This window comes from Salvelinus sp. IW2-2015, linkage group LG28 (assembly GCF_002910315.2).
Source record: "Salvelinus sp. IW2-2015 linkage group LG28, ASM291031v2, whole genome shotgun sequence".
In the NCBI taxonomy this organism is placed as follows: Eukaryota; Metazoa; Chordata; class Actinopteri; order Salmoniformes; family Salmonidae; genus Salvelinus; species Salvelinus sp. IW2-2015.
In genome coordinates this window covers 13,960,272-14,032,360 of record NC_036868.1, presented here as the reverse complement: position 1 = coordinate 14,032,360, position 72,089 = coordinate 13,960,272, and the positions used below count along the sequence as shown (strand labels likewise).

At 43.3% G+C, this 72,089-nt stretch overlaps 2 protein-coding genes across 6 annotated transcripts; both read left to right on the top strand.

Moving 5' to 3' along the window:
• Positions 1–18,085: 18,085 nt before the first annotated feature.
• Positions 18,086–20,490, top strand: LOC111954442 (cbp/p300-interacting transactivator 2). Of its 2 annotated transcripts, none has more exons than XM_023974193.2 (2): positions 18,086–18,349; positions 18,620–20,490. In XM_023974193.2, the coding sequence occupies exon 2, from the start codon at positions 18,628–18,630 to the stop codon at positions 19,351–19,353; it is 726 nt and encodes a 241-aa protein (XP_023829961.1). In that variant the 5' UTR covers positions 18,086–18,349; positions 18,620–18,627; the 3' UTR covers positions 19,354–20,490. The 2 variants fall into 2 exon arrangements, with proteins under 2 accessions (XP_023829961.1, XP_023829960.1); XM_023974192.2 differs by having other exon boundaries at positions 18,087–18,277.
• Positions 20,491–42,634: 22,144 nt separating this feature from the next.
• On the top strand, positions 42,635–71,804 carry LOC111954446 (beta-taxilin-like). 4 transcript variants are annotated; one of them, XM_070435869.1, is made up of 11 exons: positions 42,635–42,719; positions 48,101–48,436; positions 50,223–50,314; positions 50,923–51,093; positions 56,609–56,803; positions 67,334–67,453; positions 67,892–67,966; positions 69,907–69,999; positions 70,210–70,305; positions 70,388–71,047; positions 71,161–71,804. In XM_070435869.1, exons 2-11 carry the CDS (start codon positions 48,115–48,117, stop codon positions 71,458–71,460), a joined length of 2,124 nt encoding a protein of 707 aa, XP_070291970.1. In that variant the 5' UTR covers positions 42,635–42,719; positions 48,101–48,114; the 3' UTR covers positions 71,461–71,804. The 4 variants fall into 4 exon arrangements, with proteins under 4 accessions (XP_070291970.1, XP_070291968.1, XP_070291969.1 ...); XM_070435867.1 differs by having other exon boundaries at positions 70,388–71,065; positions 71,149–71,804; XM_070435868.1 differs by lacking the exon at positions 67,892–67,966 and adding an exon at positions 67,779–67,853 and having other exon boundaries at positions 70,388–71,065; positions 71,149–71,804.
• Positions 71,805–72,089: the final 285 nt, after the last annotated feature.

The window sequence follows — 72,089 nt, the reverse complement described above, 5'->3', positions numbered from 1 at the left end:
ACACACATTAAACCCAACCAAATCAATGATTAGGTCTACTCTTGATTGCGCTCAGACTGATCCAGTGCCTCGGAGGGCAGTATCCTCCTCAGGCAGGTTTAATATAACTGGATATGGGCAGTCAGAACAGACCACAACAGTAGAACCTAATTCCTCTAAGATTGAGGTTAAACACCTGGACCTGCAGGCCTAGCTATAACCACACAGTGCTTGGCTGTATGGAGGTCTCAGCTGGATGCTTTACTGTGCGTAATGGTGGGATTGTGCTATTGGAGACTAAAAGGAGGTCTATTGCAACCGTTTTTCTCTGATTTATTAAGAGGCATAAAGCAGTACTTTCTGATTCAATTAAATCGTATTGGCCCCACTGAGTTTACTGCATGGTTGGTTGCACTGCACAGCAGTAAATAAAAATGCAGACGCTTCTATTAATATAATTTCACACCACAGTGGATTTTGAGGGGATGTTGTTTTGGGGGGCGTCTTATATTTTAGAAGCGGAAGAACAGTAGGAKAAATAAAATATGACCAATGAATTAAACAGTGAACAGCACATGAAAACATGAATAAAGCACGTTGCATTTCCTTTAAAACAAAGAGATCCAGCCAGAGCACCCGGGTGATTTCTTGTGGCACAAATGTGCAATAGGTTTCCATTATGGCTTAGTGGCTGTCAGCTCATTAGTTCTATTCCCCACTGGGGTTGAGTGAGGCGTGACGTTTGGATTAAACCACTGAGGAATGCTATTGTCCCTCCACATTCAACAGCTGGAAAGGGGAAGAAAACTGTACATTTGAAAAGGACAGACCAATTAGTAAAAGGATAGAAGCGTGGTTATACGAGACGCTGGCTGGCTGGGGGAAAGCCAGGCATTAAGAGTCTCTTTTATCATTATGTACAGTAAGCCTTGAACTACAGGCATTCTGCAAAGTCTACTGTGGTGACTTGGAAGCAATGGCTCAAGATTGTTTGTTCTGCTTCATAATGATAATAACCAATATCAACTAAGGAGGGAAATTGCGTATGGTTTGCCAAACAGAATGTGCAATATCCCTAGGAGGAAAGTGTGGAGAGACTGGAAACATAACAAATGTCTTTATGTTGTAGCCTACAGATGAGAAACAGCATCATAACTATTAGGGCTCAATTCTAAAAGAAAAAGAGGCATTGGAGACCCCAGAGTGCTTCTATAGAGGATCAACATTGATTCAACCCTAAACGTGTAAACAACTTTCTATTTCCTTGCAATGGCTCCCCTTCCTTCTACTTCCCTCAACCACTTTCCAGATCTGTGACTCAAAGGGCATTTTTACAAAGAGGTTGTCTGCCGAGGTCCCAGAATCTTACGGCTTAAGCGTTTCCCTCCAGCTAGGAGCAGTGCTTTCTAACCAAGCATGGCTAACTTAAACAGAATCCACACATTCCACACTGTGTGTTCCACTCACTAGTCCCTTTCATTTTTATATAGTCAGCTGAGTGCACTCACATAGTCTACCTCCTCTTCCTTCACTGTCAGTTCCTTCACTGTCAGTCAACACAAATTATCAAATCAAATTTTATTAGTCACATGTTTCAAAAAATACGGATAAGAATAAGAGATAAAAGTAACAAGTAATTAAAGAGCAGCAGTCAAAAATAACAATATATACAGGGGGGTGCCGGTACAGAGTCAATGTGCGGAGGCATCGGTTAGTTGAGGTAGTATGTACATGTAGGTAGAGTTAATTAAAGTGACTATGCATAGATGACAACAGTGAGTGGCAGTAGTGTGGGGGGGGGGGGGGGTGTAACTAGATGTTCAGGAGTCTTATGGCTTGGGGGTAGAAGCTGTTTAGCAGCCTCTTGGACCTAGACTTGGCACTCCGATACCGCTTGCCGTGGGGTAGCAGAGAGAACAGTCTATGACTAGGGTGGCTGGCTGGAGTCTTTGACAATTTTTAGGTCCTTCCTCTGACACCGCCTGGTATAGAGGTCCTGGCTGGCAGGAAGCTTGGCCCCACAAATGTACTGGGCCGTTCGCACTACCCTCTGTAGTGCCCTGCGGGTGGAGGCCGAGCAGTTGCCATACCAGGCAGTGATGCAACCAGTCAGGATGCTTTCGATGATGCAGCTGCAGAACCTTTTGAGGATCTGAGGACCCATGCCAAATATTTTCAGTCTCCTGAGGGGGAATAGGTTTTGTCGTGCCCGCTTCACGACTGTCATGGTGTGCTTGGACCATGTTAGTTTGTTGGTGATGTGGACACCAAGGAACTTGAAGCTCTCAACCTGCTCCACTGCAGCCTCCGTCGATGAGAATGGGGGCGTGCTTGGTCCTCTTTTTCCTGTAGTCCACAATCATCTCCTTTGTCTTGATCACGTTGAGAGAGAGGTTGTTGTCCTGGCACCACACGGCCAGGTCTCTGACCTCCTCCCAATAGGCTGTCTCGTTGTTGTCGGTGATCAGGCCTACCACTGCTGTGCCATCGGCAAATTTAATGATGGTGTTGGAGTCGTGCCTGGCTGTGCAGTCATGAGTGAACAGGGAGAACAGAAGGGGGCTGAGCATGCACCCCTGAGGGGCCCCTGTGTTGAGGATCAGCATATACAAGCTGGATTTCTGATGCTATGTATTGGCCAATGAGAGGCTTTGAAGCCACCGGTCGGCCATATTGGCACTCCCCAGAAGGAGAAGGGTGTAGCTGCACCCCAATATGGCGACCAGAGTATCAGGGAGTGGGTGTGTGGAAAGGATAGTAGTGGGTGTGTGGAAAGGAGTGGGTGTGTCGAAAGAGCTCTGCTATAGGTTAGATGGTTTTGATTGAGCTGGTTTTTTCCCATACATTTCTTAACTTGCAACTACCTTATATTGAGCTACCGTACTGCGAGAGTTTGGACTTCTGTTTTTAAGACAGAGGATGAGTCTGAGTTGTATTTCACTGTTAGTTTTACACAAATAATTTTAAATGTTCAGTTGTAAAACTGAACATTGTTAATTTTTTTGTAAAAGTACTGATGATGGGTGTTCTGTTGCTTCATGCGTTGTATGTGTGTGCTTACTGCGACTGTCACCCTTATATTGGCTACTAGGTAGCTACTTCCCACGCTGTTGCGAGACAGTAGTGCTTATCAAGCAGGAGCGAAAGGCACTGTGTCCCGGTGTTGTTGCTGTACATGCCCTCCCCATTGAGTAGTAGATAGTATGTACAGTGCATTCGGAAAGTATTCAGACACCTTGAATCTTTCAATTTTTTTACGTTACAGACTTATTCTAAAATTGATTAAATAATAACAAATTCTCATCAATCTACACACAATATACAAATGATATACGATCATGACCATCCTACTAACAGGACATTAATATCTTATGTTTCACCGAGTCGTGGCTGAATGACAACACAGATAATATGTCTATTTGTCAATAACAGCTGGTGCCTAATGTCTAATATTAAAGAAGTCTCAAGGTATTGCTCGCTTGAGGTAGAGTACCTTATGATAAGTTGTAGACCACACTATCTTCCAAGAGAGTTCTCATCTATATTATCCGTAGCCGTCTATTTACCACCACAAACCGATGCTGGCACTAAGACCGCACTCAACCAGCTGTATAAGGTCATAAGCAAACAAGAAAATGCTCATCCAGAAGCGGCGCTCCTGGTGGCTGGGGACTTTAATGCAGGCAAACTTAAATCCATTTGACCTCATTTCTACCAGCATGTCACATGTGCAACCAGAGGGGGGAAAAAAACTCTAGACCACCTTTACTCCACACACAGAGATGCACACAAAGCTCTCCCTAGCCATCCATTTGGCAAATCTGACCATAATTGTATCGTCCTGATTTCTGCTTACAAACAAAAAACTAAAGCAGGAAGTACCAGTGACTGTTTTGCTAGCACAGACTGGATATGTTCCGGGATTCATCCAATGGCATTGAGTATACCACCTCAGTRATCGGCTTCATCAATAAGTGCATCGACTACGTTGTCCCCACAGTGACCATACGTACATATCCCAAACAGAAGCCATGGATTACAGGCAACATCCGTATCGAGTTAAAGGCTAGAGCTGCTGCTTTCAAGGAGTGGGACACTAATCCAGACGTTTATAAGAAATCCCGCTACGCCCTCAGATGAACCATCAAACAGGTAAAGAGTTAATACAGGATTAAGACTGAATCATACTACACCAGCTCTGACACTCGTCGGATGTGGCAGGGCTTGAAAACTATTATGGACTACAAAGGGACAGCCAGAAACTCGCATCGAGGCAAGCTACACTGAAGCATGCATGAAAGCACCAGCTATTCCAGATGACTGTGTGATAACGCTCTCAGTAGTAAGACCTTTTAAACAGGTCAACATTCATAAAGCCGCAGGGCCAAACGGTTTACCAGGACGTTTACTCAAAGCATGCACGAACCACCTGGTAAGTATCTTCACTGACATTTTCAACCACTCCCTGAACGAGTCTGTAATACCTACATGTTTCAAGCAGACCACCATAGTCCCTGTGCCCAAGGAAATTAAGGTAACCTGCCTAAATGATTACCGCCTCATAGCACTCACGTCGGTAGCCATGAAGTGCTTTAAAAGGCTGGTCATGGCTCACGTCAATAGCATCCTCCCGGATACCCTAGACCAGGGCTGCCCAACCCTCTTCCTGGAGATCTACTGTCCTGTAGGTTTTCAGTCCAACCCTAATTTAGCATATCTGATTCAGCTAGTTAAGGTCTTGATGAGCAGCTAATTAGTAGAATCAGGTGTGTTAAATTAGGGTTGGACTGAAAACGCACAGGACGGTAGATCTTCAGGAAGAGGGTTGGGCAGTCCTACCCTATACCCACTCCAATTCACATACCGCCCCAACAGATCCACAGATGACGCAATCTCATTCGCACTCCACACTGCCCTTTCCCACCTGGACAAAAGGAACACCTATGTGAGCACCTCCCTCTGCAACTGGATCCTGGACTTCCTGACAGGCCGCCCCCCAGGTGGTAAGGGTAGGCAACAACACTTCTGCCACGCTGATACTCAACACTGGGGCCCCTCAGGGGCGCATGCTTAGTCCCCTCCTGTACTCCCTGTTCACCCACGACTGCGTTTCCAAACATGACTCCAACGCCATCATCAAGTTTTCTGACGACACAACAGTGGTAAGCCTGATTACTGACAATGATGAGACAGCCTATAGCGAGGAGGTCAGAGACCTGGCAGTGTGGTGCCAGGACAAAAAACTCTCCCTCAATGTGAGCAAGACAAAGGAGCTGATCGTGGACTGTAGGAAAATGCGGGCCGAACAGGCACCCATTGACATCAACAGGGCTGTAGTGGAGCAGGTCGAGAGTTTCAAGTGTCCACACCACCAACCAACTATCATGGTCCAAACACAACAAGAGGGCACGACAACACCTTTTCCCTGTCAGGAGAATAAAAAGATTTGGCATGGGTCCCCAAATCCTCAAAAAGTTATACAGCTACACCATCGAGAGCATCCTACAGAGGGTAGTGCGTAAAGCTCAGTACATCACTGGGGCCAAGCTTCCTGCCATCCAGGACCTACCTATAGGCGGTGTCAAAATTGTCAAAGACTCCATTCACCCAAGTCATAGACTGTTCTCTCTGCTACCGCACGGCAAGCTGTACCAAGTCAACAGCTTCTACCCCCAAGCCATAAGACTGCCGAACAATTAATCAAATGGCCACACACAGACTATTTACCCCCCCCCCCCCATTTGTTTTTACATTGCTGCTACTCACAGTTTATTATCTATGCATAGTTACTTTACCCCTACCTACATGTACAAATTACCTCAACTAACCTGTACCCCCACACATTGACTCGGTACCGGTACCCCCTGTATTTAGACTCGTTATTGTTATTTTATWGTGTTACTTTTTACAATTTTTTACTTACTGAAATTGAGCTCAAGGGCATCCTGTTTCCATTGATCATCCTTGAGATGTTTCTACAACTTGATTGGAGTCCACCTGTGGTAAATTCAATTGATTGGACATGATTTGGAAAGGCACACACCTGTCTATATAAGGTCTCACAGAGCAAAAACCAAGCCATGAGGTCGAAGGAATTGTCCATAGAGCTCAGAGACAGGATTGTGTCGAGGCACAGACCTGCGGAAGGATACCAAAAAATGTCGGCAGAATTGAAGGTCCCCAAGAACACAGTGGCCTCCATCATTCTAAAATGGAAGAAGTTTGGAACCACCAAGACTCCTCCTAGAGCTGGCCGCCCGGCCAAACTGAGCACTCTGACAGAGCTCCAGAGTTCCTCTGTCGAGATCGGAGAACCTTCGGCTGCAGCACTCCTCCAATCAGGCTTTTATGGTAGAGTGGGCAGACGAAAGCCACTCCTCAGTAAAAGGCACATGACAGTCCGCTTGGAGTTTGCCAAAATGCCCCTAAAGGACTCTCAGACCATGAGAAACAAGATTCTCTGGTCTGATGAAACCAAGATTGAACTCTTTGGACTGAATACCAAGCGTCACATCCGGAGGAAACCTGGCACCATCCCAGTGGCGACCCGTCACGTGTATAGTTAAAAAATATACATATACATGTTTTTTTTTGTTGCCTGTTTTGCATGTTATTTTAGTATTAATACATGTCACATGTTAGTTTTCAAGCAATGTAAAATAAAAATGTTGTTAATAAAGCAGCATACAAACATGGTCTCTTTTTTGCTTTCTTGGGTAAGGCAGCTCCAAAATGCAGGTGTTTCAGCATAGCTCAGTGCTTTCTGTGGTGGTGGGGCATCCAGCTAAAAATACAAAGCGTAGGGGTTGGTAATGTTCTCTAGTTGCGCTGTGATTGTCTCAGTGTTCTGTCACTCATGGGGACACTACGTCACCACAAAATCTAAGGGGAGAGCTCAAAAATGCAAGCCCCTTGGGTGCTGCCATAGAGCTTTAGAAGTGCCAATCCAAGAAGGCTTAAGGTCATTGGCCACAGATAAAATGACATCACATCCCATTATATCTACCATAGCTTTGATTGTACTGATCATGTCAACATCATACTTTCAAAATCTTAGCTAGCAAGCTAGACAAGCAGTCATCGTCATGAATCGGCCATTGGAAACAAACATCACACAACAAGTTGGAAATGGCAAATTCAATCAATGAGTGATTTGGAAGGAATCAATTGTGAAGGATGGTTTTGTTCTCTTTTTAAACAAAAATATATGCCTTATGGAAATAGGACAAGTTAATCACAAAACATAGCGTGACTGCAGAAAAGCTGTTGCTAATCTAGGGTGTCGACTGTGCTAACAACAAGGTTGAGACAAGATGGAAAATTACTGAATAACAAGAAAACAGGAACTGAGCAATGTAACAACCGACAACTCAGCTCAATCTTCACAACAAACACTTCCGGATATCTGGGTCCTGTGTGCTGTGAGGCTGGGACCAGCCTGGGCACCACCGATAGGCTAGCAAGTTTAAACCACGCTCAGCCTCTACTGTGACAGGCCAGCTCAGAAGCGGGAACTAACTCTGTCTTAGTATAAAAGAAGATGTCTGTACTATTTCAGTCAGTTCTCTGCTTTACCCTGCGTGGTGATACAGTGAACCCGTATATACGAAAATTGCATTTAATACTAAGTGTATGCTGTGTATTAAGCTGTTAGAAGCCCATGTTCTGAATTTTGTCGCTGTACATTTCAAAAGACCTGAACAAATAGTTATATTGACTATGTCCTTCCTAGCTCGCTCATGAATGTCTTCATCGAAATTACGGATTGCGTCTTATCCACTCGTCGTCCCCTTATGCCATAGTTTGTACATCTAAATTGTCAGTAGAAACCACATTTGTTTAAGCAAGTCAGCCATATCAGCTATGTTTTTTTATAAAGGCAGTAAATGAGGCTGAATGAACTGTTTCGCTGCCAAACGAGGCACAGCTGATAGACAGATGTAGCGGCGGTAAAGACTCCATGGTGCTGAAAGGAAAGTGCTGCTGTTGGGACAACTTTATGTAGGCCTTAACAGTTCGTGGGCACCGTTTGTCACCGTTATAGTGCAATTAATGTATTGTTTAGTGTTGTGTTGTGTTGTGTAGTGGCTTTGAGGGCATGCATCTAAAAAAATGTGGAAGAGTTTGCCCCCCCAAGATTTACATGCTAAAATTGCCACTGTACCATCCCTACGGTGAAGCATGGTGGTGGCAGCATCATGCTATGCTGTGGGGATGTTTTGTGAGGCAGGGACAGGGACAGGGAGAGTAGTCAGGATCGAGGGAAAGATTAACGGAGCAAAGTACAGAGAGATCCTTGATGAAAACCTGCTACAGAGCACTTAGGACCTCAGACTGGGGTGGAGGTTCACCTTCCAAAACGACAACGACCCTAAGCACACAGCCAAGATAACACAGGAGTGGCTTCAGGACAAGTATTTGAATGACCTTGAGTGGCCCAGCCAAAGCCCAGACTTGAACCTGATCAAACATCTCTGGAGAGACCTGAAAAAAGCTGTGCAGAAACTCTCCCCATCCAACCTGACAGAGCTTGAGAGGATCTGCAGAGAAGAATGGGAGACTCTCCCCAAATACAGGTGTGCCAATTTTCTAGCTTCATACCCAACAAGACTTGAGTCAGTTTCACCATAGCGCTTGATAGTTTTTAGGACTGCACTTAAATAAACTTTCAAAGTTCTTGAAATTTTCCAGATTGACTGACCTTCATGTCTTAAAAAATGATGGATTGTCGTTTCTCTTTGCTTATTTGAGCTGTTCTTGCCATAATATGGACTCTGCYGTTTACCAAATAGGGCTATCTTGTGTATACCACCCTTATCTTGTCACAACACAACTGATTGGCTCAAACACATTAAGGAAAGAAATTCCACAAATTAACTTTTAACAAGGCACACCTTGTTGGGCTCCCGAGTGGTGCAGCGATCTAAGGCACTGCATCTCAGTGCAAAAGGTCCCTGGTGCAAGAAGTCTGCATCACATCCAGCTGTGATTGGGAGTCCCATAGGGCAGTGCACAATTGGCCCAGTGTTGTCTGGGTTTGGCTGGGGTAGGCTGTCATTGTAAATAAGAATTTGTTCTTAACGGACTTGCCTAGTAAAAAAAAATATCTGTTAATTGAAATGCATTCCAGGTGACTACCTCATGAAGCTGGTTGAGAGAATGCCAAGAGTGTGCAAAGCTGTCATCAAGGCAAAGGGTGGTGACTTTGAAGTGTAACACTTTTTTTGGTTACTACATGATTCCAAATGTGTTATTTCACAGTTTTGCATAGTTTCACTATTATTCTACAATGTAAAAAATTAAGTAAAAAATTAAGAAAAACCTTGGAATGAGTCGGTATGTCCAAACTTTTGATTAGTACTGTATGTGATATTTCAATTTTTAGTTTTTGTTTGTTTTTTGCAACAACAAAAAAACAGATAACATACTTTTGCTTTGTCAATATGGGGTATTATGTGTAGATTGATGGGAGGGGGGAATAAGCAGTAACGTAACAAAATGTGCAAAAAGTCAAGCGTCTATGGTTTCAATATTAGGTATTTATTGTGCAGGCTGCTATCCTACTTGAAAGAAAATAATGTGAGAAAGAAAAAAATGGCCACGTATCTCCTTACTATCCACTTGTAGTGCAGCCCAATCAGCTATGCAAAACGGTCTTGAGAAGCAACAAATCTGCCCAATTAGCTGATTCGCTTTTCATACACCCACTCCTTTTGACACACCCAATCGCTTATACTCCGGTCGCCATATTGGGCTGCAGCTACTTGAAAAGAAGCAGTCCTCCATAGGAATGAATGGAATTCTACAGTATTTTAATTAAATTAGAGCATATAGGACTGCTTTTTTCCTACCACATCACCGGATTCCTGACGCAAGCTCTGGACAATTACACCGTATCATCACAGCTAGCTAGCTGCAACCGAGTGGCTACTACTGGCTAACACCTCTGTCCCGAAGCAAGCACCAGTTAGCCTTGAGCTAGCCTCGAGCTAGGCCCATCTGCCGGCTAGCTGAAGAGCTAGTGCCACTGCCACGAAGCTAGCACCAGTTAGCAAACACTTATCTACAATTCACAACCTCTCTTTCGCCATCGCCATCTGGCTTGGATTCTCTGTCGACACAACCACGTCTGAGCAGACCCCCTCCGTCTGAGCAGACCACCCCCGGGCTACTAACTTTACACCGCGCGTGCTACGCTAGTGGAGGGCTCCTCTGCTCCATCTACGGCTGCCCCTGGACACTATGATCACGTGGCTACATAGCTGATGCATGCTTGACTGTCCATTAATTCACGGTACTCCATTCTGTTTATTTGTGTCTTATCTGTCGGCTCTTGTGCTTTAACTCAGGATCTGTGTGTAGTTAATCCGACCCTCTCTGCCTAGTCATCGCCATTTTTTACCGTTGTTGCTGTGTCAGACTAGCACCCTGTTATTGCTGCTGTTATCTACCTTTGTTTTAGCTAGCTCTCCAATCAAGACCTGCAATCACTTTATGCCTTATTGTATGTCCTCTCAAATATCAATATGCCTTGCATACTGTTGTTCAGCTAGTTTTCATTGTCATTGTTTTGGTTTGCAATGGACCCTGTAGTTCCACTCTCCGTACCTCTGATACCCCCTTTGTCCACCCCCCACACATGCGGTGACCTCACCCATTGAGACCAGCATGTCCAGAGATACAACCTCTCTTTACATCACCCAGTGCCTGGGCTTGCCTCCGCTGTACCCGCGCCCTCCATACCCCTGTCTGCACATTATGCCCAGAATCATTTCTACCACGCCCATAAATCTGCTCCTTTTATTCTTTGTCCCCAACGCTCTAGGCGACCAGTTTTTGATAGCCTTTAGCCGCACCCTCATCCTACTACTCCTCTGTTCCTCGGGTGGATGTGGAGGTAAACCCAGGCCCTGCATGTCCCCAGTCACCCTCATTTGTTGACTTCTGCGATCGAAAAAGCCTTGGCTCATGCATGTCAACATCAGAAGCCTCCTCCCTAAGTTTGCCTTACTCACCGCTTTAGCACACTCTGCCAATCCTGATGTCCTTGCCGTGTCCGAATCCTGGCTTAGAGAAGGCCACCAAAAATTCTGAGATCCATACCCAACTATAACACTTCCGTCAAGATAGAACTGCCAAAGGGGGAGGAGTTGCAATCTACTGCAGAGATAGCCTGCAAAGTTCTGTCATACTTTCCAGGTCTATGCCCAAACAGTTCGAACTTCTAATTAAAAAAATAATCTCTCCAGAAATAAGTCTCTCACTGTTGCCGCCTGCTACCGCCCCCCCCTCAGCTCCAGCTGTGCCCTGGACACCATCTGTGAATTGATCGCTCCCCATCTAGCTTCAGAGTTTGTTCTGTTAGGTGACCTAAACTGGGATATGCTTAACACCCCGGCAGTCCTACAATCAAGCTTGATGCCCTCAATCTCACACAAATCATCAAGGAACCCACCAAGTACAAACCCTAAATCCGTAAACATGGGCACCCTAATAGACATTATCCTGACCAACCTGCCCTCCAAATACACCTCTGCTGTCTTCAATCAAGATCTCAGCGATCACTGCCTCATTGCCTGTATCCGCCACGGGTCTGCGTCAAACGACACCCCTCATCACTGTCAAACGCTCCCTAAAACACTTCTGCGAGCAGGCCTTTCTAATCGACCTGGCCCGGTACCCTGGAAGGATATTGACCTCATCCCGTCAGTTGAGGATGCCTGGTCATTCTTTTAAATGTTACTTCCTCACCATATTAGACAAGCATGCTCCGTTCAAAAAATGCAGAACCAAGAACAGATATAGCCCTTGGTTCACTCAGACCTGACTGCCCTCGACCAGCCACAAAAACATCCTGTGGCGAACTGCAATAGCATCGAAGAGCCCCGCGATATGCAACTGTTCAGGGAAGTCAGGAACCAATACACGCAGTCAGTCAGGAAAGCAAAGGCCAGCTTTTTCAAGCAGAAATTCGCATCCTGTAGCTCTAACTCCAAAAAGTTCTGGGATACTGTAAAGTCCATGGAGAACAAGAGCACCTCCTCCCAGCTGCCCACTGCACTGAGGCTAGGTAACACGGTCACCACCGATAAATCCGTGATAATCGAAGACTTCAACAAGCATTTCTCAATGGCTGCCATGCCTTCTTCCTGGCGACTCAACCTTGGCCAACAGCCCCGCCCCCCCGCTGCTACTCGCCCAAGCCTCCCCAGCTCTCCTTTACCCAAATCCCTTCTCCTTTACCTGGACCCATACAAATCAGCTGGGCTTGACAATCTGGACCCCCTATTTCTGAAACTGTCCGCCACCATTGTCGCACCCCCTATTACCAGCCTGTTCAACCTCTCCTTCGTATCATCTGAGATCCCCAAGGATTGGAAAGCTGCCGCGGTCATCCCCCTCTTCAAAGGGGGAGACACCCTGGACCCAAACTGTTACAGACCTTAATCCATCCTGCCCTGCCTATCTAAGGTCTTCGAAAGCCAAGTCAACAAACAGATCACTGACCATCTCGAATCCCACCGTACCTTCTCTGCTGTGCAATCCGGTTTCCGAGCCGGTCACGGATGCACCTCAGCCACGCTCAAGGTACTAAACGACATCATAACCGCCATCGATAAAAGACATTACTGTGCAGCCGTCTCATCGACCTGGCCAAGCTTTCGACTCTGTCAATCACCATATTCTTATCGGCAGACTCAGTAGCCTCGGTTTTTCTAATGACTGCCTTGCCTGGTTCACCAACTACTTTGCAGACAGAGTTCAGTGTGTCAAATCGGAGGGCATGTTGTCCGGTACCACAGGGTCAATTCTCGGGCCGACTCTTTTCTCTGTATACATCAATGATGTTGCTCTTGCTGCGGGCGATTCCCTGATCCACCTCTACGCAGACGACACCATTCATATACTTCCGGCCCTTCCTTGGACACTGTGCTATCTAACCTCCAAACGAGCTTCAATGCCATACAAACACTCCTTCGTGGCCTCCAACTGCTCTTAAACGCTAGTAAAACCAAATGCATGCTTTTCAACCGTTCGCTGCCTGCACCCGCACGCCCGACTAGCATCACCACCCTGGACGGTCCGACCTAGAATATGTGGACATCTATAAGTACCTAGGTGTCTGGCTAGACTGCAAACTCTCCTTCCAGACTCATATCAAACATCTCCAATCCAAAATCAAATCAAGAATCGGCTTTCTATTCCGCAACAAAGCCTCCTTCACTCACGCCGCCAAACTTACCCTAGTAAAACTGACTATCCTGCCGATCCTCGACTTCGGCGATGTCATCTACAAAATAGCTTCCAACACTCTACTCAGCAAACTGGATGCAGTTTATCACAGTGCCATTCGTTTTGTACTAAAGCACCTTATACGACCCACCACTGCGACCTGTATGCCCTAGTCGGCTGGCCCTCGCTACATGTTCGTCGTCAGACCCACTGGCTCCAGGTCATCTACAAGGCTATGCTAGGTAAAGTGCCGCCTTATCTCAGTTCACTGGTCACGATGGCTACACCCACCGCCAGCACGCGCTCCAGCAGGTGTATCTCACTGATCATCCCTAAAGCTAAAACCTCATTTGGACGCCTTTCCTTCCAGTTCTCTGCTGCCTGCGACTGGAACGAATTGCAAAAATCTCTGAAGTTGGAGACTTTTATCTCCCTCAACAACTTTAAAAATCTGCTATCCGAGCAGCTAACCGATCGCTGCAGCTGTACATAGTCCATCTGTAAACTACCCACCCAATTTACCTACCTCACCCCCCATACTGCTTTTATTTATTTACTTTTCTGCTCTTTTGCACACCAGTACCAATATCTCTTCTTGCACATGATCATCTGATGATTTATCACTCCAGTGTTAATCTGCTAAATTGTAATTATTCGAATTTATGCCTACCTCATGCCTTTTGCACACATTGTATATAGATTCTCTTTTTTTCTACCATGTTATTGACTTGTTTATTGTTTACTCCATGTGTAACTCTGTGTTGTCTGTTCACACTGCTATGCTTTATCTTGGCCAGGTCGCAGTTGCAAATGAGAACTTGTTCTCAACTAGCCTACCTGGTTAAATAAAGGTGAAATAAAAAATAATAAATAAAAAAAATGTTCCAAGGACAAAATTACATGTATTTAATTTTTAAAAATTGTAGTTGGGAGAGTAACTTTCGAACTTTAAAAAAATTATACTTTAAGGAAAATGTTATTCTATATTTTGTCATTTATTTTTATGTTTAGCTCACATAATATAATTTAAGCATACATTAAGGTGTCTGTAATAGAATAAACATGGGAAAATATGCATTTCTATAGCTTCCCAAAAATGTTTTAAAACTGGTAGGGAGAGTGCCAAGATGGAGGCGTGGTGGCTTCAAAATTAGGGGGATTGTATTGTAAGGGGATTTGCATACACCAGTATCATTGCCTTTTCATATGCATGAGCCACCTTCACTTATTAAGTACTGACATAGGCCTGATCTGCAAATAATAGATGTTTACAATCATGCATTGCTAATTTGCCTCCAGTGTGGCACTGATAATCGGCCTGTGCAGTCAGTCACTTTAAAGCGGCAATCAGCAATTGAAACAATAACAAAGCGTCTTCCCCACCACTATTTGCGGCAGGTAGCCTAGTGGTTAAGAGTGTTGGGCCAGTAACAGAAAGGTCACTGGGACGGACCAAAGTTATACTGTTACACTGGCAAGGTTATGCCCTTGAGAAAGGCAGTTAACCCCCAACAACAACTACACCCTAGGACCTAGGTGCTGAGGATGTCGATTAAGGCAACCCCCTCACCTCTCTGATTCAAAGGGGTTGGGTTAAATGCAGAAGACATTATTCGGTTGAATGCTTTCACTTGTGCAGCTGACTAGGTATCCTCTTTCCCTGGTTCTGTAAAAAGTGGCATGTTGGGGCTGGAGAAATTGAACCACTCTCAAATTCAAAGACAGAGCTATGGATGCAAGGACTGGCCATCAATGATATCAACATGATAATTGTAATATTTTTTTAAAGATATACATTGTTTGTTTACATTTGCTTTGTTTACAAACATTGGAGTAAAAAAGCTTATAGTTTGGCTTCTGATAGAGTATGTCAGTTCAACTAAGCTCATGAGGCATTTATAAGCTAGGCTATATTCTTCAAGAATCAATGTACATATCATTAAGTACAAAAATGGATGTAGCAACTGCTGATTGCTCCTTTAAGAGCCAAGCATAATACGCAGCTGGCTTTGTAGCACTTGTGTGGGCAATAAACTGGTTCACTTCTACTCCAACTTCCGCGATGTATACAAGGCCCTCCCCTGCCCTCCCTTTGGCAAATCCGACCACGACTCTATTTTGCTCCTACCGTCCTATAGGCAGAAACTCAAACAGGATGTACCTGTGGCAAGAAGCATTCAATGCTGGTCTGACCAATCGGAATCCACGCTTCATGATAGTTTTGATCACACGGACTGGGAAATGTTTCAGGCAGCCTCAGAGAATAACATTCATTTATATGCTGATTCAGTGAGTGAGTTTATAAGGAAGTGCATTGGAGATGTTGTACACAATGTGACTATTAAAACATACCCTAACCAGAAACCGTGGATAGATGGCGGCATTCGCGCAGAACTGAAAGTGCCCCAAGAAGGCATAGATAACTGAACTAAATTACTATCGCCCCGTAGCACTCACTTCTGTCATCATGAAGTGCTTTTAGACACTAGTCAAGGATCATATCACCTCCACCTTACCTGCCACCCTAGACCCACTTCAGTTTGCATACCGCCCCAACAGGTCCACATCACACTGCACACTGCCCTATCCGCCATCTGGACAAGAGGAATATCTATGTAAGAATGTTGTTCATTGACATTAAGCTTGAGGCCCTGGGTCTCAACCCCGCTCTGTGCAATTGGGTCCAAGCCTCCAACTCAATCATCAAGTTTGCAGACGACACAACAGTAGTGGGCTTGATTACCAACAACAACAAGACAGCCTACAGTTAGGAGGTGAGGGCACTCAGAGTGTGGGGTCAGGAAATCAACCTCTCACTCAACGTCAATAAAACAAAGGAGATGCTTGTGGACTTCAGGAAACAGCAGAGGGAGCACCCCCCTATCCACATCGACGGGACAGCATTGGAGAAGATGGAAAGTTCCTTGGCGTACACATCACGGACAAAGTGAAATGGTCCACCCACACAGACAGTGTGGTGAAGAAGGCACAACAGTGCCTCTTCAACCTCAAAGGCTRAAGAAATTTGGCTTGTCACCTAAAACCCTCACAAACTTTTACAGGTGTACAATTGAGAGCACCCAGTCGGGCTGTATCACCGCCTGGTACGGCAGCTGCACCGCCCTCAACCGCAAGGCTCTCCAGAGGGTGGTGCAGTCTGTACAACACATCACCGGGGGCAAACTACTTGCCCTCCAGGACACCTACAGCACCCAATGTCACAGGAAGGCCAAAAAGATCATCAAGGACATCAACCACCCGAGCCACTGCCTGTTCACCCTGCTACCATCCAGAAGGAAAGGTCAGCACAGGTACATCAAAGCTGGGACCGAGAGACTGAACAACAGCTTCGATCTCAAGGCCATCAGACTGTTAAACAGCCATTACTAACACAGAGAGGCTGCTGCCTACACATAGACCCGAATTCACTGGCCACTTTAATAAATGGATCACTAGTCACTTTAAATAATGCCACTTTAATAATGTTTACATGTCTTACATTACTCATCTCATATGTACAGTATATACTGTATTGTATACCATCTATTGCATCTTGTCTATGCCACTCAGTCATCGCTCATCCATATATTTATATGTACATATTCTTATTCCATCCCTTTAGATTTGAGTGTATTAGGTAGTTGTTGTGGAATTGTTAGATTACATTTACATTACATTTAAGTCATTTAGCAGACACTCTTATCCAGAGCGACTTGTTAGATATTACTGCACTGTCGGAACTAGAAGCACAAGCATTTCGCTACAGTCGCACTAACATCTGCTAACCATGTGTACGTACGTGACCAATAAAATTTGATTTGATTTGTACCACAGGAGGTTGGTGGCACCTTAATTGGGGAGGACGGGCTCGTGGTAATGACTGGAGCCGAATCAAGGGAATGGTATCAAATATATCAAACACATGGTTTATATGTGTTTGATGCCATTCCATTTGCTCCATTCCAGCCATTATTATGAGCTGTCCTCCACACAGCAGCCGCATATGCTTTGTACCCTCAGGAGAAGCAACAGGATATGTTTTTGTGTACAGCAGTGGGCATAGTCAGGTTTGAGGCAAAAACAGTACATTGGTTGAGGTGATCAGGTTTGTTTACAGAGCACTGAGCAGGAGTGTGGCTGATCAAAACATCAGTGACAACCGCTAGGAGCAGGGCGCACGTACCGCACGCCTGCAGACGCGTTTGGATATTCATAAAACATGGAACCAGAAAAGGCTGCAGAAGCATTGGATTGTTTCCACTGTTCCAACTGTATTCATGTGTCTCTCAACATGTCAGAAATGTTAAATACTGATATAAAAACGCTTATTAATACAAATTAAATCTACACTATTAAAGTGTTGTATTCTGTATACTTATAGCCTACCTAAACAGAGCATCTCATTGTCATTCTTAACATTAGGATTCAGGAAAGTTGATTCTGTAATTGTAATTATGAAGGTTGATAAACTCGTGGATAACACATCCACGCGTATCCTAATGATATTGTTTTATGAATTGGTACATGTATAGATCCTGACCAGTTTTAGGAGTCAATAGATAGCCTAATAATCTGGCCATTTGGTCATTTTCTCACCTCTTTGCGCAAAATTGGGGAACAGCTTCTATGCATGTTGAACTTTCCAAAGGTGTGAAAAGTGAGTTAATGTTTTCCCACTCTTGACTTAAACAGAAATAGCTGCAATGAGGTAATGTGCCTCGATGTTTCTGCTGTGAAACTGCTGCTGCTGGGAGGCGATTGGTGCGGGAGGGTGGCGAAGGCTCTGCTCCACATTTTTTGCGATCCTGAATCCAGACTTTCGTCTCGTCAGATTCAAGATTTGGCTCGCTCCGCCCATGACTGGTTGTATAGTATATCAGCACTGGGCGAGGGCGCTTGAAACAGTTTTTTATTTTTTCTGAGTTTAGGTTGAAAGTACGCTATCTTGGTTTTCAGAATGCACAGTGTTCACTGAGTTGGGACTACATATCGCATAAACTGGACTGATATAGTTACTCGTGTTGTGCTGACAGCGGAACCACATCCAAGGGATCCAGTCAAGGAGGTAAAGAGCAAGTTTTGTGTATGGACAACAGCCTAGGAGTGACCTGCGGGAAATTTATACACTGAAAAAAAAGTAATTACAATATCACGGAGACATTTGATACAACCTTGCAGCTCTGTTATTGTGAACCAGTCTGCAGTTACATTGTATACATAGTGTCTAATATTAATGTTTTGCATGGGAAGTATGCTTCTAAATACTTTTTTGAAGGCTTTAACAGCAAAACTATTTACTGGGTGATAATCCTTTCCACTGTCATTGTGCGTCATTTATTGGATAAGCTAATGGTGTTTGTCTTATCCTGTCGATGCAAATGTAATTTTGTTTTTTAATTTGTGACAGCTTGGGGAATGGTAGACCGCATGATGGCAATGAACCATGGACGATTCCCTGAAGCTATTAATGGTCTCCACCATCACCACCCAGCACGCAGAATGGGCATGGGGCAGTTCTCGAACCCACTACACCATCAGCAACAACAGCAGCAGCAACAGCAGCATGGCTACACTACTGGTATTATGGGAGATCATTTGCACTACGGAGGGGGAAATGTAACATCTAACCACGGAATTAGACATTCAGTGGGGTCGGGGAATGTAAATGTAAACGCTGGACACCCAAACGGCAACATGCCTCCCGGTGCGCGCTATAGCTCTCAATTTGTGGGACCCACCACCGCCGTCCCCACTCAAGGACAGCTCGCGGCAAGCATGCAGTTACAAAAGCTCAACACGCAGTACTACAGCCACCATACACATCCCTCTCATCATCATTATATGCATGAGTTACATCCTGCGAATCATCAACTTAACGGGACAGGACAACAGTTCAGAGATGGCAACGCGAAACACAGCACATCCAGTTTGCCTCCACAGGCGCACCATTTGCCTGCTGCAATACTGCCCCCCAACGTCATTGACACGGACTTTATTGATGAGGAGGTCTTGATGTCTCTGGTCATTGAGATGGGGCTGGACCGAATAAAGGAGCTACCTGAGCTGTGGTTAGGACAGAACGAGTTTGATTTCATGACAGACTTTGTATGTAAGCAACAGCCAAGCCGAGTGAGTTGTTAATTCTCAGCAAGTGGACTTATACAGTCATCTACTCAAACAGACTTTAAAGCATTCCTGTTTGTCTCTTAAACTCAAGCATTCGAGAGAGATCTGCAATATACCAATGGAGAACCATTCAAACATGTAGGCTATACTAGATAAATTCCTCTAATATTTGGGGGGTAATAGGCTTACACTGCACTGCAGACATCATGGAAATGAGTTTGTTTGAGTAGGAATGCACTACAACCTCAATCGAGTCTGTCAGAAGGAAAATTTTCAAATCCATGAAATGCATCATTACTTAATTGAACAACTGAACATGGGAAATCAAGAAAGCTCTACTGGAGTAGAGCTGTCTGCTTATTTGAATAGTCCTCAAAGAAAATAGAGATGTACAATGGTGTGCTTGGTATATTTATTTTCCTGCCTCATTCAAACATTTTGGATGACAGAAAATGTTGAATTATTATGAATTGCAAATGAACCATATTCTAAATGATCTAAGTGGTTAAGAAACATGCTTCTAGACAAGTGCTGTGTCATTGTTCCCTACAATAATATACTGTACAATTTTGTGGCGATATACTTATCAGATATCTGTAATGTAAAATGATTTGTCTATTATGGAAGAGAACTGCAACTTGTGTATTCTTCTTCTGCCCTGCAAATGTCTTTCTAACATTGCTTGTATCCCAGCCAGGATGTGGTGTGAGTGAACTTGGCTGTCTCGGTTATTGTAAAGGTTAATTGTAGGAGAGATGTGGATCCTTCAATAACAGAGGGAGTGATGTGTTGAGGTGTGGGTATTGTCCACATTCTTAAATGGGACCTGTCTGGTAGAAAGAGTGAGACAAAATATTGTCTTTGGAAAAAGGATACTCCTCGCTTGAATACCCGGCCCCCTCCCCCCTGCTCTTTCCTTTGTGGACAATAAATGGTGTGGAATGTTATCAAGGTAGAGAGTATAATTTCACAGGACGTTTTCTTCCTCATCAGTTCTGAGAATTGACACCACTGTGCTTATTTAGTGTATGCGATACATGGCAATACTACTGTGTTGAAGCTTTCAAGGAAAGTTGGACAGTATTTTTGTAATTTATTCTATTTTAATTTGCAAACATGAATAAAGCAGCTGAAGTGCATTACTGAAGTGAACATGGTGTGATTGTGGGTGTTGGCATCCGTTCCATGTGTTTTCAATTTGTGGGGTTTGTTGTTGCATACTTTTGCATAGTGGCAGGACAAAAAACAACTATCCTTTTACATTCAGATTTCAGTTTGGTTCACATGGTTCCAAAGTTGTAGTTAGTGAAAGGGGGATACCTAGTCAGTTGTGCAACTGAATGCATTCAACTGAAATGTGTCTTCTGCATTTAACCCAACTCCTCTGAATCAGAGAAGTGCGGGGGGCTGCCTTAATCAACATCCACGTCATCGGCGCCCGGTTAGTGTTGTTGTGAGGAAATACTACACTCTTAGGTTCTAGATAGCACCTTTTTTTCTAAGAGTGTACTTCTGAGACTAACCAATAATGATGCATACAGCCTAAAAATACCCAACAACCTAACAATTCTAGTACTTATTACATAGGTATTACAAAGAAGTCTAGTGTTTTGCATCTCTGTGATTGAAACTATGCATGCATAGAAATACAGTGCAATGAGCTTCACTTTGTCCTTGAAACTAAGATAACACACCTGTGTTATTTATTATTTACAATGATGCCACTGCAGATATTGGACAATGATCTAATGTGATACTGTTTTTAGTTATGCTTGATATGCCATGTGAGAAGGCACTGCCATTGAATGCTGATTGCATAAGGTCTGTCTTTTTGTCAAGCTAGTTAATAAGTACACTCATATTGTTTTTGCCAAACTGTAAGATTTAAAAAATGTAAAAGATTTAACACTTTCCTTGGATGACAATGAACTATGAAATGACATTTAGACTATTCATCCCATAATACCTGTTTTTATGGATCCTTAATGGTGCGAGAGAGAGTGGAACCAAACACATACAGACGTCCTCCAGTGATTTTTGAACGTTCACTGTTGAATAGCGATATAAATACAGTAAAGCACAAACACTACAGGGTAAAAAATATATGTTTTGAGCAAAATGGTGTCTTTAAGACACAACTGCAAACTTCAAGGAGTAGAGCATTCAAGTAGTTAGTTTGAAGGGAMGTGCTTGAGGAACAATAGAGGAGCAACAGAGAAACCCCCCCCCCCCCCACTTGTGCTATGTCATGACTTACCTGGACCACCTATTGAGATGTGCCTTTTGTTAAGTAAATCAGGTGTTAAATTAGGTGAAAATGAGACTGGAGTGCCACTAGGAAGTACTCAATGAGATTATGGAATGAACCATGAGATGTAACACTGCAGGCGTCTAACCTTTACCATGCTAATGTTCGGTGGCTTCATCTGTTGAGCTCTCTCTCACTGTCTGACGAGACCTGAACCGTTTCTCAGCTAAGGCAATTATACTACTGACTGTTCACTCCTAATTTATGTATCTATTACAGGGAGTTAATTTGAAGAGAATTTTAAACATGGCATAAATCAATAATTGAGACTAATAAAAGTGCAGGGAGATGAGTCCCAGGTGAGATTTTTACTGAATATTGAAGTGGAGACTCATTCATCCCAGAGGCATGCTACCCTGTATTGTCCTTGAGGTTTTTTCCCCCATTTCCAAATCAGTCATCCCTTTCATAACGAAGAAAGGATTAGATTCAGAGGACACACTTTTAAAAAGAAGCTTGAATTGTTAGCAGAGAGAGACTGAAGAGTTGAAGGGTTATCACTAAATTGCTATAATTCCTGAAATTGGTGTCATTGACTATAAAAAACTAAATTGACACATCAATACAGTAGGTTAGCAATTTGAGACCCTTGTCTTTGTGAAGTGTGCTGTGCAATCCCTTTAATTATACTGAACAAAAATGTAAACACAACATGCAACAATTTCAAAGATTTTACTGAGTTAAAGTTCATAGAAGGARATCAGTCAATTTAAATAAATTCATTAGGCCCTAATATATGGATTTCACAGGGGCGCAGCCATGGCTGGGCCTGGGAGGGCTTAGGCCCACCAACTTGGGAGCCAGGCCCACCCACTGGGGAGCCAGGCCCTGCCAATCAGAGGGAGTTTTTCCCCACAAAAGGGCTTTATTACAAACAGAAATACTCCTCAGCAACCCCACACCCCTCCTTAGATGATCCTGCAAATGAAGAAGCCGGATGTGGAGGTCCTGGGCTGGCGTGGTTACACATGACCTGTTGTTGTGAGTTCCGTTGGATGTACTGCCAATGACGTTGGATGCGGCTTATGGTTGAGAAATTAACATTAAATTCTCTGGCAACAGCTCTGTTAGAAATTCCTGCAGTCAGCATGCCAATTGCATGCTCTCTGAAAACTGTAGACATCTGTGGCATTGTGCTGTGTGACAAAACTGCACATTTTAGAGTGGCCTTTTATTGACCCCAGCACAAGGTGCACCTGTGTAACGATCATGCTGTTTAATCAACTTCTTGATATGCCACGCCTGATAGGTGGATGGATTATCTTGGAAAAAGATAAATGCTCACTAACAGGGATGTAAACACATTTGTGCACAACATTTGAGAGAAATACGCTTTTTGTGCATATGGAACATTTCTTGGATCTTTTATTTCAGCTCATGAAATATGGGACCAACACTTTACAAGTTGCATTTATATTTTTGTTCAGTATACAGTGCATTCGGAAAGTATTCTGACCTCTTGACTTTTTCCACATTTTGTTACGTTACAGCCTTATTCTAAAATTGATTACATTGTTTTTAGCAAATGTATTACTAATAAAAAACAGACATTTTTACATTTACATAAGTATTCAGACCCTTTACTCAGTACTTTGTTGAAGCACCTTTGGCAGCAATTACAGCCTTGAGTCTTCTTGGGTAGGACGCTACAAGCTTGGCACACCTGTATTTGGGGAGTTTCTCCCATTCTTCTCTGCAGATCTGTTCAAGCTCTGTCAGGTTGGATGGGCAGCGTTGCTGCTCAGCTTTTTTCAGGTCTCTCCAGAGATGTTCGATCGGGTTCAAGTCCGAGCTCTGGCTGGGCCACTCAAGGACATTCAGAGACTTGTCCTGAAGCCACTCCTGCATTGTCTTGGCTGTTGGCTTAGGGTTGTTGTGCTGTTGGAAGGTGAACATTTGCCCCAGTCTGAGGTGTTGAGCACTCTGGAGCATGTTTTCATCAAGGATCTCTCTACTTTGCTCCATTCATCTTTCTCTCAATCCTGACTCGTCTCCCCGTCCCTGCAGCTGAAAAACATCCTCAAAGCTTGATGCTGCCACCACCATTCTTTACCGTAAGGATGGTGCCAGGTTTCCTCCAGACATTACGCTTGGCATTCAGGTCAAATAGTTCAATCTTGGTTTCATCAAACCAGAGAATCTTGTTTCTCATGGTCTGAGAGTCTTTAGGTGCCTTTTGGCAAACTCCAAGTGGGCTGTTATGTGCTTTTTACTGAGGAGTGGCTTCCATCTGGCCACTCTACCATAAAGGCCTGATTGGTGGAGTGCTCCAGAGATGGTTGTCCTTCTGGAAGGTCCTCCCACCTCCACAGAGGAACTCTAGAGCTCTGTCAGTGACCTTTTTTCGTTCTTGGTCACCTCACTGACCAAGGCCCTTCTCCCCTGATTGCTCAATTTGGCTGGGCGGCCAGCTCTAGGAAGAGTCTTGGTGGTTCCAAACTTCTTCCATTTAAGAATGATGGAGGCCACTGCATTCTTGGAGACCTTCAATGCTGCAGACATTTTTTGGTATACTTCCCGAAATCTGTGCCTCGACAAAAATCTTGTCTCGGAGCTCTATGGACAATTCCTTGGACCTCATGGCTTGGTTTTTGCTCTGACATGCACTGTCAACTGTGGGACCTTAAATAGACAGGTGTGTGCCTTTCCAAATCATGTCCAATCAATTGAATTTACCACAGGTGGACTCTAATCAATTTGTAGAAACATCTGAAGAATGATCAATGAAAACAGGATGCACCTGAGCTCAATTTCAAGTCTCATAGCAAGGAGTCTGAATACTTATGTAAATAAGGTATTTCTGTTTTCTAAAAACCTGTTTTAATTTGTGATTATGCGGTATCGTGTGTAGATTGATGGGGATTTTATTTTATTTGATCCATTTTAGAATAAGGCTGTAAAGTAACAAAATGTGGAAAAAGTCAAGGGGTCTGAAAACTTTTTACCGAATGCACTGTATATTAATTTCACTCAGAAAAAATTATATGCCCTATTGGCTCCCAACATTCCATATTTACCTCAATATACCTCAGCTTCAGCACGACCATGATTCTTCATATAGACACAGAACTGTCTTAGGGACAGTTGGCAGGGATGTACTACAGTGAAGAGGGGTATCATTATGCCAAAAACCTTAGCTATTGCTCTGCTGGTCAATCTGTGTGCCATTAACACCTTGTCGAGTGTGCAAACAAGCCCTGATTTGTATGTTTACAGTTTCTAGAAGAAGAAATACAATTACATGTCCTTAAAAAAGGCTAAATGCTTTGTGATTAATTTTGCTCACAGGTGTGCACAGATTTTTTGTTGAAAACTTGATCCCCACCATTTAAAGAACCAATCTGTAATTTCAACACCCTAACCCTGCCACTCTTTGGAAACTGATGGATTATGCTGTAAAACTGTAACCATTCAGATTCATAGACAAAGCTATGGATGCAAGGACTGACAGACCAACAGATTTGACAAAAATGTGTACATGTATAGACAATCTTAGTGTTTATCTATGGTGTTCTGTGTTAAAAGATCACCAACTAAGACTAAGTATGAGACTCAAAATAAGTATTTAGGAAATTCACAACAATTTAAACTTAGGAGAAGGTGGAAAAAAGGTAGTTGAGTTGAAGCCCGCTGTGAATGAGATGGCAGACAAATCACAAATCTCCAGTCAGAATCCCTCGCTGTAGAAGATATGCTGGTGCTGGGTACAAATAGAATTAAAGGCAACCCAGAGGGATCTGCACTATCCAAGGTACTCTCTCTCACCTTGGGATGGAAAGAAGAAGAGGCATAGTGCTCCTCCTGAGCAGTGGAGATATGAAATATCCCATGAAATATTGCTGGTGCTGGGTACAAACAGAATAAAGGCAACCCAGAGGGATCTGCACTATCCAAGGTACTCTCTCTCCTCCTGAGCACTATGCCTCTTCTTCTTTCCATCCCAAGGTGAGAGAGAGTACCTTGGATAGTGCAGATCCCTCTGGCTTGCCTTTAATTCTATTTGTACCCAGCACCAGCAATATTTCATGAGATATTTCATATCTCCACTGGTCTTAGATGTGGCAAATATGTACATGCTTTTCATCTTTGGGGATTTTATACTGTGTATCTCTCTTGATCAATGTCAATCTACATTCTGTTTCTGAGGCATCATGTTGGAGAGGAGTCACGTTGCAGAAAAGTTATACATTCAAAATACACATGTAGAACTGTGTAACAGGGCCACTTTCATCTTGCACATACAAGATACACTGTCAGGGAAGTCAGTGGAGTGTATCTCTCCAACTTATCTTTCTTTAATGACATGTTCAGGTTCTCTGGAGTGTTAAAGCAGGAGAGTGTCTTGGTTCGCAATGAATCTGATATGAGAGGAGGAGGAGAGGAGCAGCTAGGGCCTGTAATGCTGTAGGAGACAGAAACAGAATGTAGATTGACATTGATCAAGAGAGATACACAGTATAAAATCCCCAAAGATGAAAAAGCATGTAGATATTTGCCACATCTAAGACCAGTGGAGATACAATACATGAAACACCAGATCAAACATATAGTCAGCTTTCATGGTCAGATCATCTGATTGTTGGTCTACAGTATGTTTGATTTAAACAAGCAATTGCTTTCTGTCCCAAAGTTTTTCTGAAATCATACCACAAAGCTTTCTTTGCGCTTCACTTACAAATTCACTGCACATACTGCAGGACTCCAACTCAACTCCATGAAAAGGAAAGAGTCACCTTGGGTCAAATTAAAGCAAYGCTTTAGATCTCTGTTGCTTATGTAACATGCACTCAGGGTATCCTACCTTTTATAACAGCTACTGCAGCACTGGAATATGAGTTGGCAAGAGCGGAGCAGGTCCACATTTGACTAAGGAATGTTTGATTGTGCCAATTATACTGGTGCCTAGCAGTAAGCAATCTTATCATATAGTGTCAGTCAGAGCCAAGCAAAGATGAAAGGAACTTTCTGAAAGTACATGGAAGACATAATAGATTTTGTTAATGAATAAACTTACCGCAGATACTTAATAGTTTCTAGTCTATTACAGAGACTTTTGACATAAATAAATCATTTATAATAATTATTTATAGCACATTCATTTGTTTCTAGGCTCCCTATACATTGAATCAGTTTAATATAACAAACGCCTTTGATCAATCCGACAGGAAGATGGTTAAGTGTGATGTTAAATCTATACTGAACAAAACTATAAACGCAACATGCAACGATTTTACTGAGTTACAGTTCATATAAGGAAATCAGTCAATTGAAATAAATATGTTAGGCCCTCATCTATGGACTGGGGAGCCAGGCACAGACAAGCAGAATGAGTTTTTCCCCACAAAAGGGCTTTATAACAGACAGAAATACTCCGCAATTTCATCAGCTGTTTGAGCGACTGGTCTTAGACAATCCCGCTGGTGAAGAAGCCGGAATCAGAGGTCCTGGTCTGAGGTTGTGAGGCCAGTGTCTAACGACATTAGAGGCAGCTTATGGTAGAGAAATTAACATTCAATTCTCTGGCAACAGCTTTGGTGGACATTCCTGATGTCAGCATGCCAATTGCACACTCCCTCAACTTGAAACATCTGTGGCATTGTGTTGTGTGACAAAACGGCACATTTTAAAGTGGCCGTTTATTGTCCCGAGTACCAAGTGCACCTGTGGAATGATCATGTGTAACAATATTGCTTCCGTCCCTCTCCTCCTGTGCTCGAACCAGGGACCCTCTGCACACATCAACAACTGCCTCCCACAAAGCATCGTTACCTATCGCTCCACAAAAGCCGTGGCTCTTGCAGAGCAAGGGAAACAACTACTTCAAGGTCTCAGAGCGAGTGATGTCACCGATTGAAACACTATTAGCACGCACCCCGCTAACTAGTTAGCCATTTCATACCGGTTACACATGCTGTTAATCAGCTATTTGATATTCCACCCCTGTCAGGTGGATGGATTATCTTGGCAAAGGAGAAATGCTCATTAACAGCGATGTAAACAAATTTGTGCACAACATTTGAGAGAAATAAGCTTTTTTGTGCATATGGGCAATTTCTGGGATCTTTTATTTCAGCTTATGAATCATGGGACCAACACTTTACATATTGCATTTATATTTTTGTTCATTATAGATGAAAAGCTACAACCAAGGTTAATTTGCTGTCTACCAATACATCTTACTCAGGATGGAACGGTCTCTGATTCTGTTGAACGTCTTCTCTTTGAGGTAGAGGACATTATAAACAATTGAGCTGCAAGCACTCATTGATATAATTAAGCCTTGAGCGCAATGTCAAAATCTCTCTCTCTCTCTCTCTCTCTCTCTCTCTCTGTGTAGTAATTAGTGAGACATTTATAAAGGACTAAATCCATGGAGGACATTGAGAGTTATATTTCCCTTTGTACAGACTGATGGCCTCCCTAAGATCAGTATTGCTGTAGCAATTATCTCGCATTAGCAAGTACATGTGAATGGTGGCTAGGTAGATTTTCTGATGCTCTCTGCTGATGGCTACAGTGCATTCAGAAAGTATTCAGATCCTTCCACATTGTGTTACGTTACAGCCTTATTCTACACACTATACCCCATAATGACAAAGCAAAAACAGGTTTTTAGAAATTTTTGCTAATAATAAAAATAATCTGAATATYACATTTACATAAGTATTCAGATCCTTTACTCAGTACATTGTTGAAGCTTCTTTGGCAGCAATTACAGCCTTGAGTCTTCTTGGGTATGATGGAGGTGTCATAACTTTCCCTCCTGGGTGAGGATCGGAGAGAGCCCCCGCTCCACCACCAGAGAGGAAGGGGGAGAAGTGGAGGAAGTTGGCCAGTTTTATGACTGTCGTAAATACCTTGCAGGAAGTCTCTCTCCCATGCTGCAGAAATGGAATTTAAAAATCCCTTTGTTACAACAGAGAGAGGCTTTGCAGTACTGTAACATCAAAAGGTTGGACTTTGAGACAATATTCCTAACACAAAGAATGTGGGAATTGGTCGGGAGGGACTTAAAGAACAATTATGTCAGCTCAGTTGTTGTTGTGTGATATCATTAAGGACGGTATAACCAAATAACGGTAACTTTACAAATGTATACGTCCCAGTTTTCAGATGTACATGTTGTGGAACTTATATGATTAAATATTAAACTATTTGTGAGAAGATGAAATGTGATTTTAGCCTTCTAAATGAGATAATTGTTTTTCATGTAAAGTTTTAGCACGCACATGTGAGCACAGACCTTGTGGCAGCATGATGGAACCGCCCTCCAAGGCAAGGGCATAAAAGGACTGCTAACAAAATTTACATTAGACCAGAGAACGTGAGGACCATCCACACGTACAAATGGTTGGAATCTCTACAGACCAGTATACGGACGGTAAGCCGGACGTGTAAAATGGTTAGACTCTACATTAGACAAGCGTGCCTGATAGCGTGAGATGAAAGGTACAAATGGTTAGAAACTCTGAAACTTTCAACAGAGAAGACCAGACAACGTGAAGAGGTGGCTACACTGCTGAGAAATGGTTAAAAACTAAAGACCAGTCGAACTACAGCGCGAGCTGAATATGGCAAAATGGTTTGAAACTACAATACCAGAAAAAGGTAAGACCCTCTGAAACTCTCTCTCTCAAAGAAGAAGACTACACAGGAACATTCAGTCTGCAGCTGTTAGCCTAGGAAACTCGATCGAAGACGAGAGACAAAGAACAATTTCCTCTCACCACTATAGCTATCTCTAGGGTATCTATTCTAAACAAACAGAGTGAAGGGCGAGGCCCGCTGAATACCACGTGGTACACCTCTGGAAGACCTGTTCTAACAGACACTCATAGACCAACCTACTACAACTACAAAGGACATGGGTGACCTCTGGTGGACAACCAGACACTTACACAACCAGAGACTTTCTGTTGATTGACTCCACAGACTGATCGGGCGTTTTCAACAGAGCGAAACGACAAAGACAAACAAGCGTAAATACAGTGGGGAGAACAAGTATTTGATACACTGCCGATTTTGCAGGTTTTCCTACTTACAAAGCATGTAGAGGTCTGTCATTTTTATCATAGGTACACTTCAACTGTGAGAGATGGAATCTAAAACAAAAATCCAGAAAATCACATTGTATGATTTTTAAGTAATTAATTTGCATTTTATTGCATGACATAAGTATTTGATACATCAGAAAAGCAGAACTTAATATTTGGTACAGAAACCTTTGTTTGCAATTACAGAGATCATACGTTTCCTGTAGTTCTTGACCAGGTTTGCACACACTGCAGCAGGGATTTTGGCCCACTCCTCCATACAGACCTTCTCCAGATCCTTCAGGTTTCGGGGCTGTCGCTGGGCAATACGGACTTTCAGCTCCCTCAAAGATATTCTATTGGGGTCAGGTCTGGAGACTGGCTAGGCCACTCCAAGACCTTGAGATGCTTCTTACAGAGCCACTCCTTAGTTGCCCTGGCTGTGTGTTTCGTCGTTGTCTTGCTGGAAGACCCAGCCACGACCCATCTTCAATGCTCTTACTGAGGGAAGGAGGTTGTTGGCCAAGATCTCGCGATACATGGCCCCATCCATCCTCCCCTCAATACGGTGCAGTCGTCCTGTCCCCTTTGCAGAAAAGCATCCCCAAAGAATGATGTTTCCACCTCCATGCTTCACGGTTGGGATGGTGTTCTTAGAGTTGTACTCATCCTTCTTCTTCCTCCAAACACGGCGAGTGGAGTTTAGACCAAAAAGCTCTATTTTTGTCTCATCAGACCACATGACCTTTCCCATTCCTCCTCTGGATCATCCAGATGGTCATTGGCAAACTTCAGACGGGCCTGGACATGCGCTGGCTTGAGCAGGGGGACCTTGCGTGCGCTGCAGGATTTTAATCCATGACGGCGTAGTGTGTTACTAATGGTTTTCTTTGAGACTTGGTCCCAGCTCTCTTCAGGTCATTGACCAGGTCCTGCCGTGTAGTTCTGGGCTGATCCCTCACCTTCCTCATGATCATTGATGCCCCACGAGGTGAGATCTTGCATGGAGCCCCAGACCGAGGGTGATTGACCGTCAACTTCAACTTTTCCATTTTCTAATAATTGCGCCAACAGTTGTTGCCTTCTCACCAAGCTGCTTGCCTATTGTCCTGTAGCGCCATCCCAGCCTTGTGCAGGTCTACAATTTTATCCCTGATGTCCTTACACAGCTCTCTGGTCTTGGCCATTGTGGAGAGGTTGGAGTCTGTTTGATTGAGTGTGTGGACAGGTGTCTTTTATTCAGGTAACGAGTTCAAACAGGTGCAGTTAATACAGGTAATGAGTGGAGAACAGGAGGGCTTCTTAAAGAAAAACTAACAGGTCTGTGAGAGCCGGAATTCTTACTGGTTGGTAGGTGATCAAATACTTATGTCATGCAATAAAATGCAAATAATTTCCTTAGAAATCATACAATGTGATTTCCTGGATTTTTGTTTTAGATTCCGTCTCTCACAGTTGAAGTGTACCTATGATAAAAATTACAGACCTCTACATGCTTTGTAAGTAGGAAAACCTGCAAAATCGGCAGTGTATCAAATACTTGTTCTCCCCACTGTATGTATTGCAATCCTAAATCCAAATGAGCGGTTGTTAGGGTGCTTAATATCCACATTTACGATGAGCATATTATTCAACTGTATGTATGATAGCTGAATCCCGTTGTCTCTCCTCCTCCTGCACTTTTGTTCCCCACCCCCTTCCGTTGTGTAACCAGCCATCATATTGGGTTAGTCCACTAGGGACTTTTCATTGCATTATGTTAATATTCAATACTATACTGTGTGTGTGTTTATGTATTTCTGTGTGATTATTTCATTAGTTAGTAAATAAATAATTAAGCCAATTTGTGTAAGCTGATTCGTCATGGAGACTAGGRTTCATGCAGATTTATAGGATATTACGACGTTCAGACTGAAGTAGAGGCAAATGATTAATGGATGATGGGAGAGTATATCGAGATATTCTAATATTTTAGTTAATTCGGGAAACGGTAACTCGTTAAATAAACTTTACCCCTGGTGCCACAGATTACTACTTAATTAATTGTTATATGATTAATTTAATCACGTAATAATTGAACGTGCTATGTAATTATTCAATGAATAGCCGTCATCGCATTACTGATAGCAACATCACGACAGAGGCCACTTGCCTAGTTAAATAAAGGTTGGGGGAAAAAAGAAAAAAAATGGCGCTACAAGCTTGGCATATCTGTATTTGGGGAGTTTCTCCCATTCTTCTCTGCTGATCCGCTCAAGCTCTGTCATGTTGGATGGAGAGCGTCACTGCCCAGAGATGTTCGATCAGGTTCAAGTCCGGGCTCTCTACAATCATAAAATCCATGTTTACGTGTGTATAGTGCGTATGTTATTGTGTGTTTGTATGCATGTGTCTGTGCCTATGTTTGTGTTGCTTCACACGCTGTTCCATAAGGTGTATTTTTATATATTTTCTTATCTAATTGTACTGCTTGAATGAGTTACTTGATGTGGAATAGAGTTCCATGTAGTCATGGTTCTATATAGTTCTGTGCGCCTACCATAGTCTGTTTTGGACTTGGGGACTGTGAAGAGACCTCTGTTGGCATGTCTTGTGGGGTATGCATGGGTGTCTGAGCTGTGTGCCAGTAGTTCAAACAGACAGCTCGGTGCATTCAAATGTCAAAAACTCTCACAAATACAAGTAGTGATGAAATCAATCTCTCCTCCACTTTGAGCCAGGAGAGACTGACATGCATATTATTAATGTTAGCTCTCTAAGGGCCAGCTGTGCTGCCCTGTTCTGAGCCAATTGCAATTTTCTTAAGTCTCTCTTTGTGGCACCTGGCCACACAACTGAACAGTAGTCCAGGTGCAACAAAACTAGGGCTTGTAGGGCCTGCCTTTTTGATAGTGCTGTTAAGAAGGCAGAACAGTGCTTTATTATGGACAGACTTCTCCCCATCTTAACTACTATTGTATCAATATGTTTTGACCATGACAGTTTACAATCCAGGGTTACTCCAAGCAGTTTAGTCACCTCAACTTGCTCAATTTCCACATTATTCATTACAATATTTAGTTGAGGTTTAGGGTTTAGTGAATGATTTGTCCCAAATACAATGATTTTAGTTTTTGAAATATTTAGGACTAACTTATTCCTTGCCACCCATTCTGAAACTAAACGCAGCTCTTTGTTAAGTGTTTGCAGTCACTTCACTTGCTGTAGTAGCTGACGTGTATAGTGTTGAGTCATCCGCATACATAGACACACTGGCTTTCCTCAAAGCCAGTGGCATGTCGTTAGTAAAAACTGAAAAGAGTAAGGGTCCTAGACAGCTGCCCTGGAGAATTCTTGATTCTACCTGGATTGTGTTGCATGGGTTTCCATTAAAGAACACCCCCTGTGTTCTGTTAGACATGTAACTCTTTATCCACAATATAGCAGGGGTTGTAAAGCCATAACAAATCCATTTTTCCAGCAGCAGACTATGATCGATAATGTCAAAAGCTGCACTGAAGTCTAACAAAACAGCCCCCACAATATTTTTTATCATCAATTTATTTCAGCCAATCATCAGTCATTTGTGTAAGTGCTGTGCTTGTTGAATGTCCTTCCCAATAAGCGTGCCAAAAGTATGTTGTCAATTTGTTTACTGTAAAATAGCATTGTATATGTTCAAACACAATTTTTTCCCAAATGTTTACTAAGGGTTGGTAACAGGCCGATTGGTTGGCTATTTGAGCCAGTAAAGGGGGATTTACTGTTCTTAGGTAGGGGAATTTGCTTCCCTCCAGGCCTGAGGGCACACACGTTCTAGTAGGCTCAAATTGAAGATATAGCAAATAGGAGCGGCAATATCGTGTTCTATTATCCTCAGTTATTTTCCATCCAAGTTGTCAGACACCAGGTGGCTTGTCATTGTTGATAGACATCAATAATTGTTTCAGCTCTTCCACACGCACTTGACGGAATTTAAAATTACATTCCTTGTCTTTCAAAATTTGGTCAGATATACTTGGATGCGTAGTGTCAAAGTTTGCAAATCTTGCCAATGAAAAAATCATTAAAGTAGTTGGCAATATCAGTGGGTTTTGTGATGAAAGAGCCATCTGATTCAATGAATGATGGAGCAGAGTTTGACCTTTGCCCAAAATTTCATTTAACTTCTTATGGCTGAAGGGGCAGTATTGAGTATCTTGGATGAAAGGTGCACAGAGGTGCCCAGAGTAAACGGCCTGCTCCTATGTCATAGTTGCTAATATATGCATATTATTATTAGTATTGGATAGAAAACACTCTGAAGTTCCTAAAACTGTTTGAATTATGTCTGTGAGTATAACAGAACTCATATGGCAGGCAAAAACCTGAGAAGTTCCACTTCCTGTTTGAATATTTTCTGGGGGTGCCAGATTTTCAACCAAGCTCTCATTGAAAATACAGAGAGATATGGATGGGTTTTCACTTCCTACGGCTTCCACTAGATGTCAACAGTCAATAGAACTTTGTCTGATGACTCTAATGTGAAGGGGGGCCGAAGGAGACAGGAATGAGTAATCACTTCCATGAGGTGCCCACGCATTGAACTGGCGCGTTCATGTGAGAGGGAGCTCCGTTCCGTCGGTCAATTGAAGTCGATGTAATTCTCCGGTTGGAACGTTATTCAAGATGTATGTTAACAACATTCTAAAGATTGATTCAGTACATCGTTTGACATGTTTCTACTGACTGTAACGGAACTTTTGGACATTTCGTCACATTATAGTGGACGCGCTTTGAGACTTTGGTTAGGGCGTTTGGTAAACAATTCGAAAGTAGCTAATTGGACATAAATAACGGACATTATCGAACAAATCAAGCATTTATTGTGGACCTGGGATTCCTAGGACTGCATTCTGATGAAGTTCATCAAAGGTAAGGAAACATTTATCATGTATTTTCTGGTTTCTGTTCAGTCCAACATGGCGGCTAATTTGGCTATTGTTCTGAGCTCCGTCTCAGATTATTGCATGGTTTATTTTTCCGTAAAGTTTTTTTGAAATCTGACACAGCGGTTGCATTAAGGAGAGGTATATCTATAATTCCATGTGTATAACTTGTATTATCATCTACATTTATGATGAGTATTTATGTTGAAATGGCTATGCAAAATCACTTGATGTTTTTGCAACTAGTGAATGTAACGCGCCAATGTAAACTCAGATCTTTTTATATAAATATGAACTTTATCAAACAAAACATGCATGTATTGCATAACATGAAGTCCTATGAGTGTCATCTGATGAAGATAATCAAAGGTTAGTGATTAATTTTATCTCTATTTCTGGTTTTTGTGAAAGCTATCTTTCGCTGGAAAAATGGCTGTGCTTATTGTGGTGACCTAACATAATCGTTTGTAGTGCTTTCGCTGAAAAGCATATTTGAAATCGGACACTTTGGTGGGATTAACAACAAGATTACCTTTAAAATGATATAAGACACATGTATGTTTGAGGAATTTTAATTATGAGATTTCTGTTTTTTGAATTTGGCACCCTGCACTATCACTGGCTGTTGTCATATCGATCCCTGCAGCCATAAGAATTAAGGTGCTCCAAACTTTTTACTATGATTCATTTGTCACGATCGTCTTGAGGTGAAAGAGTGGACCAAGGCGCAGCGTGATATGAATACATCTTCTTTTAATATATAACGAAGACGACAACTGAAGAACACTGACAAACTAATACAAAAACAACAAACGTGAAGCTATACAAACTACGTGCACACATGCGACATAGACATAGACAATTACCCACAACCTACCTAATGCCTATGGCTGCCTTAAATATGGCTCCCAATCAGAGACAATGATAGACAGCTGTCTCTGATTGAGAACCATTCCAGGCAACCATAGACTTACCTAAACACCTACACTGAACACAACCCCATGAACTCTACAAAAACTCCCTAGACAATCCAACCACCCAAGACGAGACAAACACACACAAACATCCCCCATGTCACACCCTGACCTAAAATAATAAATAAAACAAAGATAACTAAGGCCAGGGCGTGACATCATTATGTCATTTATCGTTGTTTCAATGTGTAGTTTCTTCTTTTAATTCAGTTTAGTCACATGATTTCTCAATTTGCAGTAGGTTTGCCAATCAGTTGTGCAGCCAGGCTTATTTGCCATTTTCTGCCTCATTCTTCTCAACCCTACAAGTTTTCAATTCCTTATCAAACCACTGGGATTGAACTGTTTTTACAGTTATTTTCTTAATGGGTGCATGTTTATTAGTAACTGGGATAAGCAATTTCATAAATGTGTCAAGTGCAGCGTCTGGTTGCCTCTCATTACACACCACGGACCAACAAATATTCTTTACATCAACAACATAGGAATCAATACAAAACGTATTGTATGACCTCTTATACATTATATTAGGCCCAGCCTTTGGAATTTTGGTTTTCCTAGATATGGCATCTACATTGTAATCACTACATCCAATGCATTTGGATACTGCTTTCAAGCAAATTTCTGCAGCATTAGTAAAGATGTGATCAATACATGTTGATGATTTCATTCCTGTGCTGTTTGTAACTACCCTGGTAGGTTGACTGATAACCTGAGCCAGGTTGCAGGCACTAGTTACAGTTTTTAGCTTTCTCTTGAGTGGGCAGCCTCATGAAAGCCAGTCAATATTTAAAATCCCCAGGAAATATACCTCTCCGTTGAAATCACATACATTATCAAGCATTTCACACATGTTCACTCACACACTTGCAAAGATGGCGCAGAAGAACATGGCTGACGTTTTACATTCTCCCAATGAAATATGCTTTTTTGTTAGATTTYTTTTWAAACTTATTGTGTACAGCATGTCACATGTGCAACAAGATAACTGTCAGCGTTAGTGGTGTATAGGTGAGGACGGAGTCAAGCGCCGGAAACAGAACTGAGTAAAAATAACGTACTTTACTCTGGGAAAAATATACAGTACAAATAAATCCACGTAGGGAATAACAAACGCTAACACGCAAGACTAACACATAACAGGAACAATCACGCACAACACATAATGGGAACCAGAGGGAAATAGGGAAATAATAATAACTTAATGGGAACCAGGTGTGTACACTCAAGACATAACAAATGGAAAACAAAAACATGGATCGGTGGCAGCTAGAAAGCCGGTGACGGCGAGGGCCGAATGCCGCCCGAACAAGGAGAGGCACCAACTTCAGCGGAAGTCGTGACAGTACCAGCCACCCCCCCCCCCCCCCCCCCTGACGCGCCGCGGCTCCAGCTGCGCGTCGACACCGGCCTCGGGGACGACCCGGAGGACGAGGCGCAGGGCGATCTGGGTGGAGACGATGAAATTCCTGTAGTAAGGAAGGGTCCAGTATGTCCTCCACCGGCACCCAGCATCTCTCCTCCGGACCGTACCCTTCCCAGTCCACGAGGTACTAAAGGCCCCTCGCCCGATGCCTAGAGTCCATGATGGCCCCGTACCGTATACGCCGGGACCCCCTCGATGTCCAGAGGGTGCGGAGGAACCTCCCGCACCTCGGACTGCTGGAGCGGACCAGCCACCACCGGCCTGAGGAGAGACACATGGAACGAGGGGTTAATACGATAATCAGGGGGAAGTTGTAACCTATAACATACCTCGTTCAGTCTCCTGAGGACTTTAAATGGCCCCACAAACCGCGGACCCAGCTTCCGGCAGGGCAGGCGAAGGGGCAGGTTTCGAGTCGAGAGCCAGACCCGGTCTCCCGGTGCATACACCGGGGCCTTACTGCGGTGGCGATCGGCGCTCGCCTTCTGTCATCTGATGGCCTGTTGCAGGCGTACATGAGCTGCGTCCCAGGTTTACTCCAAGCGCCGAAACCAATCATCCTTCGCAGGTGCCTCGATCTGGCTCTGATGCCATGGTGCCAGAACCGGCTGATAACCTAGTACACACTGAAACAGAGACAGGTTAGTGGAGGAGTGGCGGAGAGAGTTTTGGGCCATCTCTGCCCAGAGGATGAAAACCGACCACTCCCCCGGCCGGTCCTGGCAATAAGACCGCAGAAAYCTACCCACATCCTGGTTAACTCTCTCCACCTGCCCATTACTTTCGGGGTGAAACCCTGAGGTAAGACTGACTGAGACCCCCAGATGTTCCATGAACGCCCCCCAGACCCTTGATGTGAACTGGGAACCCCGATCAGACACTATATCCTCAGGCACCCCGTAGTGCCGGAAGACGTACCCCGTAGTGCYGGACACAGAACTTAGTAAAAATAACGTACTTTACTCGGGGAAAAATATACAGTACAAATAAATCCACGTAGGGAATAACAAACCCTAACACGCAAGACTAACACATAACAGGAACAATCATGCACAACACATAATGGGAACCAGAGGGAAATAGGGAAATAATAATAACTTAATGGGAACCAGGTGTGTACACTCAAGACATAACAAATGGAAAACAGAAACATGGATCGGTGGCAGCTAGAAAGCCGGTGACGACGAGCGCCGAACGTCGCCCGAACAAGGAGAGGCACCAACTTCGGCGGAAGTCGTGACAATAACAAAAAACTCCTAGACCACCTTTACTCCACACATAGAGATGCATACAAAGCTCTCCCTAGCCCTCCATTTGGCAAATCTAACCATAATTCTATCCTCCTGGTTCCTGCTTACAACCAAAAACTAAAGCAGAAAGTACCAGTGACTCGCTCAATACGGAAGTGGTCAGATGACGCGGATGCTACACTACAGGACTGTTTTGCTAGCACAGACTGGAATATGTTCCAGGATTCATCCTATGGCATTGAGGAGTACACCACCTCAGTCATCGGATTCATCAATAAGTGCATCGACGACAAAATCCCCACAGTGACTGTACGTACATATTCCAACCAGAAGCCATGGATATCACTTCAACATCCGCATCGAGCTAAAGGCTAGAGCTGCCGCTTTCAAGGAGCGGGAGACTAATCCACGCACTTAAAGAAATCACTCTATGCCCTCAGACGAACCATCAAACAAGCAAAGCGTTAATACAGGATTAAGATTGAATCCTACTACATCGGCTCTGACGCTCGTCGGATGTGGCAGGGCTTGAAAACTATTACGGACTACAAAGGGAAACCCAGATGTGAGCTGCCCAGTGATGCGACCTGCCCACCAGACGAGCTAAATGCCTTTTATGCTCATTTCGAGGCAAGCAACACTGAAGCATGCACGAGAGCACCAGCTGTTCTGGATGACTGTGTGATAACGATCTCGGTAGCTGATGTGAACGAAACCTTTAAACAGGTCAACATTCACAAAGGTGTAGTCGTTTATATTCAGAACCAAATTCCTGGATGGCAGGAAGCTTGGCCCCAGTGATGTACTAGGCCGTTTGCACTAACCTCTGTAGCGCCTTACGGTCAGATGCCGAGCAGTTGCCATACCAGGCGGCTCTTTAACATCCATCTTCAGCTATTCTGAGCTGCCCTTCATAATGTCATTGAATCCCACATGAACTATGATAGACTCAATTTCAAGATGCTGGTTTAAGATGTTTGGGAGCAGCTTATTGATATCGTGCTCCTGGATAACAAAACGTTTTTGCTCCAGGGACTGAGACATTTCTCACCATGGAACTTCCCAATACAATGCCTATTCCCACCCCTCACACAATTCGCTGAGCCTTTCACAGGCCCACGAGAAGCAGGATAGCGTACGCCCGCTGCTCCCGTCGATAGGTCCAGACCTCCCACAGCAGGCAGTGTCCCATCAGATTCAGAGTAAGGGAAAGGAGCAGAACTCGACGACGAAGCCACTGCTGGAGTCAGCGTAGTTGGAGTTAGCACTGCCGTCCCACCGATGAAGGTGCAGGTAGATCAGTCACCAGTGCAGCAAAGCTATTCCTTATGTCAATCTGCTCCAAACCTCTCGCAGTCACTCCCGTACACTTAGCAGCATGCCGCTGCCTTCGGTTTCCACGACTTGTGATATGGGACCAGCGCTGATTGGAACACTCTTCTTGCTGTTCTCCGTCTACTTCACTACAGGATTGAGGAGGAGAAGCAGATGGAGATGACTTCCTTGGAAAGCAAGTTCCAGGGATCACAGGTCATTCGGATAGGGACAGATGACAAGGTGGGGAAACATCCATTAGATGTTGAGAATTGAGATCTGTTTGTTAAGCATAGCCACCTCATTCCTGTAGTCCTCCACTAGCAAACAACTGCCGCATTGGAACTCCGGATTGTCAATATTGTCACGGACAAGAACGTAATAAACACTGTGTCTACAGCGCTGGAAACGTTCGTTAGCTATTCCAGGTGAAGCAGGCTCCATTGCAACCTAGTTAGCTAGCTAGCTGGCTGGTTGCTAGCAGGTGTTGACACAGGTATCTGAGTTCTTGAGTTCCGAAGTTTTCAGTGTTGAGTTTGTGTCTCCCCACAGCAGCTTTTGTTCCTTTGTTCTCCATTAGATCCGGGGTTCCGTTGTTTTCCACACGTCTTCATTCATAGCTAAATTAAACTTTCAAGAACAATGCAATGCTTCTGAATACTTTCCGAATGCATTGTACATTTAATTTGTGGTCCTTTAGCAGATGCTCTTATCCAGAGCGACTTACACTTAGTGCATTCATCTTAAGATAGCTAGGCGGGACAACCACATGTCACAGTCATGGGAAGTAAATGTTCCCTCAATAAAGTAGTTATCAGCAAAGTCAGAGCTAGTACGGGGGGAAAAGTCCAGTGGGAGTGTGAGTTCACGAAAGGCTTTAAAAATATATATGTTGGGTTGGGGTGCAGGGTTTGAGTGTGTAGGGTTTGAGCATAGCCTGAACGTAGGGTACTAGCGAAGTAGGATACTGTACAGTACAACAGACAAGCCATGGCTTTCACTATCAACCTCAACATACTGTCAAGCTGCTGAGACAGTGCCCCATCCCCCACCCCAATCCCGGCCACCTCAGTCATGTTCTGAATTATTAGATTTAGGATTCTAATCCCAGTCCAGCAGTAGGATTCAACATATTCTTCTGCTCAGTCAATCCACATCAATCAGATAAATCTGAGTTGCCATTTAGCCAGTCATTGAATTTGACCATACAGAGGGTTCGGGGTCAGTAGCTACATACAGTTTATTTTAAATATACAGTTCAGTGCCGTCTTATGAAATAGATGGGGCAGAGGAAAAGCTTCCACATGAAATCCATGAAATGAAATAATTAACATTTATGACTTGGCAAGAAGTAGAAGTAGTGTTGCAGCTGGTGGTAAATCAGGGCGTCAACACAGTTACAAAATGCACTCTGGAGCAGTTAAATGCTCATCATCGGGAGTCATTCCATAAAAGTTTTAATTAAAAAGAGGTCATTTAGATGGCCCAGTGCCATTTTGGCTGCCTCCTGTAAATGTTGATAGCTGATGTCCATCACATATTCATTTGGATTAAATGTATACACATTTGAATGAGTCCTACAAACAGCTCTATTAAATACTTCTACATAACATGAGACATGGCCGTTTTTACAGCGGTCGCAACACAAGATAAGCTTTAACTAGGGCCAGGGGAGGAGGTTATCATGACCACATGATACACCACATGACCACAATTATGTGCTTATCGAACATCTCATTCCAAAATCATGTGCATTAATATGGAGTTGGTCCCCCATTTGCTCCTATAACAGCCTCCACTCTTCTGGGAAGGCTTTCCACAAGATGCTGGAACATTGCTGCGGGGACTTACTTCCATTCAGCCACAAGAGCATTAATGAGGTCGGCCACCGATGTTGGGYGATTAGGCCATCCCAAAGGTGTTCGATGGGTTTGAGGTTAGGGCTCTGTGCAGGCCAGTCAAGTTCTTCCACACCAATTTTGACAAAACATTTCTGAATGGACCTTGCTTTGTGCATGAGGGCATTCTCATGCTGAAACAAGAAAGAGCCTTCCCCAAACTGTTGGAAGCACAGAATCGTCTAGAATGTCATTGTATGCTGTAGCGTTAAGATTTCCCTTCACTGGAACTATGGGGCCTAGCCAAACCATGAAAACAGACCCAGACCATTATTCCTCCTCCACCAAACTTTACAGTTGGCACTATGCATTTGGGCAGGTAGCATTCTCCTGGCATCCGCCAAACCCATATTCATTGGTCGGACTGCCAGATGGTGAAGCGTGATTCATCACTCCAGAGAATGCTGCTCCAGAGTCCAATGGCGGTTGCTCGGCCATGTAAACCTATTTCATGAAGCTCCCGACGAACAGTTCTTGTGCTGACGTTGCTTCCAGAGGCAGTTTGGAACTCGGTAGTGAGTGTTGCAACCGAGGACAGACAATTCAGCACTCGGCTGTCCCGTTCTGTGAACTTGTGTGGCCTACCACTTCGCGCCTGAGCCGTTGTTGCTCCTAGGCGTTCCAATTCACAATAATAGCACTTACAGTTGACTGGGGTAGCTCTAGCAAGGCCGAAATTTGACAAACTAACTTGTTGGAAAGGTGGCATCCTATGACGGTGCCACGTTGAAAGTCACTGAGCTCTTCAGTAAGGCCATTCTATTGCCAATGTTTGTCTATGGTGATTGCATGGCAGTGTGCTCGATGTTATACACCTGTCAGCAACGAGTGTGGCTGAAATAGCCGAATCCACTAATTTGAAGGGGTGTCTAAATACTTTTGTATATATTGAAAAACTGGGCCGTCTAGGGACCAGAGTTTTTCCTAGCCAGGTGACATGGTCAGGAAAAACTCCGTGCCCTAAACAAGAGCTATAATAACAAGACAATCCAATCTTGCACTGTAAAACTGCACCAAACTTTCTTTAAAAACAGCCCCTGGAGATTCCAGGAAGGACAGTCGAGGGTGGGCCTTTGAGCTGCCCTCCAGCAAAGCCTGATCAGAAAGGCTATTATTGTGGCCCCCCATACGCTGACAGCTTCTCCACTTGATGTGAGCAGAGTTCAGTTGCAGGAAGTTATTTTGAGGGGCTTGCCTGTCACAGCTGTTGTCTCAGTCACCAGAGTCCTGTTGGACCCTCTTCACTTTTCTCTTTCTATCCCCTGGACCTGGTAAGTGGATTTCCCAAACTCTTTTACACACTGTTCAGGTACAGAAATTATACGTAAAGTTTTTGGTGGACTTGTCTTTGAGCTATGTCTATCTGCCCTGTTTAGTTCTGATGATTAGTGAAACGCTGCTTCATGATGTGTGGTGACAAAATTGATGAGTTATTTTTGGCTTTACCTTCGGATCGTAGTGACAAATGTGTTGTGCTAGTGTGACGTGTAACTTATGTAGTGTAAGCTAACTATTCTGTTTTATTATGGTGAATTGAGTTGGTGGTGAAGTATTCTCCTGTGTTAGTTTGGTCTGAAGACACACTGAAWTATTCAGTGTTTTTTGATTTGTGTTGTTTATTCAACATTATCAGAGGAGGTTATGATCTATTCGGAATCATCAACTGAAACACATTGTCTTTAAAAATATATATGTAATCTCATCAGATGTATTATCAGCTAACAAAGAATGAATGTAGACATTTAGAACATAATGTCAACTGTGTTTTTCACACTTCTACATTAAAAGTGCCGTCATCGACATCAACAGATATGTGGCTGGAATAACAAATAGCTTGACCATATTTAGAGGCTCCTAAAATAGAGTGAGGCCTCAGAACAGGTGCCATGTGCCTGCCCGCTGGAAGCAGGGAGGGTGGGAGAGGGAAAGGGGCTGCAGAGGGGGGGGGGGGACTAGGGCTAATTTTATCCTGATAAGCAGGGAGCAGTCATGTAGCAATAAAGCTGGGGGATAAACAACCTCTGGATGCTTTAAATTAATTCTGTATTAAATCAAATAGAGAAGTGGGAAGGGAGGATGCTGGGCCTGAGGTCTATTTGTGACAGGGCAGATTTAAATCCTCACAGTGGTATTGTTTCCTGACTCCCGACAGGCTATTGGGTTTTGTGCTATTTTTCACCACCCACAGTGATTTGTTCCACATGCATCAGACTGAAAGTTACTTTATTGAGAAGTAATACTATACCTAGTATTCAGTCTAAGAGAAGCTTAAACATCAGATTAAATATTACAAATGTAAATATTTGAGTTTTCTTTCAGAAAATGTTAATCTTTTAGTCTAACAAAGAGATATTGCAGTTTGGAGATTTTGTTTTAGATTTAGGCAAGTGGTACACAGGTCACCATGGCAGTTGATTCTAAGCAATATTGTGCTGCTATTTTTATTGACTTGGCCAAAGCTTTTGATACGGTAAACCATTCCATTCTTCTGGGCCGGCTAAGGAGTATTGGTGTCTCTGAGGGGTCTTTGGCCTGGTTTGCTAACTACCTCTCTCAAAGAGTGCAGTGTATAAAGTCAGAACATCTGCTGTCTCAGCCACTGCCTGTCACCAATGGAGTACCCCAAGGCTCAATCCTAGGCCCCACGCTCTTCTCAATTTACATCAACAACATAGCTCAGGCAGTACGAAGCTCTCTCATCCATTTATATGCAGATTGCCTTTAAATTGTTTAACTTGGGTTAAACATTTTGGGTAGCCTTCCACAAGCTTCCCACAATAAGTTGGGTGAATTTTGGCCCATTCCTCCTGACAGAGCTGGTGTAACTGAGTCAGGTTTGTAGGCCTCCTTGCTCGCACACGCTTTTTCAGTTCTGCCCACAAATGATCTATAGGATTGAGGTCAGGGCTTTGTGATGGCATCTCCAATACCTTGACTTTGTTGTCCTCAAGCCATTTTGCCACAACTTTGGAAGTATGCTTGGAGTCATTGTCCATTTGGAAGACCCATTTGCGAAGAAGCTTTAACTTCCTGACTGATGTCTTGAGATGTTACTTCAATAGATCCACATCATTTCCCTCCCTCATAATGCCATCTATTTTGTGAAGTGCACCAGTCCCTCCTGCAGCAAAGCACCCCCACAGCATGCTGCTGCCACCCCCGTGCTTCACGGTTGGGATGGTGTTCTTCGGCTTGCAAGCGTCCCCCTTTTTCCTCTAAACATAATGATGGTCATTATGGCCAAACAATTTTTTTTTTGTTTCATCAGACCAGAGGACATTTCTCCAAAAAGTATGATCTTTGTCCCATGTGCAATTTTTTCTGAGGTCTTGGCTGATTTCTTTTTCCCATGATGTCAAGCAAAGAGGCACTGAGTTTGAAGGTAGGCCTTGAAATACATCCACAGGTACACCTCCAATTGACTCAAATGATGTCAATGAGCCTATCAGAAGCTTCTAAAGCCATTACATAATTTTTTTGAATTTTACAAGCTGTTTAAAGGCACAGTCAACTTAGTGTATGTAAACTTCTGACCCACTGGAATTGTGATACATTGAATTATAAGTGAAATAATCTGTCTGTAAACAATTGTTGGAAAAATTACTTGTGTCATGCACAAAGTAGATGTCCTAACTGACTCCAACCTAAGTGTATGTCAACTTCCGACTTCAACTGTAGGCTATGCACTTCATTAAATTGATCGATGTCATGCCTGCTCCCGCTCCCCCTTCCTGGCACTCGAGGGCGCCAGGCTGCCCATCATTTTACGCACACGTCACCTTCTTAACGCGCATCAGCGCTTCATTGGACTCACCTGTACTCCTTCACGTTTTGATTGCCTTCCTTATATCTGTTTGTCCCTCTGTTTCATACCTGTGTCAGCATTAATGTTTTTTATGTCCAGAAGCTCTCCTGTCCTGTTTCATATATGTTTATTAATTAAATGTCCACTCCCTGTACTTGCTTCTCGTCTCCAAGCGTCTGTCCTTACAGAATGCTGAAACCACAATTTGAAGCATCAGGGAATTTTTGTTTTTATTGGTAACGTCGGGTCCGGGTGCCGCTGCCGATGGAGCCGGGGGGGCCTCAGTTGGCTCATCGGCTTCCACGCCTTAGCTGGCTCGAGAGGTTTCCTTGCCTCAGTTGGCTCGGCAGGTTCCCACCCCACGTCATGCCTCAGCCGGCTCGTCAGGCTTTCACGCATCAGTCGGATCGTCAGCCTCTCACGCCTCTGCCGGCTCATCAGGCTCCCACGCCCCAGCTGGTTCGTCAGTCTCCCACGCCTCAGCCGGCTCGTCAGGCTCCCATGCCTCAGTCGACTCATTGGGCTTCTACGCCTCGCCCAGGTGTCACGCCTGCCCCCGCTCCCCCTCCCTGGCGCTCGCAGGCGCCAGTCTGCCCATCATTACGCACACCTGTCACCTTCATTACGTGCATCAGCGCTTCATTGGACTCACCTGTACTCCTTCACATTTTGATTGCCTTCCTTATATCTGTCTGTTCCTCTGTTTAATCCCCGTGTCAGCATTAATGTTGTTATGTTTTTCATGTCCAGATGCTCTTCTGTCTTATTTTATGTCTGTTTATTAATTAAATGTTCACTCCCTGTACTTGCTTCTCGTCTCCAAGTGTCTGTCCTTATCATCAAATCAGTTATTGTTTTCATGCTCAAACCACAAGCAATAGGCTACCTGTTAAACTCAGACATTTCTCTCAAAACACAGGGATGTCGATTGGCACGGAGCTAGTACTATCAGAGGACCTTGGAGTTTGCCAAAAAAACAGTAGGTTATTCTGGTTAGTCAATGCCAGATTTCAGTTTTCATTTAACCAATCTAAACAGTATGCTACTGTTCCCTTGACATGCCGTAGGCCTATTTGAAGTCCCGTCTTGTGACTGTCAAATTTGTTTAACGCCTCACAATCATGACACATAACAGCTGGCAAAGCTATCATCCTCTTTTACCACTTCACCAAATATTTTACAAACATTACTTTTCTGGCCCTCCCTTCTCATTACTTTCAACTCTCCTTTCTCAGCTTTTGTCTTATTGATTTAAACTTGGACAATATCCGTTTTGCCTGCGTGGATTGACGTTAAGTTTTTCTGCCCGTTCCCAAAATGATTATTTGGAGATTGGCTGTGTAGGCTATTTGACGCGTTTACAGCCCTGAAGTTTAGGCTTATGCACTAATACCAGATAGCCTAAAATAGTGTAAGAAAAGCCTCAATGAAGCCTATATAAATTGCACAATAATTATACATTTATGGATTTATTTAAAGGCATTGCTTCTATTTATTCAAACCTGAATGACCCTAAACCCATCCGCCCAGCGGATATGAGTCATCCTGTGCATCACTATTACACAGGTACCTTTTTAGTATAGTTAGTATTATTAGTATAGTTGTCAGTTTGTTTGTTAGTTTTCTAATGTGTCTCCGTATCTGCCACATGGGTAGTAGTACACTACATTACCAAAATTATGTGGACACCTGCTCATCGAACATCTCATTCCAAAATCATGGGCATTAATACGGGGTTGGTCTTCCCTTTACTGCTATAGCAGCCTGCACTCTTCTGGGAAGGCTTTCCCCTAGATGTTGGAATATTTCTGCGGGGACTTTCGGTTTCCATTCAGCCACAAGAGCATTAGGGAGGTCGGCCACTGATGTTGGGCGATTAGGCCTGGCTCACAGTCGGCGTTCCAATTCATCCCAAAGGTGTTCGATGGGGTTGAGGTCAGGGCTCTGTGCAGGCCAGTCAAGTTCTTCCACACCGACCTTGACAAACTATTCTGTATGGACCTCACTTTGTGCACGAGGGCATTGTCATGCTGAAACAGGAAAGGGCCTTTCCCAAACTGTTGTCACAAAGTTGGAAGCACAGAATCTTCTAGAATGTCATTGCTGTAATGCTAAGATTTCCCTTCACTGGAACTAAGGGGCTTAGCGCAAACCGTGAAAAACAGCCCCAGACCATTATTCCTCCTCCACCAAACGTTACAGTTGGCACTATGAATTTGGGCAGGTAGTGTTCTCCTGGCATCCGCCAAACCCAGATTTGTCTGTCAGACTGCCAGATCATGAGGTGTGATTCATCACTCCAGAGAACATGTTTCCACTTCTCCAGAGTCCAATGGAGGCAAACTTTACACCACTCCAGCTGACACTTGGCATTGCGCATGGTTCTCTTAAGCTGCTCGGCCATGGAAACCCATTTCATGAAGCTCCCGACCAACGGCAGTTTGGAACTCGGTAGGGAGTGTTGCAGACGATTTTTACATGTTACGTTCACTCTGCGGTCCCATTTTGTGAGCTTGTGTGAGTCGTTGTTGCTCCCAGACGTTTCCACTTCAATAATAGCACTTACAGTTGACGGTGGCAGCTCTAGCAGTGCAGCAATTTGGCGAACTGACTTGTTGGAAAGGTGGCATCCTATGACAGTGCCACGTTGAAAGTCACTGAGCTCTTCAGTAAGGCCATTCTACTGCCAATGTTTGTCTATGGAGATTGCATGGCTGTGTGCTCGATTTTATACACCTGTCAGCCACGAGTGTGGCTGAAATAGCCGAATCCACTAATTTGAAGTGGTGTCCAAATACTTTTGTATATATAGGACATCTAACATCCTATATCTCCGTCCCCTCTCAGCCACATCTGTGAGAATGGAGATCAACGTCCAGTCTGTTGCAGAGGTCATCCCAGCCCAGACCAGTGTGACTCCACCACCGTTACCAGTCACCGCAGAGACCCCGGTCCCTCTACCCCAGGAGGGCCAGCACATGGACCCCATGGAGGAGTTTGGTCTTCGGCTGGACGAAATCATCAACACCTATGGCTCCGCAGCCAGCCTGATAGAGAAACAGTGCATCATCCTGGAAACGGAGAAGGTGGAAGAGGAGGCAAGCGGAGAGGAAGCTGATGAAGTCACAGCCGCCAAGAACGCCAGCACGGGAAAGGATGCAAAGAAGTTGCTGAAAGGCTTAGGTAGGTGGATTTAGAGAGGTCAATGTTTTGTTTTCCTCATGCATTATTTGGATTGTGCAGTTTTGTTTTTAAAGACAACATCAACACTTTGATATACAATACATAGAAAACATAGTCAAGTCCCACAACCTTACATTCAACAGCAGAATGGTTTTGTATTTCAACACAGCTATGCTATAATCTGTTGTTGTTCGACAACAGTATCTGTGAGCGCAAAGACGGGGCAGTGTGCTAATGAGATAGACCAGAGGAGGTATTCTAGTCACCACTCAACAAGCATTCAATTGACAGAACATGTGTTAAAAGAAATGATTGGATACATAACGGTGTATATCGCTCTTAAGAATAGTTTTCATTGACTTCAAATATATTCTGAACAAAAATATGAACGCAACATGCGACAATTTCAAAGATTTTACTGTTACAGTTCATATAAGGACATCAATCAATTAAAATAAATGCATTAGGCCCTAATCTATGGATTTCACATGACTGGAAATACAGATATGCATCTGTTGATTACAGATACCTTCAAAAAATGGGCCTCACAATGGGCCTCAGGATCTCGTTGTGGTATCTTTGTGCATTTAAATTGGTGGACATTCCTGCAGTCAGCATGCCTATTGCACGCTCCCTCAAATCTTGAGACATCTGTGACATTGTGTTGTGTGACAAAATGGACAATTTTAGAGTGGCCTTTTACTGTCCCCGGGCACAAGGTGCACCTGTGTTATGATCATGCAGTTTAATCAGCTTCTTGATATGCCACACCTTTTCAGTGGATGGATTATCTTGGCAAAGGGGAAATACTCTCTAACAGGGATGTAAACAAATGTGTGCACAAAATTTGAAAGAAATAAGCTTTTGTATGGAACATTTCTGAGATATTTTATTTCTGTCATGAAACATGGGACCAACACACTTTACATGTGTTTATATTTTTGTTCACTGTAAATGGGGTGGCAGGTAGCCTAGCAGTTAGAGTGTTGGGACAGTAACTGAAAGTTTGCTAGTTTGAATCCCTGAGCTGACAAAGTCAAAAATCTGTCAATGTGCACTTAAGCAAGGCACTTCACCTTAATTGCTCAGGAGTTGCTGTTAATAATGGAAGACCATGGCCATAACTCAACTCCAAGGGGGAGTTGGGATATGCAAAAAAAAAAACATTTCCAATTCACACATGCGTATAATACACACTTGTAAATGTTTGAAATAGGACAAATATAAGCATCCACCAAATGATTATTATATAGTCAGAGGATGCATTCCTTCATCATCATCTTCTTTCGAATCTAAGACTTACTGTATAAGTGGGCATGATCATTTAAAATCGTGACTGCTTATGCACAAAGGAACAAGCAGACATGTTAAGTGTCATGTTACTGTATCTCAACATCCGTCCAGGTTGTGCCCCATGTTCAGATTGTGTTTTGAGGACAGGTTACACAAGTCATGGGGAGAGGCCTGCTTCAGAGCAACACAAAGTGTATTTTCTAACCAATAGCAGATGTTGGAGATAGTTTCTTTGCCTCAACATGAAACCAGGCCAGCAACAGAGGGTAATACAAATCTTGGTTACGCATTTTCAGCCATTTGATTTTATTTGCTTTTCCGAAGCCATAGGTGTCAAGATGCAAGAGCTTTCATGCAGGGGAAATTGCTTCAGAAAAGTATTTATTTTGAAACCATTTATAGAATGATCACTGTTGGCCTTTTTTCATCTTTCTTTTTCTAGTGCCTGTCCAAATGGAAACAAACATTACATGATTTCTCTCTATCCACACAGGAAAGGAGGGCACGCTTCTAATGCAAAGTTTGAACAAGCTGTGCACGCCAGAAGAGAAACTGGATGCTCTACTCAAGAAGTATGCCGAACTGGTGAGTGTTCTCTTCTCCCCTCTATCAGCACACCAGAGAGTAGAGTCCTTCAGCACAGCAGGAACCAGCAGCAATAAAACAGACCAGGGAAAGTTAAAAGGAAACAAATAAAAACACACATGAATCAACAGGGAGTGCCTTGTGAGATCTTGAAAGTGGTTCAGTCTCGTACCGTGATGACCTAAATATTCTGCGCCTCTGGCTGCAAAGGCGAATCTGAACGCAAAGGCCATATTCCATAATAAGACAGCTAGCTACAACATGGCTCTGTAATTCCTCAACAAGACAACATCAGGAACACTAGGCATTATGAATAATATTACCAAAGACATCGGCTATCAGTCAGCTTCATGTGTAGTAATTGGACAGTTCCTACATATACAGTGCATAGTATCACCAGGAAAAAGAAAGAGACAAGGCTAAAGAGATGAAACAAATATATACCCACCCACCCAGCCATACCAAATCCTCTTAGGACATGTTTTTATTATTTTAGTCAGCCAGTCGGTTGTTAGCCAAAAGCAGCTTAAACAGCCCAAGTCTGAACGGAGGGTAGAGGCTGAAAGGCAGTGCAATGTATATGGCACATCTGTCTGCATGGTCCACAGCTGGAGGAGCGGCGAGGGGAGCAGAAGCAGCTGAGGTTCCTTCAGAAGAAGCAGGGCCACGTGGGGAAGGAGAGGGACCAGCTCCAGTACGAGCACAGCAGAGCCATCCTGGCCCGCAGCAAACTGGAGGGCCTCTGCAGGGAACTCCAGAGGCACAACAAGACCCTCAAGGTGGGTGATAACTGTTCGGCTCCATCACTACACTAATCTACTCAACATTATGGGTTAAAGACCCTTGAGGTGGGCATTCAAGACCAACTGGGTATTGAATCCAGGTCATATACACAATGTGAGACCACATTAGCCTGCTGAGCTAAAGCTTATATGCATTAGCTCTGAAAGAAAGCATTTATCAAGGTCTCAAGCAATACTATGTACCACAAACCTACTCTGCTACAGCTCAACCTCAAGTCAACCCTACATTGCTGAACAGCAGGGGTCCAGATAGCTCAGTTTATCATCAGTTAACTCCATTCAACACCAGGGGTTCAGCGCAGCTCAAACTTAAGGCTTCGCATGCCTCGGTTTGGCCTGCGCCTAACCGAACCAAACGAGTGTACGTGTGTACTTGTATACTCGCTTAAAAGATCTTCGCTTGAAACATGAGGAAAAGTGTCAATAGTACTGTTACTCCATCTTGAGACACCATAGCCACTTCCTCAAAGTAGTCAGAATTTATCTAAAATAACTCAAGAAATTTGTCATTAATTTTGACGTTTTCACAGAGGAGATCTTAGTCGCGCAATTTTACATATCTAACTAAGATGTTTGGTGCAGTATTTCTCAGGTGAACAGAATTTGCATGAAAATGAGTTGTCTATCGTTGAATGACAACAAACACTTAATTGACGAATCCCTACTGTTGACCAATGACCGATGAAGGGGCGTAGACTTTGGCTCCGAACTTCAGCTTGCCTTGAGAATTTTTTKTGTGTGTATGAACAGCCGAAAACCCTTACCAAAGACCAAAATGAACAAAAATGCTACAAAATGTTGTCGTAATATACAGTACCAGTCAAAGGTTTGGACAGACCTACTCATTCAAGGGTATTTCTTTATTTTTATTTTCTACATTGTAGAATAATAGTGAAGACATCAACACTATGAAATAACACATGTAGAATCATGTAGTAACCAATAAAGTGTTAAACAAATCAAAATATATTTTATATTTGAGATTCTTCAAAGTAGAAGATTCTACTAACCCCGGTGTCATGGCTAAATTCCCAATCTGGCCTTCATACCATCATGGCCACCAAATCATCCCCAGCTTACAATTAGCTCTTTCATCCCCCCTACTTTCCCCTGTGACCATTCCCCAGGTCGTTGCTGTAAATGACAATGTGTTCTCAGTCAACTTACCTGGTAAAATAAGGGTAAAATAAAAAACATTTAAAAAGCAACCCTTTGCCTTGATGACTGCTTTGCACACTCTTGATATTCTCTCAACCAGCTTCACATGGAATGCTTTTCCTACAGACTTGAAGTAGTTCTCATATATGCTGAGCACTTATTGACTGTTTATCCTTCACTCTGCGGTCCAACTCATCCCAAACCATCTCAATTGGGTTGAGGTCGGGTGATTGTGGAAGCCAGGTCATTTGATGCAGCACTCCATCACTCTCCTTACAGTTCAAATAGCCCTTACACAGCCTGGAGGTGTGTTGGGTCATTGTCCTGTTGAAAAACAAATAATAGTCCCACTAAGCGCAAACCAGACGGGATGGCGTATTGCTGCAGAATGCTGTGGTAGCCATGCTGGATAAGTATGCCTTGAAATCTAAATATATCACAGACAGTGTGACCAGCAAAGCACCCCCACACCATCACACCTCCTTCTTCATGCTTCACGGTGGGAACCATACATGCGGAGATCATCCATTCACCTACTCTGCGTCTCACAAAGACACAGCAGTTGGAACCAAAAAACTTAMATTTGGACTCTTCAGACGAAAGGACAGATTTCCACCGGTCTAATGTCCATTGCTTGTGTTTCTTGGCCCAAGCAAGTCTCTTCTTCTTATTGGTGTCCTTTAGTAGTGTTTTCTTTGCTGCAATTTGACCACGAAGGCCGGAATCAATTAGTCTCCTCTGAGCAGTTGATGTTGAGATGTGTCTGTTACTTGAACTATGTGAAGCATTTATTTTGGCTGCAATCTGGGGTCCAGTTAACTCTAATGAACTTATCCTCTGCAGCAGAGGTAACTCTGGGTCTTCCGTTCCTGTGTCGGTCCTCATGAGAGCCAGTTTCATCATAGTGCTTGATGGTTTTTGCGACTGCACTTGAAGAAACGCTCAAATTTCTTGACATTTTCCGGATTGACTGACTTTCATGTCTTAAAGTAATGATGGACTGTCATTTCTCTTTGCTTATTTGAGATGTTCTTGCCATAATATGGACTTGGTCTTTTTCCAAATAGGGCTATCTTCTGTATACCATCCCTATCTTGTCACAACACAACTGATTGGCTCAAACGCATTAAATTAACTTTTAACAAGGCACACCTGTTAATTGAAATGTATTCCAGGTGACGACCTCATGAAGCTGGTTGAGAGAATGCCAAGCGTGTGCAAAGCTGGCATTTAAAAATATATATATATTTCACCTTTATTTAACCAGGTAGGCCAGTTGAGAATAAGTTCTCATTTACAACTGCGACCTGGCCAAGATTAAGCAAAGCAGTGCGACACAAACAACACAGAGTTACACATGGAATAAACAAACGTACAGTCAATAACACAATAGAAAAGTCTATATACAGTGTGTGCAAATTGAGTAAGATTAGGGAGGTAAGGCAATAAATAGGCCATARTGGCAAAATAATTACAATTTATCAATTAAACACTGGAGTGATAGATGTGCAGAATATGAATGTGCAAGTAGAGATACTGGGGTGCAAAGAAGCAAAACAAATAAATAACAATATGGGGATGAGGTAGTTGGGTGGGCTAATTACAGATGGGCTATGTACAGGTGCAATGATCTGTAAGCTGCTCTGACAGCTGATGCTTAGATATGAGTCTCCAGTTTCAGTGATTTTTKAAATTCGTTCCAGTCATTGGCAGCAGAGAACTGGAAGGAAAGGTGGCCAAAGGAGGAGTTGGCTTTGGGGGTGACCAGTGAAATATACCTGCTGGAGCGCGTGCCATGGGTGGGTGCTGCTATGGTGACCAGTGAGCGGGGCTTTACCTAGCAAAGACTTATAGATGACCTGGAGCCAGTGGGTTTGGCGATGAATATGAAGCGAGGGCCAGCCAACGAGAGCATACAGGTCGCAGTGGTGGGTAGTATATGGGGCTTTGGTGACAAAATGGATGGCACTGTGAAAGACTACATCCAATTTGCTGAGTAGAGTGTTGGAGGCTATTTTGTAAATGACATTGCCGAAGGCAAGGATCGGTAGGATGGTCAGTTTTACGAGGGTATGTTTGGCAGCATGAGTGAAGGATGCTTTGTTGCGAAATAGGAAGCCAATTCTAGATTTAATTTTGGATTGGAGAGTTTTAATGTGAGTCTGGAAGGAGAGTTTACAGTCTGACCAGACACCTAGGTATTTGTAGTTGTCCATATATTCTAAGTCAGAACCGTCCAGAGTAGTGATGCTAGACGGGTGGGCAGGTGCGCGCAACGATCGGTTGAAGAGCATGCATTTAGTTTTACTTGCATTTAAGAGCAGTTGGAGGCCACGGAAGGAGAGTTGTATGGCATTGAAGCTCGTCTGGAGGGTTGTTAACACAGTGTCCAAAGATGGGCCAGAGTAGGTCATCAAGGCAAAGGGTGACTACTTTGAAGAATCTCAAATATATTTTGATTTGTTTAACACTTTTTGGTAACAACATGATTTCATATGTGTTATTTCATAGTTTCGATGTATCACTCTTATTCTACAATGTAGAAAATAGTACAAATCAAGAAAAACCCTTGAATGAGTAGGTGTGTTGAAACTTTTGACTGGTACTGTATGCACAAACTGTTCCGAACGGTTTTGGATGGGAACCATGCGGACACCTTTAGTTGACTCCAATACACAGCAGGGGAGCAGAGCAACAATCTACCAGCCTCTTACTGTATGTTTAATCAACTGAACTATTGATGTCTCACTGTTGGTAGCTGTGAGTGTTGAAACTCAAATAGACTTGATGACGGAAATAGGACATCAAATGCAGGAGAGAGAAAATGTTACTGTCAATGCTTGTCAACTATACTTACTGTCCACTGTACATTTGATTTGTTTCTTAAACTACTGGTATTTTCATTCTAAAAGTTAGATGGCTAAAGGGGCCACTTCCAAATGGCCTTGACTCTTCCCTGAGTCAGAGTGCTCTCAATGTGAGAGGGTCATAGCTCAATCAGCCCTTACATGCTTGAGTGTCCTGTTACATCTATAAATAATAGATTGACAAATGTTTAGTCATCCCATTTATAAGCAGTTTGTCTGTAAGGTTTCAAAGAAAGTGCATGACCAATAGCACTACCTAATTTGGCCACATGCTTAAGCAAAGGTCACAGGTTTAGCATAATCAAAGATTTATATTGTGTGGCCACATTGCCACTGCTGTTAGTCCTCTTATTGTGAAACCTCTTCAGCTAAATCTCCGGTTTTGATTAAGTTTATCCCTTAAATCAACATCACTGAACCCAGTGTTCACGTATTCTTTGATTCACAGCCAACAGTTATGTACACAGTATGATTAAATGGGCATTCGATTTGTTTATGAATCATTTATAAATCACCCTATTGGTCATTAATGGCATAATGCTCAATGATCTGTAAACAAATGGACCCTTTTCACTGGATCAGTATCCTGTCTATTGTGTAACCCTTACACAACCTCTGGGACGTATTTCATCTCCTGTTCTTCTCTCCTGGGGAGGTAATTGGACACCCCGTCTCTCTACACTTGGAGGACCTCTGTTGTCTCTCACTGCGCCGTGTGTGTGTGTTAGTGTGTGTGTGTGATTCACACTCAGGCCTTGGGAGGAGACCCCTCAGACACAGGGCACCGGTGAYGTGGCTCTCTGACAAGAGGGATGGTCTCATTGGTCTTTTGTGGCATCTGCCCTTCGACTATAAATCAAAGGCGAGAGAAAAAGGCTCAGAGGCACAAGCAGAGGATGGGCGCGGCCCTCCCCTGATGGGCTAAAGCTCTAAAGCCTTGACCCATCCATCTCTTTCCTTCTAACATCTTCACATTTCAATGTATAAAGGAAATCCGGGTGGAAGCAGAGTTAGGGTTATCATTTGACTATTGRGTATAACCGATTGATATGCAGCAATCATTATGCAAAAATCTGATTGTAAAGTGAACATTGTTGCTACATGCAAAGTGAATCAAAATGTGCCGATTTGAATGGGAATGTGACAGCTGTTGAAAGTGGAACATCATGTCTTGTCATCTGGTAGCAGAGTCTGAGGAGGAGTGGCGTTAATGTGCTTTGCTACTTCAGTGGTAGGAGCTCTGTCTTTGAGCACTTAGCTGCAGGTTGAATTGAGTTACATTTCCCATGTGGGAGCTTACGCCTGTGTCATTTGTAAAATAAACAGCCATGTCTTAATATAGAAACTCTGGCAACGCTTGGCTTGCTTCTCAGTAAGCTGAGTCTGGAAACTGGCATTTCACAAACCTGAGGTTGACTAAAGTCTGAATGTCTCTCTCTCTCCCTCTGCCCCTCCCTCTCCCTCAGGAGGAGACCCTTGCACGTTGTCGTGAGGAYGAGGAGAAGCGCAGAGAGATCACCACTCACTTCCAGAGCACGCTGACAGACATCCAGGCTCAGATCGAGCAGCACAGTAACCGCAACAACAAGCTGTGTTCGGAGAACACCAACCTGGCAGACAAACTCAAACACATCATCAGCCAGTATGAGCAGAGAGAGGAGGTACACGACAGGGACACTTAACCTCACTGTTACATGTCTGTATATCTGTACACCCTCATCCCCGGCCTACTAACCCCATGCATGCAGGCTCCAGTCAGAGAGTCATTTGATAACCAAAGATGTTATTGATGATGATTCATCTACAGGAAATTAACACTTGTATGTAATGTTGAGTGAGATAGCTGTGACAAAAGAGTTGAGTCAGATCTTTGAATAAAGACACTCAGAGACACTTAAAGGCATGGCTGGCCGCGGGAAGATGTCTATGGGTGGGGGTGCTGTCGACGGGGGGGGGCAGATTTTCTCTGCTCTGCTGACTGCTCATACAGGAGTAATAAAATCCTAGTGCACAAATGTATTATTTTAAATATACAGTATGCAGCCCCCTCAGCACCCTTACTTCCCGCTGCTATGCTTAAAGCTATTATTGCTTCCTACTCACATCAATACTCAGAGATATAGCCAGCAAGGGCTCCTTATTTGTGCTGTATACATGACAAATTCATACCCTTTTTAAGGTTGAATCTCGCTCATTGAGTGACACTATAGCATGTCATATAYAGTATAATCACAAAAACACACTTAATATGAGGGCACACACTTAATATGATGTGAAATCTGTTATGAATGTATTGTAATGTTTTTCAAATGTATAGTACCAGTCAAAAGTTTGGACACACCTACTCATTCAAGGGTTTTTCTTTATTTTTACTATTTTCTACATTGTAGAATAATAGTGAAGACATCAAAACTATGAAATAACACATATGGAATCATGTAGTAACCAAACAAATCAAAATATATTTTATATTTGAGATTCTTCAAAGTAGTCACCCTTTACTTAGTAGCAATGCAAATATCATGGTACAGCTGTATAGATACTCAATCATCATGTTACTTTTTAATGGTGCGTTTACAAACATATATTATGATGAATAGAATTTAAACTTGTGTCTCATTAAATAAGTGTAGCTAGTTATAATTGTAAAGGCTCAGCAGATAATAAGAAAAGACGATCAATATTTACCTGGCTAAAAGAGAAGGAATATAATATCTATTGTTTACAGGAAACTCATTCAACAATTTTAGATGATGTTTTGTGGAAAAAAGGATTAGGGGGCGAAATATACTTCTCCCAAGGGCAAAGAAACTCAAAAGGGGTGATGATATTAGTTAACAGTTATTTTGATTCAAATGTGCAAATTGYCCAAACAGATCCTCAAGGTAGATGGATGATTTTAAATATGTTATTGGACCATAAACAGATATGGCTTATTAACCTATACGGTCCAAATAATGGTGATCCACGGTTCTTTGAAAATGTACACTACCATTCAAAAGTTTGGGGTCACTTAGAAATGTCCTTGTTTTTGAAAGAAAAGCAATTTTTTTGCACATTAAAATAACATCAAATAGATCAGAAATACAGTGTAGACATTGTAAATGACTATTGTAGCTGGAAAAGGTWGATTTTTTATGGAATATCTACATAGGCCCATTATCAGCAAAGGTCACCGTGTTCCAATGGCATGTTTTATTTAACCTTTATTTAACTAGGCAAGTCAGTTAAGTTAAGAACAAACTCTTATTTTCAATGATGGCCTAGGAACAGTGGGTTAACTGCCTTGTTCAGGGGCAGAACGACAGATTTGTACAGGGATTTGATCTTGCAACCTTTGGTTACTACTCCAACGCTCTAACAACTAGGCTACCCTGCCGCCCCACGTTGTGTTAGCTAATCCAAGTTAATCATTTTAAAAGGCTAATTGATCATTAGAAAATCCTTTTGCAATTCTGTTAGCACGGCTGCAAACTGTTGTCCTGAATAAAGAAGCAATAAAACTGTCCTTCTTTAGACTAGTTGAGTATCTGGAGCATCAGCATTTGTGGGTTCGATTACAGGTTCAAAATGGCAAGAAACAAATAMATTTCTTCTGAAACTCGTCAGTCTATTCTTGTTCTGAGAAATGAAGGCTATTCCATGCGAGAAATTGCCAAGAAACTGAAGACCCCAAACTTTTGAACAGTAGTGTATATAACAATTTATCAACCCTACAAACAAGACTCTATTATTATGGTGGGAGATTATAATACGGTTTTAAATACCTCTATGGACCGTAAAGGAAATCACACTACAAACTATCACCCTCAGGCACTTAAAACTTCTTCGGGATCGGTGTCCCATCCACGGGGCGGTTGAGCTAACGTAGGCTAATGCAATTAGCATGAGGTTGTAAGTAACAAGAAATTTCCCAGGACATAGACATATCTGATATTGGCAGAAAGCTTACATTCTTGTTAATCTAACTGCACTGTCCAATTTACAGTAGCTATTACAGTAAAATAATACCATGCTATTGTTTGAGGAGAGTGCACAATTTAGAACATGAAAAGTTATTAATACACAAATTAGGCAGATTTGGGCAGTTTTGACACAAAATTTTGAACAGAAATTCAATGGTTCATTGGTTCAGTCTAAAGCTTTGCACAAACACTGCTGCCATCTAGTGGAAAAAATATAAATTGCGTCTGGGCTGGAATAATACATTATGTCCTTTCTCTTGCATTTMAAAGATGATGTTAGAAAAAAATACAAAACAACGGTTGTTTTTTTTCATTGTATTATCTTTTACCAGATCTATTGTGTTATATTCTCTTACATTCCTTTCACAATTCCACAAACTTCAAAGTGTTTCCTTTCAAATAGTACCAAGAATATGCATATCCTTGCTTCAGGGCTTGAGCTACAGGCAGTTAGATTTGGGCATGTCATTTTAGTCAAAAATTGAAAAAAGGGGCAAATCCTTAAAAGGTTTTTAAGGAAATCAGATATACATTGCGGAGGTTAATCAAGCTATTTGTCTTGATTACTTTCTTATGTCATTCTCTCTGGCACCAAAAGTTTAAAAAGTGTTGATATGGGACAGAGTGCGGTAGGACCATCACATAATTGCATATATATTACTCTAACAGAATTTCCACGTTGGCAAGGATATTGTAAATTTAACCACAGCCTACTGGATGATCATTTGTTTTTAACTAGGACAGAAGAATTTATAACTGACTTTTTCCGACATACATAGGTACAGCAGATCCCCTTATTATATGGGACACTTTTAAATGTGCCTTTAGAGGCCATGCAATTCAGTACTCATCTATAAAACAAAAGMAATTTAGGTCAAAAGAGTCCAAATTAACAAAGGAAATTGAAGGACTAACAGTACAGATAGATAGCAATAAAAACTGTACCATAGAGGCGCAGAGTAAGTTAGAGGAAAAAATAAAAAAATAAATGGAGGAACTTATTCAAGAAAGATCCAGTGTAATATATTATAAAAAATTAGGGGAACTGGATGGAATATGGGGAAAAATGCACAAAATAATTGTTCAATCTTCAACTTAGAAATGCTACCAAAAACGTTTTACTGAAACTTGTTTCAAATGATGGAGTCACTCATGATTCATCGAACAATATTTTGAAAGAGAAAGTAAAGTACTTTAAGCATATGTTTTCGTTTCAGTCTCCTCCATCTCCACTAACCGAAGCTAATTGTATGGATTTTTTTACTATTAATAATGTAAAATTAACATCTGTACAGAAAGACTCATGTGAAGATCAAATTACAGAGGAGGAACTTCTTGATGCAATTAAAGCCTTTATGTCCGGGTAAATTCCAGGGCTGGATGGCATACCAGTGGAGGTATACTTTTTTTTACATACTCAGATGACAATTATTAGCATGTTATAACCACTCCTATATAAATGGTAGATTATCGGACACTCAACAAGGTCTGATTTCATTATTACTGAAACAGGATCCAATTGGTATATATAAAACTCCAGTCCATTTAAAAAATTGGACTTACACTTCAGTGTTGTGATGCAAAAATTCTAGCCAAATGCTTTAAGCATAGAATTAAAATGGTTTTGTCAGATATTATTCATCCTAATCAGACAGGTTTTTACATGGACGATACATTGGAGATAATATAAGACAAGAACTGGAAACAATAGAACACTATGAAATATCTGGGAAACCAGGCCTGGTATTCATAGCTGAAACTCTGGACTGCAGACTGTCGCTGGAGACTCTGGACTGCAGGACCGTCGCTGGAGACTCTGGACTGCGGACCGTCGCTGGAGCTCTGGACTGCGGACCGTCGCTGGGAGCTCTGGACTGCAGACTGTCGCTGGAGACTCTGGACTGCGGACCGCTCGCTGGAGGCTCCGGACTGGGGACCGTCGCTGCAGGCTCCGTACCATGGAATCATCACTACAAGGTTCCGAGCCATGGATCATACTGGAGGCTTCGTGCCCTGGATTTTCACTGCAGGCTCGGGCCATGGATCATACTGGAGGCTCCGGCCTGGATCATCACTTGGAGGCTTCGTGCCGTGGATTATCACTCGGAGGCTCTGGGCAATGGATTATCAGTTGGAGGCTTCGTGCCATGGATCATCACTACAGGCTCCGGGCCATGGATCATCACTGGAGGCTTCGTGCCATGGCATCATCACTGGGAGGCTTCGGACCATGGATCATACCTGGAGGCTTCGTACGTGGAGCCGGAACAGGTCTCACCGGACTGGGGCAGATGCTGAAGGCCTGGTGCGTGTAGCAGGCACCGGATACACTGGGCCGTGGAGGCGCACTGGAGGTCTCGAGCGTAGAGCTGGCACAACCCGTCCTGGTGGATGCTTACTTTCGCCCGGCAAATGCGGGGCGCTGGCACAGGACGCACTGGGCTGTGAAGGCGCACCGGAGACACAGTGCGCAGAGCCGGCGCAGGATATCCTGGGCCGAAGAGACGCACCGGAACCAGAGCCTGAGCCGGCACAATCCGTCCTGGATGAATGCCCACTCTAGCACGGCAAATGCGGGGAGCTAGCACAGAGCGCACCGGGCTGTGAATGCGCACTGGAGACACAGTGCGCATCACCGCATAACACAGTGCCTGACCGGTCACTCGCTCCCCACGGTAYGCACGGGGAGTTGGCTCAAGTCTAAACCCTGACTCCGCCAATCTCCCCGTGTGCTCCCCCCCAAAGCAAATTGGGGGCTGCCTCTCGTGCTTCCTTCGTTGGCGTGACTCCTGGTCTCGTCGCCGCTGCTTCCACCTGTTTCCACGGCAGGCTCTCATGCCCTGCCATTACCTCCTCCCATGTCCATGATGTCCTCCACTACAGGACACGATGCTTGGTCCGTTGGTGGTTACGCTTCTGTTACGCTAGTTGTCGGATGATAAATGACCGGACCAAGGTGCAGCGTTGTAGGCGTTTATTCTCTCTTTATTTGAAAACGTAACACCGGGAAAAAACAATGAACACAAACCGAACGTAAAGCTAGTCGTGCAATAAAGCAACAAACAAAAGATAAGATCCCACAAAACCCAAAAGGAAGCTTATATCTGATTCCCAATCAGAGACAACGATAGACAGCTGCCTCCGATTGGGAATCAAACACACCAACATAGAAACAGAAAACCTAGAATGCCCACCCTAATCACACCCTGACCTAACCAAATAGAGAAATGAAAAGGCTCTCTAAGGTCAGGGCGTGACAATATGTGGGTATGTGCATGTACAGTTGAAGTCGGAAGTTTACATACACTTAGGTTGGAGTCATTAAAACTTGTTTTTCAACTCCTCCACAAAATTCTTGTTAACAAACTATAGTTTTGGCAAGTCGGCTGGGACATCTACTTTGGGCATGACACAAGTCATTTTATCAACAATTGTTTACAGACAGATTATTTCACTTATAATTCACTGTATCAAAATTCCAGTGGGTCAGAAGTTTACATACACTAAGTTGACTGTGTGTTTAAACAGCTTGGAAAATTCCAGAAAATGATGTCATGGCTTTAAAAGCTTCTGATAAGCTAATTGACATAATTTGAGTGAATTGGAGGTGTACCTGTGGATGTATTTCAAGGCCTACCTTCAAACTCAGTGCCTCTTTGCTTGACATCATGGGAAAATCAAAAGAAATCAGCCAAGACCTCAGAAAAAACTGTAGACCTCCAGAAGTCTGGATCATCCTTGGGAGGAATTTCCAAACACCTGAAGGTACCACGTTCATCTGTACAAACAATAGTACGCAAATATTAACACCATAGGACCACGCAGCCATCATACCTCTCAGAAAGGAGACGTGTTTTGTCTCCTAGAGATGAACGTACTTTGGTGCGAAAAGTGCAAATCAATCCCAGAACAACAGCAAAGGACCTTGTGAAGATGCTGGAGGAAACAGGTACAAAAGTATCTCTATCCACAGTAAAAACGAGTCCTATATCGACATAACCTGAAAGGCCGCTCATCAAGGAAGAAGCCACTGCTCAAAAAACGCGATTAAAAAGCGAGACTACAGTTTGCAACTGCACATGGGGACAAAGATCAAACYTTTGGGAGAAATGGTAAGTAGGGGTGGTATACAGAAGATAGCCCTATTTGGTAAAAGACCAAGTCCATATTATGGCAAATAGTCCATCATTACTTTAAGACATGAAATCAATCCGGAAAATATCAAGAACTTTGAAAGTTTCTTCAAATGCAGTCGCAAAAACCATCAAGCACAGTGATGAAACTGGCTCTCATGAGGACCACCACAGGAAARGAAGATGCAGAGTTACCTCTGCTGCTGATGATAGGTTCATTAGATTTACCAGTCTCAGAAATGGCAGCCCAAATAAATGCATCACAGATTTCAAGTAACAGACACATCAATATCAACTGTTCAGAGGAGACTGTGTGAATCAGGCCTTCATCGTCGAATTGCTGCAAAGAAACCACTACTAAAGGACACCAATAAGAAGAAGAGACTTGCTTGGGCCAAAAAACACAAGCAATGGACATTAGACCARTGGAAATCTGGCCTTTGGTCTGAAGAGTCCAAATTTGAGATTTTTGTTTCCAACCACCGTGTCTTTGTGAGACGCAGAGTAGGTGAACGGATGATCTCCGCATGTGTGGTTCCCACCGTGAAGCAGGAAGGAGGAGGTGTGAAGGTGTGGGGGTGCTTTGCTGGTCACACTGTCGGTGAATTTATCAGACCTCAGGATAAGACCCAGATGCAGACAGTTCGAAGTAATAAAAGTTTATTACAAAAACAGGGTGCAGGAAAACGACAGGTCAACTATCAAACCTCAGGATAAGACCCAGATGCAGACAGTTCAAAGTAACAAAAGTTTATTACAAAAACAGGGGGCAGGCAAACGACAGGTCAATGACAGGCAGAGGTCAGTAATCCAGGGCAGTGTCACAAGGTACAGAACAGCAGGCAGGCTMAGGGTCAGGGCAGGCAGAATGGTAAAAACCGGGAAAACGAGAAAACAGGGACTGGAGAGAACACTGGAGTACGGGAAAAATACTGGTAGGCTTGACGGGAGAAGACGAACTGGCAACAAACAAACACAGGGCACAGGTATGAATACACAGGGGATAATGGGGCAGATGGGCAACACCTGGAGGGGGTGGAGACAAGCACAAAGACAGGTGAAACAGATCAAGGTGTGTCAGATTTATTTAGAATTCAAGGCACACTTAATCAGCATGGCTACCACAGCATTCTGCAGCGATACGCCATCCCATCTGGGTTGCGCTTAGTGGGACTATCATTTGTTTTTCAACAGGACAATGACCCAAAACACACCTCCTGGCTGTGTAAGGGCTATTTAACCAAGAAAGAGAGTGATGCAGTGCTGCATCAGATGACCTGGCCTCCTCAATCACCTGACCTCAACCCAATTGAGATGGTTTGGGTTGAGTTGGACCGCAGAGTGAAGGAAAAGTAGCCAACAAGTGCTCAGCATATGTAGGAACTCCTTCAAAAGCAKTCCTCGTGAAGCTGGTTGAGAGAATGCCAAGAGTGTGCAAAGCTGTCATCAAGGCAAAGGGTGGCAACTTTGAAGAATCTCAAATATAAAATTTATTTTGATTTGTTTAACACTTTTTTGGTTACGACATGATTCATTTGTGTTATTTCATGATGTCTTCAATATTATTCTACAATGTAGAAAATAGTAAAAAAAACAACAACAAAAAACTTGAATGAGTAGGTGTGTCCAAACTTTTGACTGGTGCTGTATAACTGCCTTAATTTGGACCTCAGGGAGAGTAGCTGCTGCTTTGGCAGCAGCTAATGGGGATCCATAATAAATACAATACAACACATCAGGGAAAGGACAAGCCTGAAGTGACATATGAAAGCCAGGATCTGCCATGCAGTTGGTTGCCACTGAGGCTGCTGCTGCTGCTGCTTTTGCTGCTCACATACACAGCTGGGAATGGTGTGTAAAAACCGTCATGATTTAAACGTCCTATTTATTTGTTGTCGTTTTTTTACTGGTGGAGTTTCTAGTAATTTGTCTCAAGTGCCATCTGCTGGTTGTAGTCCGTATAAACACTTAAGAGGCAGCGTGCCAGAAAGAGATGTGATTATTTGACATCCAAATAACATCTAATGAGTCCTATTAAAATAAGTGATTAGAACCACACATTGCAATGATGAACAAGACATTCTGACATCAGCAGTTGCATAAAATGGACACAAGTTGACATTTGATAGTTGGCTAAATGCTGAGATGGATTCATTTCCAGATGGACATTAAATGTTCTCCTTTTGGCAGAGAAATTGTGGATTATTCCACACTGTTTATACATTTGGCTATTTGCCATAGTAAACAAAATACACTGAACAAAAATATAAAGTGGTTGGTCCCATGTTTCATGAGCTGAAAAAATGTATCCCATAAATCCTCCGTACGCACAAAAAGCTTATTTCTTATTTATGTCCCTGTTAATGAGCATTTATCCTTTGCCAAAATAATCCATCCACCTGACAGGTGTGGCATATCAAGAAGCTGATTAAAACAGCATGATCATTGCACAGGTGCACCTTGTGCTAGSGACAATAAAAGGCCACTTTAAAATGTGCAGTTTTGTCACAACACAATGCCACAGCGCTGGTCTCAAGTTTTGAGGGAATGTGCAATTGGCATGCTGACTGCAAGAATGTCCAGCAGGGCTGTTGCCAGAGAATTTGATGTTAATTTCTCTCCCCTTTCTCCCGGGTAGACTGTAACTACCACTGCATCGCAGTACTAGCTGTGCTACCAGAGATTCTGGGTTTGAGCCCGGGCTCTGTCGCAGCCGGCCGCGACTGGGAGGCCTATGGGGCGGCGCAAAATTGGCCCAGCGTCGTCTGGGTTAGGGAGGGTTTGGCCGGCAGGGATATCCTTGTCTCATTGCGCACTAGCGACTCCTGTGTTGGGCCGGGCACAGTGCACACTGACCAGGTCGCCAGGTGTACGGTGTTTCCTCTGACACATTGGTGCGGCTGGCTTCCGGGTTGGATGTGCATTGTGTCAAGAAGTAATGCGGCTTGGTTGGGTCATGTTTCGGAGGATGTATGGCTCTCGACCTTCGCCTCTCCCGAGTCCGTACGGGAGTTGCAGCGATGAGACAAGACTGTAACTACCAATTGGATACCATGAAATTGGGGAGAAAAAAGGGGGTAAAAAAAAATAAAAAATCTCTATCCTAAGTTGTCTCCATCGTTGTTTTAGAGAATTTGGAAGTACGTCCATCCGGCCTCACAACCGCAGACCACATGTAACTATACCAGCCCAGGACCTCCACATCCGGCTTCTTCACCTGTGGGATTGTCTGAGGGGGTTGTGGAGGGGAGCTGAGGAGTATTTCTGTCTGTAATAAAGACCTTTTGTGGGGGAAAACTAATTCTGATTGGCTGGGCCTGGCTCCCCAATGGGTGGGCCTGAATGCCAAGTGGTCCCCCATGGCTGCACCCCTGCATACTGATGTGAAGTCCATAGATTAGGGCCTAATTTATTTATTTCAATTGACTGATTTCCTTATATGAACTGTAACTCAGTCACATTTTTTAAATTGTTATATTTTTGTGCAGTATAGATTAGTCTCATGCGCAAAAATAAATAGTATCTATAGAAACAATTATTTATCCTAATTGAACTAATCTGGGGTCAGTTTTCTTATCAGAATTTGTGCCCTGATAATAATAATGCCTTTATGAGAGGGTTGTATGAAAAAGTATGAAAATGTATGCACTCACTACTTACTGTAAGTCTCTCTGGATAAGAGTGTCTGCTAAAATGACAAATGTAATCCTGAAAAAGACAATACTTAAAAATAATAATAATAAAGCTTTTGCATTTGTCCTCCTGTTAATTGTGAAACTGTAATTCAAGTCCCAGGTTTTTATTAGTTCTCCACCCACTATTTTGTCTGTTTTCTCAGGCATCATAAAACATGTCTGAACTTTCCAATGAAATACTGTGCGCAAACAACAATGGCCTTAATTACTTTTCAAGGCACATGTTAATGACAATTTCTCATAGACAGACAGGATGGCAGTGGTGGTTTTAGAAACCTAGAAAGTGTGAGAAATGTATCCTAATTGATGGATTCATAACCTGTACAGAATGTCTTAGAAGCCCTTCTTAAAACTAAGTGTCTAATCTAGTGTGTCATCTCACCTTGTCTATCACTCAGAGCTTGGAGAAGATCTTCAAGCACCACGACCTGCAGCAGAAGCTGTCTGATACCAAACTGGAGCAAGCTAATGCACAGCTGCAGGAGGCCGAGGAGAAGCACAAGAGAGAAAAGGAATACGTGAGTCACTGTACTTACATTTTTTGTCATTTAGCAGACGCTATTATTCAGAGCAATTTACAGTAGCAAGTGCATACATTTTCAGACTGGTCCCCCATGGGAATCAAACCCACAATGCTGGCGTTTCAAGTGCAATGCGCAACCAACTGAGCCACACAGGAGCACTTTTACTGACCTTACCCACAAAGTACTGTAAAGCAATGTAAATATAGTTGAGTAACTTTTGTCTAATTAAACGGTATTAAGTTTAAAACCAATGATGTTTGTTGTGCATTTGATGCTCACAGAAATGAGTATTGTAACCATCCACTGTCTCTGTTGTTAGCTGCTTAGGGAGGCAATTGACAAAACAAAGAAATGCTACACATTGAAGGAGCAAGAGTTGCAGTTGAAGAAAAAGGTACATTTGTGCTTTACGTGTGTTTTGTTTTTAACCAGTTACTGGTACATGCAGCTGAGTGGAAACTACAAGCTAAACTTCTGAGAGAGCAAGAGACTGTCATGCAGGCTCAGGTGAATATATCCAATGTGGTGCCAAACACCCTTATTCACTACATTTATTTCAGGGCCAAGTCTATGAAAGGCAAGTCCAATCCTACCATTAAGGTCCTCTGGATTGCTCCATGTGTGTTAAAGACAACTAATATTTCAGTATTTACTGTATTAAGTTAATTTGGATCTATAGTAAAGTTTTTCAATATCCTCACAATGGCAAAAGTGACCATAAAAAATGTGATTCTCCTCTCGTAACTAGGCTATATGGCTTGATGTACTTGGTACTTGATATGAAAGGAAAATTTGTCAGCTGTACTGTACAGAGCAGCCATAATTCCCATGATAGCAGCAGGCAAGAGAAACTCCCTCTTCCTGAACCAGCAGGATGACACAGCATCATGGGAATATAAAAAAATGTGATGCAATACCACACAGTAGCACATACTCCAGTACCATTGATCATTCCATTGTAAAAGTATGATACAATTACAACTGCTATGTTTATTGGATGTGGCACAATTATTGTATGGGTGCAAGCAAATTATACAATGAAATTAGTTGGTCTGACACAAAGATAAATGCTTCCCTGCTGGATTCAGAAATTATAGCTGACAGTTTATATGGTTATAATTAATTGCAGCGAAACCTTGCCATTATTTAAAGCCTTGTGTTTTCTCAGTAGAAACAAATTATGTTAATACTGCATTTCAGTACCTATATAATCATGACACAAGTCGAGACCCAGATGCAGACACAGGAGGCAGATGATTGGAGTCTTACAATATTTATTAATCCAATAGGGTAAGGCAAGAGAATGGTCGTGGACAGACAAAAGGGTCAAAACCAGTTCAGAGTCCAAAAGGTACCGAAGGGCAGGCAGAATAAAGSTCAGGGCAGGCATGATGATCAGGCAGGCTGGAAAGTAGTCCAGAGTCAGGCAGGGGTCAAAACCAGGAAGACTATCAAAAAGAGAATTGTAAAAGGAGTACGGGAAAAACACACTGGTTGACTTGACTAACATACAAGACGAACTGGCACAGCTAGACAGGAAAAACAGGGATAAATATACTGGGGAAAATAAGCGACACCTGGAGGGGGTAGAAACAATCACAGGAACAGGTGAAACAGATCAGGGCGTGACAATATGATTCATCATGTATTTGTACCAGGCCATGTCATATTTCCAATCCAATTAACTAGGAATGTCAACCTTATTTGTCTCTACAATACCAGGCGTAGATTTAGATCACACAAGGAAACGGCCAAAGCAGCGCAGCCAGCAAGAAAAATCTATTAGAAAGACGTGAGGGAGAAACTGATCTGTATCTAGTGAGCTTTTATGAAATACAACACATAACCAAGCAAATGCCTTTCCTCTTTTATAGCGCATGTCAAATCAGTTGTTTTGCTTTTGTTCCAAAACAGTAACTCTAAAATAAAGACAGTTGATCTCAACGGGGTGGCTAGCAGATAGACAGGTTTGAATACGGGAGACTGGCTGTGTGTGCGATGTGGTTTCCCCTGAGGGCCTCCGGAGATTAGCCTGTTAACTCTAGCTGGACCGACTGCCACTGAAACATTTATAGAGCCGCTCATTAACATAGCTCTGCCAACACTGAGCAGAGGACTGCTAAAGGGAAGCCCAGGGAGGCCGCCTGGCCAGTTGAGTGTAGAGCATTCAAACCGAGGGCCCTAGGACTTGGAATGCAATACTCTCTAATTAGGCCCTGAAGCAATGAAGAAACCAGGCAAGGCTGGTTAAATATTTGGTGAAACCGGCTGGCTCTTCCTCTCACCTCACCTCATCTCCCTCTAAAGTATAGCAAATTTGTTTCTGGGGTCAAATAAGGTTCAAAGCATAGATCTGATTGTTCATGAGGTGAATAGATGCATACGAATGCCACATGTGAAATTAATTTCTGGAGTTCTCTCCTGACTGTCCCTCTGTTTTWCTGCAGCTTGCTCTGTACTCCCAGAAGTTTGAAGAGTTCCAGACTACGTTGTCTAAGAGCAACGATGTGTACGCCAGCTTCAAAAATGAAATGGAGAAGGTATGTGGCATCCTTAAAATAAAATCATCCTTCCTTTAAATATACTGTTTATATTTAGGGCCAAGTGCATGGAGGTAATATAAGGTCGGCATAATTCTGAAATGAGAAAACAGCTATATGTTGGAGGGACTGTTTTCTATATTAATCATATTCAGAATGATGGTTACATTTTCAGATACGTTTTAACCCAACAAACATTTTGCTTCATAGATGACAAAGAAGATGAAAAAACTAGATAAAGAGTCGAATGTTTGGAAGACCAGATTTGAGAGCACTAACAAGGCTCTCTCGGAGATGATTGAAGAGGTAAATACTCATCTATAACACATGCAATAGTGTTAGACTTTATTCAAATGCGCTACAACAAGTTAGACTCTCTTTTCCACAGAGGACTGTGAAGGAGAATGAGTATGAGATGTTCGTCGTGAAGATTGACAAGCTGGAGAGGCTCTGCCGAGCACTCCAGGATGAGAGGAAGATCCTGTACTCCAAGATCAAAGGCATTCGCCAAACTGGTGACGCCACCGAGGGGACACCCAAGGACGAGACACAGGAGGTGGCCACTGAACCAGTCCACAGCCTCATGGACATAGTTGAGGAGCCAGAGATGACAGAGGAGATGGCCCGTCTGAGGGCTGAGCAGAACAGGCTGGCGGAGTTCGCAGCCTCCCTACTGGCCCCGTCCACAGGAGACGATGATGACGATGACTCTGACAGTGAGGAAGAGCCAGAGTCTACAGAATCTGCTGAGGCCCAGAAGATCCCTGAACCAACAAAGGCCCCAGTACAGGTAGTGGTAGAGGCACCAGCACATGCAGAGGAACCAGAACCAGCATATGCAGATGCACCAGCGCAGGCTCCAGCACAGGTAGAGGCACCAGCGCAGGCTCCAGCACAGGTAGAGGCACCAGCRCAGGCTCCAGCACAGGTAGAGGSACCAGCGCGGGCTCCAGCACAGGTAGAGGCACCCGCGCAGGCTCCAGCACAGGTAGAGGCACTAGCGCAGGCTCCAGCACAAGTAGAGGATCCAGCACAGGCTCCAGCACAAGTAGAGGCACCAGCACAGGCTCCAGCACAAATGCACCAGCATCAAGCCTCCAGCACAGGCTCCACCCATGCTCCATGCACAAGTAGAGGATCCAGCCACAGGCTCCAGCACAGGTAGATGCACCAGCACAGGCTCTAGCACAGGCAGAGGCACCAACACAAGCTCCAGCACAGGCAGAGGCACAAGTAGAGGTACCAGCACAGGTAGATGCACCAGCACAGGCTCCAGMACAGGCTCCAGCACAAGTAGATGTACCAGCACAGGCTCCAGCACAAGTAGAGGTACCAGCACAGTTGGAGGCACCAGCACAGGCAGAGATGGCTGCCCCAGTCCAGCCAGAGACCCCAAAACAGCCAGAGCCCTCCGCCAAGAAGCAGACGCCAAAAAAGAAGAATGCAAAGAAGACTAGCTGAACTGACGAATGTGTCATTTTGTGAGCGTTAGTACTATAGTCCCTGTGCCTCGTGTTATGGTTGAGTTGAGATATCCAATCCAGCTTGGTTTGTCTATATACTGTTTTATCTGAAGTGGCGTGCAGTAGAAGTATGTTTAAGTCGTATACCAGATGAGGACAGACAGAGATTTACTGCATAACCAAAGAATAGGTAGAAAGGTTATTCAGGACATTGCACCCTCAAAACTTTCCAATGCCAAATGTTACCTTGTGCAAACAGCATCAGAACAGCCACTATCTTTTTTGACTTTTTCCATCTGAACCCCTATAATGTAACTTCAATAAATATCTAATTGAAGACTATGTAGACATGCATGTGCTCTTTGGAATGTATTGCTTAGACCCATCACACTGTTTTACGCAATATACATCTCAGATCCAACCTTATATGACCAAATATTGGAAGATGGACCCATATATCTAGATAAAGGCCTGATATTGCATCCAAGTCCTTTTTATTTTGACTAATGTCTTATTTATATGGATTGTTAACTATTTGCTTAAAAGTTAACTGGCCAGTCATTCACAATGATTTAGAGATGGATCCTTACAGTAGTTTCCATGGCAACACTCCCCCCATCCGGTGCA

Excerpts from the sequence above, each read along its gene's own strand:
- LOC111954442 (XM_023974193.2), top strand. The coding sequence starts at position 18,628 with ATGGTAGACCGCATGATGGCAATGAACCATGGACGATTCCCTGAAGCT.